The sequence below is a fragment of the Nicotiana tabacum genome, chromosome 2, assembly GCF_000715075.1.
Source record: "Nicotiana tabacum cultivar K326 chromosome 2, ASM71507v2, whole genome shotgun sequence".
NCBI lineage: Eukaryota > Viridiplantae > Streptophyta > Magnoliopsida > Solanales > Solanaceae > Nicotiana > Nicotiana tabacum.
In genome coordinates, this window is record NC_134081.1 from 1,328,848 (window position 1) to 1,400,936 (window position 72,089).

Here is a 72,089-nt window from a genome sequence, read left to right on the forward strand (position 1 = left end):
CCACATCATTAGGAGTAAGGAAGACTGTTAATAAAAAACCGGCATCTCATGCCGACTAGCAGTTTTTACATCCTGATAAAGTGATATGAGCTAGCATTTAATGCAGGTCGAAGCATCTGGTTGCAGCGTTGGTTAAATGCTACTAATGAAAATAGTATCTCATTATTCTTAACAATAGGTCCGAGAGACCTTTTGGTTCATCAGATCACTGGGAAAGAAAAGGCTTCATATTATGCTGTTGGGATAGGGAAAAGATCTTGCTCCAGAACATTTTTTTCTTTTTTGATAGGTCGATCTTGCTCTAGAACAATTTAGAGAGCAGAAAATACTGAAAACTCGTACTATGACGGAGCAGCAAAAGCTACTGTAGTGATGAAAATCAAGCACATTATTACAAGAATTTACCTTCATCCTGTCTCCCTTTCATTCAAGTCTTGCCTTCAAAAATTCTAACTTTCAGCATTTCAATTTACTCAAGCAGAATCGATTTAGTTACTAGCTCGTTGTGCTACTATCTCTGCTCCTAATGACTCTTTACTATTGCTATATTTCAATTTCCTTTACTGTTCTAACTGTGCTTGTCTGAGCTGAGGGTCTCTGGAAACAGCTCTCTACTTGCATAGGGTAGGGATAAAGTCTGCGTACACACTACCCTCCCCAAACCCCACATGTGGGAATATACTGGGCATGTAGTTGTTGTAATTTACTCAAGCAGAAAGTGCTGTTAAGTGGAGTAATTAGGTACTCAGTACAGTAACAAAGACATGATTTCTCCAATTGGGAAGTCAAGTGGGATAGAAACTGAAGAAAACCAAGAGCCACATAAATTACTAACAACCGAAGATGATACAACAGGATATATCCAATCCCAGCAAGGACTTGTATGACTTCAATCATTTGCTCAAAACTCTTAAGACAGACATGTAAGCAACAGAGAATTTACGAAAGTTAGAAAAGGAAATTCAATTAGAGATAAGCTGCCCATGAGCATCATGGCATAGGTAAAACGTGATAGCCCTGTGGATTCGTTCCCATGGTTCGATCTTTCCCAGTAAAACGCGGCGTATTCGAGTTCTGATTGCTTTTACGCGAGAAAGGGGGAGCACCCTCTAAGGCTAAGACAAAATAAAAGAAACCGCACCTTAACACTGCAGTGCAGATGATTTCTTGAATGGAAAAGCAACTTGGTCTCGATATTTAAAAGCAACCAAAACCAAAAAGAACTCAACTGGCAGGGAAGGACCAATTACTAATTTAGGTACACATTCCATTTCTAAGCATCTCAAAATCTTTGACGTGCTTCTACAACTAATAATATTTTATCCAACCTTCACAGGTTTCATAGATTATTTCGTTTAACAACTCAAGCTTTACACAAGGTCCTCATGTTATAAATATTCATCTGTTGCTGTTTATTTGTTCTATTGAGTGTTGTTAGCGTGTACTTGAGATCGGTTGAGCACTTTATGTCTCTTAAGTGGTGATTCAGCAAAGACTGCAAATTGACACCAAGCGTGCCTCAGCAGAAACCAGCCAACAAACAACTTTAAGAAATTAGTTAATCTATGAGTCTCATGAGCCCCCACTTGAAGTAGCCGACAAAATGTTACATCAATTGTTAAGGAAACATGATATATGAATATGTAAATGATTGAATAGGAAATCAAAAACTAGAAATAAAACTAGTCAACAAAACTAGATTAGAAAAAATATATATCTTGTCAATCTAAACAGAAAATTAAGATGTTTTTGTAGTTGATTGACTGTTGTGCTCGCTTAAAGTGCGCTTAAGCCCTGAAGCTCGGTGAAGTTCAGGTTGTGCGCTTTGTCTTAGATTAATTGGCGCTCTGGTGTAGGTATCAAGGTGCTAAGGCGCGTCCACCTTCAATGATGGGTTCTGTTTTTGAGGGCACAATAACTTATATTTCCTACGCTAGATGCTGAATTAATTCAGCTCACTCAAAGTCTAGAAAACAACATTCCAAGAATACTAAGGCCGACTCCTCTAGTTAATTCACATTTACCAAGAAATCTTTCGCTCTTTCTTTATCTCCCTTCAGCATTTTACCCAATACAAATTTTGCAATAATTTTTTTTATAATAGTGGTGTCTGGACCAACTTTTGCACGCCAAATTCCATATGCAATTTTTATACTAACAAATAGGAGTAAAAGGAAGAAAAAAAAAAAGAGGCTCTAAAACTGATCAGCAGTAGAATTCACTTGAATTAGGTCTTCAAATGTTAAGGGTAATCCTTAATGATGCAACAGATTCCAGATAAAAGTTAGGAATCAGAAGCTATGCCTTTTCTTCAAAAATGCATATCTACACATATCCGTCTCCCACCACAGTACCGATTTCTAGCATGCCTTCACAAATAATATTTGTTGGTTAAGACACTACCAAAAGATTCAATGTATAAAAAAACAGAGAGAAAGAGAGAACAATACCAACAATAAGGGGCACCATGAAAGCTGGAACTTGCAAAGCAGCTGTAGAGAGAGAATCCATTCTTCCGAAGCTTTCTAATCTCTGGGTTTCAAGTTGCACAAAAACAACCAACCTACTGAATACGAACACTTGTACCAGATTTTTTCAATCTAAACATTCATGAGTAGTTCTCTGGCTAGTTAAATGAACCATTCTTAAATGAACCTCAACCATTCTTTTAGGAAGAGGATCTTATGAAAGATGAAATTCTAACAGCTTTTCTAACCAATACCACAGAGGCATAAGCACTGCTCATTTACCTTGAGCAGTGCTATTGTTCAGAGTAGTTGAACAGTAATGTTAGCTCTATGGTTTTTTCCCTTTGTCAAATAATTAACCAATATTTCTTCTATTTCTCTCATTTCTTCAGTCAGTTTAACAAGTTGACATCATGCATATGTACCAATGAACTACAACATGAACTGTCAGGAAGCTTCCAAAAAAAAAAAAAAAAAAAAAACCAGAATTGAGGAAAATTCGTAATAACGGAAAGAGTGCGCATGAATGCACAAACTAATAACAAGAGGCTAACAAGAAATGCAAATGCTATGTTTACCTGAATTGAAGGAATAAGACGAGTGCAAAATTTATCATAAATTACAGTGTTGTACCAATATAAGAAAAAGACAATCACCACTAAGGATCATGTACATCCTTGCATTGCCGAGATTAGACAAAGGTTTGAACTCCACCGTAGGGAACAATTGTTAAAGTCTATTCATATTCAAACTGAACATCTACATCCGCATACTTCCTCATAAGCCTTACAATGAAAGATGTGAAGTTGGCTAATGTATGACATTCTTCATGCGTTTTGGTTTCTGAGACGACCCCATAAATTACCAACTTCCTCAAGTTAGGGCACCTTTCAAGTAGTCCTGCTACCCAATGCGAGAACAGGTCGCTAATCACTGTCCAGCCTAGCTCCAAGACGACCACATTTTCCAATCGAAAAGAATCTTGCAATCCATATTGAAGTGCTGTCTCTTTTAGTTCATAGCTCAATGATAGATGACTTAGTTGAGGAAAGCAAGCAGAAATTGTCTCAATATCGACAACCTCATCATCATCATCAAATACAACTCCCCATAGCCTCAGTCTTCTCAGCTTTGACGATTTCGCTATCATATGATGGAATTTGGACCACATGATCGTGAAATTGCTGACGTCCACAATCTCAAGATTTTCAGCACTCTCGCCGATATCAAGATGGATGACGCTAACGTCATCGATCTTAAGGAGTCTTAACTTCCCCTTGCTGACAAGCTCAAAGACCTCGAGCGTACAATCTTTCAAATGCAGCTTCTCGAGACTATCTGCCTCAAGTATGATTTTATCCAAACTAATGGCTTCAACATAGATATCTTTCAAAGAGTTACTACTCAGCTCCATTGTTGCCTGTGGATCAGACATAACAATGTCTAGACTGACAAGATTCAAAACCTCAACTTTCGTGCAGGCTGTAAGGAAAAGACTCAGGTCTAAAGCCGATATACTAACATAACTCAGTGAAAGAGACCTCAAGCAAGGGAATTTTTGATAACTAGGTTCGACACCCGTGATTGTGTTGTGGGCCAGAGCCAACACTTCAAGCCTCTGGCGACCACATTTTTCGAGTATATTAATGTTCGGGGTAGTCCTAACATTGTAATGTAACTGGCGCAACGTTTCTCTGGTATACATTAGCCAAGCAATGACCGGAGCAGCAGAGAACTCATCGACGTCGTCCAATATGATTGAAAGGCACTGCAGTCCATTAGTCTGGAAAATAGTCTGAGTTATAATTATCTCAAGTCTGCTCCTTGTGAGCTCATGATAAACCGGCCAGTCATTCGAGTTAAAGGTGAGTGTATGAAGATGATTCCGCCAAGCCTCTCGCCACTTCCGACAAGTAGATGATGCAATTACAACATCCCGCGCAGCTCCGAGCCGGGATAAAATGTTACCAATGACCTCAACAGGAAGGTACTCCATCATACCCTCAAATAAAACAACAATCTCAAAAGGGTCCCAAGAAAACAAATGCTATAATCCAAACAATACAATTACACAGCTTATATCTCCAAACTGCATTACCATATTATCCAAGGGACACTTTTCAAGGAATCTAAATCCCAACATCTGGTTATTCTCAGTAATCTCTTAAGGGAAAGATTTCAAAAGCTAATCAAACCCCAGATAATCTTGAGGGAAAATCAACCAAAAAATGGAACAATCAGAGACCCTTTTTAGTCAATTAGCAAATGGTAATAAAACCACACAGATTTTCTTGATTCCAACCACAAGTCAGGCAAAACCCCAAATCAAGAATCTTGTTTCTCAAAAGATAGAGGAGGATACCAAGTAAAAGTTTTGACCTTTGGGGAAGTATTTGAGGAGCAAAAAAATCTCAGCTTTCATATAGTTTGAGAACTGGATCGAGGTTTAAAGCGTGGTTATGGCGGAATGTGCCCTATCCCGCGAAGGAGAGGAACCTTAAATGTAAGGAACTTAGGTCAAAACTACGCTCTTTCAGCCTAGATCATCAATTTTCAATCCTGAAAAACCATAACAAAGCACAATAAATAACTAAATCAAGAATTTGGTTTCTCAAAAGATACAAATTTACCAAGTTAAAGTTTTGACCTTTGGTGCAATATTTGAGGAGAAAAAAAATCTCAGCTTTAACTCATCAATTTCCAATCCTGAAAAACCATAACACAACACAATAAGTAACTAAATCAAGAATCTGGTTTCTCAAAAGATACAAAGGACACCAAGCTAAAGTTTTGACCTTTGGGGCAATAAGGAGCAAAAAAATCTCAGCTTTAAGTCATCAAATTCCAATCCTGAAAAACCATAACACAACACAATAAATAACTAAATCAAGAATCTGGTTTCTCAAAAGATACAGAGGATACCAAGTTAAAGTTTTGACCTTTGGAGCAATATTTGAGGAGCAAAAAGATCTCAGCTTTAACTCATCAATTTCCAATCCTGAAAAACCATAACACAACACAATAAATAAATAAACTGTAAAATGCAAAAATCCAAGAACTTTAAGAAGCTTACCACATGAATCATCACCGGATTATGATCAAGACAAGGAATAAGAAACCATTCGATCAAAAAAGAAATAGAGAAGGTACAGAGAATAGAGAGGATGGTGGGGGTGGTGGGAGAGACAAAAGACACACACAGTACTGTGTGTTAGTGCGTGAAAAGTGGGTGGCACGTGAGAATCTCTGTCACTCTGGACATTCAACCTCCCAATCATAGTACACAACAGTAGAAACCCACTCCTGGAATTGAAAATCATTTATGTAAATAAAGCAGTAATAACTAGGAATGAATTTATCTTTCTTCTTTTTGCTTTTTAATAAGAGCTTTTTAATATAGAACTTAACTTAATACCATGACTAAATGTTTATACTATGTTTTATTCTTTTGGGTATTATTATTTTTAGCCCGCGCCAGAAACTATTTATATTTGATAGTCGAAAAAGTGTATAAAACTTATATGATTTTTGTATATAACATACATAATGTATATATATACAAAAAATATATAAATTTTATTTTAATTTTTTACTATTATTTTTACAACGGTTATATAGTGTCATTTTTCCTATTCTTTTCAACCGTCACCATTTTCTAAAAAATAATCAATCTATTGTTCAAAAATTTATGTAAGAAATACTTTTTCTTTTTTTAAATTGATGAATTTTTTTCGACATAGTTATTTTGTATCTTTTTTCGAAAAAAATTAATAAATATTTAATAAATTAATCGAGTTATGCATGACTTAGTCACGTAAAAAAACAAAAAAAATCGTCCAAGTGCATAATCATAGGAATTAACAAAATTAAATAACAAAAGTGGAAGTTGACGCACACCAATGAAATTACACCTAATGGAAAAGGATAAGAGATACGATTGGAGGGTTCTTTACATTTTGAAAGATGGGTTAGTGGATGGTTTTTATTGGTGGCCTTTCATAGAAAAGTCCAACTAAAGGAGAAAGACAAACTTCAAATGAATCAGCATAAGAAAGTAAAAGGCATACTCGTGACAAAATGACACCGTAGGGTGGCGTTCGCACAGTTCGGATAGAATATAAAAATTTCAGTTTAGATTTTTGATTTTCTAATTGAAGAAATGACAATTCAAATCCAATCCAAATAAGTTCGAATTGGATCAGATTTTAAGTTCGGTTTCGGATTAATCGGTTTGGATATTTTGAATTTTCGATTTTGAGTTTATAAATTGATGTGTTTCTTCTTTTTACAAAAAATGAATATCCAAATTAGGTACTCATGTTAAATTGCCTGAAAAGTTCCTCATTCTCGTCACAATCATCCAAATGAAGTATTCAAGTAATTAAATTATTATCAAAAAAATACAATAGAGACATTAATACGGCCGATAAGAAGTAGAAATAGTAAAACCATGTCCAAATAGAAAGTATTCTTACAGTAACTTAGTAATTAATATTGAATATGAGATAATATCTAATAGATAATGGACTAAATATAAAGTATAAGAATTTCAGATTTTCGGATATCCAAAAATTTGAAGTATCAAATCCAATATCCAATCCGTAATCCAAAATTTTTAAAAATTAAATTCAAAATCTAACCCGTAATTCGAAAATCCAAACCAAAATTTTAAAATATTCGTATTTCGGTTTGGATTTTGGGTTTGCCCAAACTATACCCACCCCTAAATGACAGGTTTTGAACTCTAATTGGCACTAATTACTAATAGTTATGTTCAAACGCTTCTGCTCTCCATTACTATACCCAACGGAAGGGAAATAGTATGTTGTATTAGTGAATAGTGATTACCGAAAATTGGTGCAGTTATTATTTCTTCGTGTGTGTGTGTATATATATATATATACCATGATAAATGGACCTTGGACCTAACTCAATCTCAAAAGCTAGCTCATGGGGTGAGGATTGCCCAAGATCATATAAGGAGCCCAAGAACTCCACACATATATATATGTATACACATATATATGCCATGATCTTTTGAGGTATTACAGTAGGAAGACCTCTGCAAGGTGCCTTATGAAAATTGACCTAAGGAAGGCTTATGATATGGTGGACCTATGGTTTCTTGAAGAAGTTCTGGTTGGGTTTAGGTTCTCACAGAGATTCATTCACTTGATTATGGTATGAGTAACAACTACTAAATTCTCTATCAAAGTAAATGGTGAAGGACATAGTTATTTTAAGGGGAGAAGGGGACTAAGGCAGGGAGATCATATGTCTCCTCTACTATTTGTGTTAGTAATGAAATACCTGTCTAAAGTTCTTTCAACTATGAGTGAACTTTCAGATTTTCAGTTTCATCCCATGTGCAAACAGTTGAAGCTAACTCACTTGATCTTTGTAGATGATCTCATGATCTCCTGCAAAGATAATCTAGTATAGGGTAAAATATGCTATGACACGTGGCAGTCCAGAAAAGGGACACGTGGAACCCAAGACGGGGGATGGCTAAAGACCGAAGGCAACTGTTTCGTTTGTCACCGGAAAGAATAATGCTCATAAAGATGTGATAAATGCTCTTCGCCCGGTAGCATTTAATAGAGAATATTCCATGGAATTAAGAGCGATTACCTGTTACAGGGAATTTGGCATTTATGTTCACCGTTACATCTTCATCAATGACCCTCATAATTGACATTAAAGAAGGGCACGATCCTAGGACCTCCTTCCCTAGACATAGCTATAAATAGTGAGCTCAGTTATCATTGTAGAGGGATACGAATTTTTTAGCAAACTTACGCTACATTCTATATAAAGCTTAATATAATCTTATCTTCTTGCTTTTTATTTCGTTGTTGTTGTACTCGAAAATTCTGTTCCCAAAACTGTTGCTTCTGTTGTTTCGTCTGCATCCTAAGGCTAAGTATTGCATAATTCTTTGATTATTTTATTATTTCAGGATTACATTAATTTACTTATCTAGAAATCACGTATAAATTCAACTGTATCATTTTACGGGTAAATAATTTAGCGCCCACCGTGGGACCTAGACAGTCGTGCAGTTAAATTGATCCTTACTTTTTTTACTAACGTGTTTTGATTATTTTGTCTTTGAAAAAATCATAAAAATGGCAGATAACACTTTTAACAACACGCACAACCCCGAGATTTGAGGGGATCAGTCTCATTTCGAGGACTCAATCAGCGACACCCACAAATGAGGGGAATGGCGCCATACCGGTGCATGATAGGCAATATCCTCAACATGTTCGAGAGACAACTCCCGATGATGCTGATGAGGAACATATCGTCGACACAGTAAGGGTCTTGCAAGAGCAACATGCGATCATTCTAGGCCACCTCACGTGACATGAAAAGGTTATGGCAGAGTTGAAGCAGGCGCTGTCGGGAGCTTCGAATAATGCAAACAAACGAGATCTGGTTCCTCCCGGGGCTCCCGCGAATCAAACAACACAGAGGGTCGACAACAACACTCCCATGGGTAAAATTGTCTCTGATTGGGCAGGGGGAGCGGATCCGGCCTCAATAACGAGAATGATCCTTTCAAGAATAAACTTTTATGGTTTATGAGAAAAGTGAACGCCTGCATGGACCAGATCCCGGGAATGCCACCAGTGTTGAAAGGCCCGGACTCAAAAACGTATACTCAATTGCCATACAAGCCAAGTGCGGCACCAGAATTAATCCCGAAGCGGTTCAAAATGCCTGAAGTGCCAAAATATGACAGAACTTCAGACCCGCAGGAGCATATTACCACCTACACAACGGTGGTGAAGGAAAATGATTTAGCTCCTCACGAAATTGAATCTGTGTTGCTAAAGAAATTTGGAGAAACCCTAACGAGGGGAGTCTTGACGTGGTATTCGTTGTTATCCGAGCATTCCATAGATTCCTTTGAAATGCTCGTGGCCTCTTTCATCAAGGCTCATGCCGGAGCCAGAAAAATACATACCCGAAAGGCCGACATACTTAGGATTGCACAAAGAAAGCCCGAGCTTCTACGAGAGTTCGTTACCCGATTCCAAAAGGAGAGAATATTGTTCCTGGCTGTCCTGGATGAATGGGCGGCTGAAGCATTCACCAAGGGATTGAATCCAAGGAGTTCATAAGATTCCCGAAAATTGAAGGAAAGCCTACTTGAGTTTCAAGCAACGACCTGAGCGGATGTCCAGAACCGGTACGAATCAAAAATAAGGATCAAAGATGATCAGGTTGGTTTTCCATTATCGACCAAAGGACGAGAAAAGAACAAAGAAAAATCAAAGGATGATTATGACACGGACAAACGGATTTCGAGGGGCCGATTTTTGCCCTACGAAAGGACTGAAGGCCGCAACAGAGGTTTTCGGACAGCGGACAGGTTCGTCGTTGATAGGAGTACTGATCACGGTCATAACAATAGATCATTGCAGGATAAAGAAGCGTCAGGGTCACGGGATCCTTCTTACCCCAAGTTATCGGAATACAACTTCAACGTCAGTATAGTGGAATTGGTGTCAGCCATGAGAAACATCAAAGAAGCACGGTTCTGAAACCAATGAGATCTGATCCTAGCCAGAGGGATCCCAACTTGTGGTATGAATATCACAGGACGAATAGCCATTAGACAGGGGACTGCTGATACCTCCGGGAAGAAGTGGCAATATTATTGAAGAATAGTCACCTCAGAGAATTCTTGAGTGACCGAGCTAAGAACAATTATGGTCGTAACCGGGAAAACGCAGAACCCTCGAGAGCAGGAGAAGATCCCCCGTGTCAAACAATCAACATGATCTTCGGAGGGAACGAGATTAACAGGGTCACCTTTTCAGCAACAAAGAAGATGAAAGTATCAATAACTCATAGCAAAAGGCTTCGGGAAGACAATATCACTTTTACGGAGGAGGACGCAGACGGATTGCTGCTACCATACGACGACGCACTAGTAATTTCTTTAAATGTGTTAGATTTTAAGATTAAACGTGTTCTAGTGGATCCAGGAAGTTCGACTAATATCATACAATGGAGAGTATTGAAGCAAGCTAAACTCACCAAAAGCATTATTCCGGCCACAAAGCTCCTCGCCGGATTCAACCTCACAAGCGTGACAACCCGAGGAGAAATTTTATTACTCACGAACGTCGAAGGAGTAATGAAAATAACTCTTTTCGAAGTGGTAGATGGTAATATGGGATACAACATCATTCTGGGAAGGCCATGGTTGCACGAGATGAAAGTCGTACCATCAACATATCATTAATTGCTGAAGTTTCCAACGCCCGAAGGAATTAAGCAAAAAAAGGGTGATCAACCGGTGACAAGGGAGATGAATGCAATTTCGGTCTCCAGTAGCAAAGTAAAGGAACATGTGGCATAGCAATTATAGGGACCGACACCTACTCCCGAACTAGATGAAGTTAGCCCGGGGGCAGAGGCGTCGAAATATTATCAGGTGCCGAGATATTTCCAAGTTCCAGAAGAGACAGATGCAACGAAGTCCACAGCGGAAGAGCTAGAGCAAGTGGCATTGTTCGAAAAATTCCTAGAAAGGAAATTCCACTTTGGGACAAGACTGCACCCAGAACTCAGGTCTGACTTTATTAAATTCCTTAAATCTAACACAGATTGTTTTGCATAGTCACATGAGGACATGACAGGCATCCCGACAGAGGTAGTCTTACACAAGTTAATCTCGGATCCCAACATACCTTCGGTAAGACAAAAGAAATGCCCAATTGCCAAAGCCTGGAATAAATTCGTCAAATAAGAGGTCGCTTACTTAATATCGGTTCGATCTGAGAGGTAAGACATCCAAACTGGCTAGCCAATGTAATAGTAGTTCCTAAAAAGAACAATAAGTTTCGCATGTGTGTAGATTATAAAGATCTTAATAAGGCGTGCCCAAAAGACTCGTTCCCACTGCCAAACATCGATAAAATGATTGATGCCGCAGTCGGGCACGAGTTAATGAGTTTTCTCGATGCTTATTCCGGGTACAACTAAATTAAGATAAACCCTGAGGATCAGTAAAAGACTTCGTTTATAACGAATTTTGGTATATATTGCTACAATGTGATGCCTTTCGGGTTAAAAATGCCGGGTCCACTTATCAACAGCTCGTGAACGGGATGTTTGAAAATCAAATAGGAAAAACTATGGAAGTTTATATAGATGATATGCTCGTTAAGTCTTTAAATGCAGGTGATCATCTTAAACATCTGCATGAAACTTTGGACATCCTAAGTAAGAATAATATGAAACTTAATCCCGAGAAATGCGCGTTTGGGATCAGCTCTGGTAAGTTTCTGAGATTTCTGGTATCGCAAAGGGGAATTAAGGTAAACCCCGATAAGATCAAGGCCATAGAAGACATCCCGGACCAACTATCAAACGTGAAGGAAGTCTAAAGGCTTACGGGGAGATTGACAGCTTTTGAGCAGGTTCATTTCCCGGTCATCAGAAAAGTGTCATCATTTCTTCGCACTGCTCGAAAAGAAAAATAATTTCGAACGGACCCCGGAGTGCCAGAAGGCTTTGAGGGATTTAAAGAAGTACTTGTCAAGCCCTCCATTGCTTTTAAAACCAAAAGAAGGTGAAACGTTGCTAGTTTACCTCGCGGTCTCGGAAGTTGCGGTAAGTGCAGTTTTAGTCCGAGAGGACAAAGGTATGAAATCCCCCATTTATTATGTTAGTAAAATTTTAACGGGAGCAGAAACTCGCTACCCCCATTTGGAGAAACTGGCATTAGCTCTCATAGTCGTCGCTCGAAAGCTGAGGGCCTACTTCCAATGCCCCTATAGCCGTGGTGACTACTTTCCCTTTGTGAAACATCCTCCATAAACCAGAGCTCTCGGTTAGATTAGCCAAATAGGTTGTCGAAATGAGTGAATTCGACATAGAATATAAACCATGAACTGCAATTAAGTTGCAAGTCTTGGCTGACTTCGTGGTTGATTTTAGTCCAGGATTATTGCCTTTGGCAACCAAGGAGGCAGTAATGGTATCGGAATCGACATCAGGGGTTTGGACCTTATTTACGGACGGAGCTTCCAATGTAAAAGGTTCTGGGCTCGGTATAGTCTTAATCAAAAAAAAAAAAAAATCTTAATCACGCCTTCGGGGGAAACCCTAAGGCAGGCCATCAGAACGGTCCCTTTAACTAATAATGAAGCAGAGTATGAAGCTTTGATTGCAGGGCTTGAATTGGCCCGGGGACTTGACTCTGAGGTCATCGAAATCAAATGCGACTCACAACTGGTGGTAAATCAGGTCTACGGGATCTTCGAGACCAAAGATGAGTGTATGCAACAATACGTGGTAAAGGTGCAGGCTCTGTTGGTGCGATTTCGAGAGTGGTTAATTACTTATATACCAAGGGAAGATAACGTAGAAGCAGACGCATTGGCAAACCTAGGATCATCGATGGAAATAAAGGGATCGGAGTCCGGGATGGTAGTACAACTGATGAACTCAGTCCTGGATACAGATGGTTACTTTGAGGTAAATTTGACTAATTTGGTCTGGGACTGGAGAAATGAAATTATCGATTATCTCGAACACGGGAAGCTACCCGAAGACCCCAAAGTATCCAGAGTGCTGCGCGCCAAAGCAGCGCGATATAGCTTCAAGAGAGGCCAATTGTATAGAAAATCTTTCCAAGGCCCACTGGCCCGATGCTTAAGGGCATCTGAAGCTAACTATGTCACGAGAGGGGTTCACGAAGGGATATGCAGAAACCACTCGGACGCAGATTCCTTAGTGCAGAAGTTGGTAAGGGTAGGATATTATTGGCCCCGCATGGAACAAGACGCCAAAGACTTCGTACGAAAATGTGATAAGTGCCAACGCTACGCACCACTGGTGCATCAACCGGCAGAACCCTTACATTCGGTTCTGTCCCTGTGGTCGTTCATGAAATGGGGAATGGACATCGTCGAACCACTTTCACCAGCTCCCGAAAAGGTAAGATTTCTTTTAATTTTGACTGACTATTTTTCTATGTGGGTGGAAGCAGGTCCTTATCAGAAGATCGGAGAATGTGAAATGGTGGATTTCTTATGGGAAATATAATTTGCAATTTTGGAATACCAAAATATATAGCATGCGACAATGGGCCACAGTTTATCGGCGCAAAAGTTATAAAGTTTCTCGAAGATTTAAAAATAAAGAGGATCACACTTGCACCCCTATCATCCGAGTGCAAACGGTCAAACAGAGTCAACGAACAAAGTGATTATTCAAAACCTCAAGAAAAGGTTGGAAGCGGCTAAGGGTAAGTATCCTAGGCATTACCCGAATTTCTATGGGCATATCGAACAACGGCTAAGTCGAGCACAGGGAAAATTCCCTTTTCCCTCATGTACAGTGCAGAAGATTTAATCACGGTGGAAGTAGGGGAACCCACCTTGAGATATTTCCAAACAGATGAAGAATCGAACAATGAAGTAATGTTAGTCAACATGGAGCTGCTTGATGAACGCAGAGACTTGGCGCATGTAAGAATGACAGCTCAAAAGCAGAGAATGGAGTAGTATTATAATCGAAGAGCCAACCTCTATTATTTCAAAAGTAGGAGACTTGGTCCTAAGGAAATTAACTCAAAACACCCGGGAGCTCAATGCGGGGAAGCTAGGTCCAACGTGGGAAAGCCCTTACCTGGTTTCAGCTATCACCGGGAAAGGTTCATACGAGTTGGAAAACCAAAATGGAGAAAAGTTGCCCAGCAATTGGAATGTGGCATACCTCAAAAGATATTATTGCTGATGAACATTATCCGATTAGAAAGTATGTGCTGCATTCTTTTTTCCCTTAGTTCAGTTTTTGTCCTAATTGGGTTTTTCTGGCAGGGTTTTTAACGAGGCAGCAACAGAAAGCATATTACGAAGACAACAGTAATAAGACCTTTAATAGCAAGGCACACAAGCAAAGATCCACTCAGCGAGGGTTAGATAATCTTTTGCTCTATAGCAAATTCCCACCGGGAAGTTAAGTTTGCTATTGAGCAAAGGTTACCTGACCGTTCACGAGCACAAACCACTAGAGGGTTGTTAGATAGTCCTTCGCTCGATAGCATAAATTCCTGAGAGGAAGTAAAGTATGTTACCAAGTTAAGGATTATCTAGCAATTCATTAGTGAAATCTTCGAAGATACAAGACTTCTACTATTCCAATTCGCACTCTTCACATTCGAACACTTGGGGGAATGATATGAGGATACAGCAACAATGACTGCCATGTCGACCGAAAAACAAAAAATCGAAAACATAATTGCATCATCGGGACCGGGGACAGTGCGGCCAGCCCCGTAGAAACAAGTTGTACAAGTTAGCCACAAGTAATGGCAATTTTTTTTCATCATAGCAAATGCTTATGTACTTTTTAAAAATAGAAGGAATAAAATGAAATGAAATCCTTTTGTTTTTATCTTGTTTCTTGTATGAATGATGAATTAACTTTGTCATTTGAAAGTTAAACAAGTACTTCAAATGCTAGTGCCGTAATGAACAGGAGACGTCCTATTCAAGAGCACCGTAAACATAAGAGGGCCCCCTCTTATAAAAACCCTCACGTTAAAGGATTTTCGGAAGAATTTATGCCCGGAATCAAAATGCCTTCGGGGAAAGATACACCCGAAGCCGTGTACGAAAGGACGCAAAAACTAAACTTGCGCAAATACTTATCAAAGCCCTCACGAAAAAGGGCTAATGCCCAGAGCCAAAAATGCTTTCGGGGAGAATACATCCAAGGCTTCATATAATTAGACGCAAAACAAAAACGCTTGCGCAAAATTCTTAAGCAAAAGGAAAAAAATGCAAAGATTAAAGACTTGCATGAATATTCAAACAAAAGAAAGACTCAAACAATACTTAAGCAAAAATATTTTTATTTACAAAAAATGCCAAAACGGCACAGGTACAAGATTGGAAAAAGAAAAGAAAAGCTAAACTGCGGTATCTCCAAAACCAGGAGGAAGATAAGTATCCGCGCCCCCGGGAGAAGTAGATGGATCAACCGATGGCTCAACATTTTCTCCAGTTTGGCCTTCAGCATCATCATCCTCTGATTCTTCTTCAGTTCCCGAGAACTTGGAATCGGAACCAGAAGGACCAGGAGCATCAGACCTCACTGGGAGTCCACTTTTAGCAGCTAACTCAAGCTCACGGGCCTTAGCAATTTCGGCATCAAAATCAATGACACTAGCTTTGGCCTCTTCCAAGGTTTTTCTCCTCATGTTGTACATAGCGTAAGTTTTCTCAACAACGAGGGAAGTCGCTCGGCGCTTAAGTTCTTCTTTGAGTTGGGTTACCTCGGCAGAAAGGCTTTCTCAGGAGGACCTAACAGATCTGAGGCTAACATCAAGGTCACAGATAGTTGAACTAAAGAGCCTATTATGCTCGATAGTTTTCTTGTACTTCTCTTCCAGCTGGGCATGTTTCGCCCCCGCAGCAGCAAGTTCTTCAATTTTGGAGTTCAAGGCTGCCTCTAAGTTAGTCACTCTTTCAGGGGAGGCAGCCTCGCATTCGGTTGCAGCAAGAACGACGTTATGGACTTCAGCCCATTTGGCCCTGGCTTCATCAAATCTAACCCTCAGCGGACCAATTTCTTGGCTAAGGGTTACCACTTCTTGTTCGCTTTGCTGCAAACGAGCCTCCAATACAACAACCTCAGCAGCTTTAGCTTCCAGCTCCAAAAGGCGAGCGACATTTTGCTCCTGCTTTGCCAAAAGCTAATCCCATGCGGAGGCAGTCTCTTCCTTTTCACAAATCAACCTTTGAAGGCCCTCAGAAGCAAGAAAGTTGGCCTACAAAGCAAGAAGGGTAACATTCAGGATATGTTTATACCAAAAATAGAAGAAGTAATAAAGGAAGAAAGGAACGTACCGTTGTGGTGTTGTGCATGGCGTTGTTCAACAAACACTCTCCCGAGAGTGCCTGAATCTTTTCCCAATCTTTCTCTGAAGCCAAAGACTTCAGATAATTAGCAAGCTCCACCGGTCGGGATAGCAAGTTGCATTCAGTGGATCTTCAGAAGGGGCAGCATAATTTTGTCCCAGATTCCCATGAACTGGAACTGGGAAAGAGGAACACCTTCTTCGTGGTCAGGTGCGTCCGGTGGAGATGATGTAGCAGTTGCTAGTGGAAGAGTGGATGAAGATGGAAATGATATAGCAGTTGCTGGTGGAGAAGTGGATGGAGATAAAAGTGATGTAGCAGTTGTTAGTGTTGGTGAAGATGGAGATGAAGCTAATGGAGTTGAAGAGTGAGAAGCAGCTGCATCAAATGCAGTGCTGGTTATTGGATGCTCGCCAACCAAAGACGGCAGGGACCCGATACTCAGCCTCACAGCACCGGGCACAACAATCGGGGCTTGAAAATGAGAATTGACATTATCTACCAAATCAAACTCTCCCCAAAGTGCCGAGGCATCGTCCTCGGTTGGTGTAACTATCTCAACAGGTCGAGCATCCTATTGAGATGATGAGGATCACCTTCTTCTATGTAGAGAAGCTCCCTCATCACTAGCTTCTTCATCATCGCCAATCGTCATAGTGTCTATGACCGGCCCGGAAGGAGGACCATTCACCATCGCTACCGGAGATGACTCAGGGGCATCGGTCATCGCCCTCTTATTCTTTTCCCCGGCCGCGGATGAGCGCCTTCTCTTTGGTTGTTTGTCCTCCCATCGGGGACTACATAAAGAAACATTTACGCCTGAAGCAGGCCCGGAGACACCAGTTCGAGTAAGCGCCTCGTAAAGCAGCTTCGTTGCATCAGCAGAATCAGCCAAGACGTCCTCCTCGGGAACAGCAACAGAGCCCACAGGTAGACCTAATTTCATAGACAAGTTAGAAGGGATCAATCAAGTTCTTCACATGAAAAATTAAAACAAGGTGAGTTTGAATTACCGTGATTCTTGGCCTTCCACTGTATTTAAGGGCCAGTTCTTTCCACAAGCGAGTTTCGGGCGTCGTAACGTCCAAGATCCTTTTTACCCACCTATCCAAACCTTCAACCGCCGGTGGGATCCATTAAGTTGCTGAAACAGGCAAAGGATGGAGTATCAATATGGCTATAGAAGAATATTTAGTAAAAGGAAATATTAAACAAAGAGCTTACAAGTGCGATTCCAAGCTACCGGAAAGGATGAAGTCGTTGCTAGAATGATGTCGTTGGTGGCAGCTGCAACGAACAGTTCCATCCACTCACGGTCGTTGTCATCATCCATGTTAGACAACAGAGCATGGTGGCCACGCTTGAAGAGGTTTATCATTCCCCCGTGGAAGATCTTGGGAGAATAGAGATTCATCATATGAGCTAAGGTTAGCTCTTCTCCAGCCTCATGGCATAAACGCCGAAGGCAAGAAACCGTCCTTCACACAGAAGGACTTACTTGTGCCAAACACACTTGGTAGCGGAGGCAAAACTCCACAATCACGGAGTCAAGCTCTATGCTCAAAGAGAATGCACCCAAAGTAAAGGGATACGTGTAAAAATATGTAAAACCCTCCTTGAGTAGGGTCACTTGCTCCGATAGATCAGGAGCAATAATATCCAAGTCATGGCAGTGACAGTCTTCCTTCACAGCAGGAATGTTAGAAGGACGGATGGAAGAAGGATACCTATTGACGGCCCATGTACGAGAGTTAGCAGTAGAGAATTTCTCTTCGAAGTCTTTTGTGGTAATAAGACTTCTAGGGATGATGGAGCCCACTATTGGAGGAGCGGAATCCTCGGTCTTTTTCTTGTTCTTGGAAAAATCGGTACGCTTTGAGGAAGAAGCTATTGTATGGAAGAAGGAGAAGGTTTTTGTTTAAAGAGAATTAAAGAAAAGATGAAGAGCAAGATGCAAGTCAGATACATGAAGCTTGAATAATTATGGAGTATAAGGGAGAAGGTTGATGCGTATAAGTAAAAGTTTTGGCAGCTAAATTTATGGCCGTGATTACCTCGATAATCGGCAAAAGGTGTGCTGAATCGTGGGATGACACATGTTCGGGGCATTAAATGCAGAGAGACGTGCGTCTAATCAACCATCAGAAGCTTTCAGAGGGAATTGTAGTAATTCCCGCCAAAAGAGTGTTTCTACCAATTTTTCGGTAACACAAAGTTATGTCACCAGATAGCAGGGGGACTATCTGTATAGGATAAAATATGCTATGACACGTGACCGTCTAAAAAAAAGACACGTGAAACCCAAGATGGGGTGATGGCTAAAGATTGAAGGCAACTGTTTCATTTGTCACCGGAAAGAATAATGCTCATAAAGATATGATAAATGTTCTTCGCCCGATAGTATTTAATAGAGAATATTCCATGGCATTAAAAGCGATTACCCGTTACATAGAATTTGGTATGTTCACTGTTATATCTTCATCAATGACCCTCATAATTGACATTAAAGAAGGGCACGATATTAGGACCTCCTTCCCAAGACATAATTATAAATAGTGGGCTCAGTTATCATTGTAGAGGGATACTAATTTTCTGACAAACTTATACTACATTATATACAAAGCTTAATACAATCTTATCTTCTTGCTTTTTGATTTCGTTGTTGTTGTGTCCGGAAACCATGTTCCGGGAACTGTTTCTTCTGTTGTTTTGTCTACATCCTAAGGCTAAGTATTGCATAATTCTTCGGTTATTTTATTATTTCAGGATTAAATTAATTCACTTGTCTAGAAACCACGTATAAATTTAATTGTACTATTTTACGGGTAAACAAATCTGGCATCAGTTATTAGGGTGGTCGAAACTTTAAATCATTTTAGTGATGCATCAGGACTTATTGCTAATCAAGATAAATCTAATATTTTTATTGCTGGGGTGGATAAATTGACTAAGGATCAGTTGATAGCAAAAATAGGATTCACTCAAAGCTCTTTCCCAATTAGATATCTTGGGCTTCCCCTTTCATCTAAGGAATGGAACAAATTGGATTGCATTCAACTAGTACACAGAATAACTAAGAGGATAAAAATTGGATACTCTAAGCAACTGTCATATGCAGGCAGATTGCAGGTAGTTAATTTTGTGTTGTTCTCCATCTACAACTTCTAGAGTTCTGTTTTTATTTTACCTCAGGCAGTAGTAAAAGATGTGGACAATATATGCAGGGACTACCTATGGGGGAGTACTGAAGATAGAAAAAAGCTAGCACTGGTGGCATGGGAAAGAATATGTTTTCCTAAAAAGTTTGGTGGGCTAAATGTTAAAGGCAGTAAACTATGGAATGTGGCCTTTGTGGGAAAATTATTATGGCAGTTGCTTAATAATAAAGAAGTTCTATGGGTGAAGTGGGTGCATGGATTCTATAAGAAAACGTATACTAACATTTGGACTCATAAGAAGTTGACTGCAGTTGGTATTGGAAGAAAATTAATTCTCTGAAGGAGGACATGTATGGGTGGTATGAACAAGGAGTATACAAACTGAGTAGGGGTGGTGGCTATTCAATAACTAGGAGTTACATTGCATTATTAGGGGGAATGCAAAGACTACATATAGCGGATCTGATATGGAGCAGCGTAGCACAATCAAAACACAGGTTTTTTCTGTGGCTTGGAGCTCAAAGGAGACTACTTACAAGGGAGAGGTTGGTGAAGTAGCAGATTCAAGTAGAAAATATGAATTGTTGTTTATGCGAAGAACAAACAACTGAAACCAATCAGCATCTATTTGTGGAATGCAATTGGATAAAGAATGATCGTGCCGAGGTGTTGCAATGGTTTGGTGTACAACTGCAAGAAGGGAACATAGGGAGCACAATGAACAACATTAAAAAGAAGCAATGGAAACAGTTAAAGAAAGAAGTGGTTGCAGCTACAATGGGAGCTATCTTCTATCATACGTGAAAGGCAAGAAATTGGAAAATCTTTAAAGGAGTAAGTGTAAATATTGCAGAGGCTGTGGAGCAGATAAAGAAGGAAACATTAGTTAGAAGGAAACATTAGTTAGATTAAATGATATACATATGTCAAAGAAGGCAAGTAGATGTAGAGATTTCTTGAGGAATATCACTGATGTATAGACTTATGCTGAGATTGAACATTCATAGTACCTTACTGAGAAGGTGATTATGATGTAAAGTGCTCAATAGGTGTAATCATTTGGTTGATCAATGGTAAGATTCACAATGTTACTAAAAAGAACTATACATATATGTTTAATTTGAATTCTTCTAGGGTGGGGGTAAGACTGCGTACATCTTACCCTTCTCAGACCCCACTTGTGGGAAAATACTAGGGTTGTTGTTGTTGTTGTTGTTGTTGTTGATATGTTTAATTTGTCTTTGCTAGATTCTAAGGTCTCGTTTCATCCACGTGACCGCTAAGACAAGATGCAAGTTTTACTGTTTGGCAGTTCGTAACTCCAGAACTTCAAAGCAAGGATTGCCAAAAGAATCTTTCCACTTCTGTAGGATCAGTAGATTATACAACCGCCAAAACTGGCATTTCTCACATCCAATAGATACAATAGGAACATATGTACTAGTACAGCAAATAATTCCAGCAGAATCTTTATTTCATCCTTTGTCTATCCTAGTGAAAGTAGATTATAAACATCAATGTCTCAGTGAAAATCATCTCACTTTCCAGCTCCTCTACTAGCTGCTGTCATGAAAGACTCGCCACAACCACATTGCCCTTTGGAGTTCGGGTTAATAAATACGAACTCAGACCTGCGCATAAGATGTTAAAATAAGTCACTAACTCAGACAGCTTTGGACAAGTCAAAATGTCATAAAAAGATTTGTAGCAGCGGTTCATAGGACTGCCACAACTGAGCAATTGATGCCAGAAATGTTTTAATTCTTTTCTCGACCCCGGCCCCCCTGAAATCTTCTGCGCCAGCATATCTCACAGTTACATAGTTTAGCTAACCACAAAATGATCCTTTGTTAGAGTAAAACTAACCTGAACTAGAAAATCCAGAAAATTAGAAGATACAAAAGAATGTCTCCCTTATCCCACTTTAAGTCTTCACACAAAGGATTTCTGGACTGACAACTTCATATTTCTCAAAACTATATTTATAATTGCAAATATTCCCAGCATAATTTGCACATAAATAAACAATAATCAGATCCTAAATGACATTAGAACATTTATTAAGGTTTGTTACATGGAATTAGTATAAACTAAAGCAAAAAAAAAAACACAAAAATAAACACCCTAAGAAAAATTAGCGGCAACAGGTAGGAGTTGGATGAAGCAGCAAGTGACAAAGCTGCAGAGGGGTCAAATTGTGCCATCCACTCATTGTGCGAGATTACTAATACTAAGTACCTTTCAGTGCATTTCATCCAAAATAGCAAAATGAACCACTTGTCCACAAAATTAACAGGATTCGTACCTAAAGTGTTTGAGAGTCGACTTAATAAAAGCAACCAGCAATACAGATATCGACAAGTAAATCCCTTACCTCAATTTATCATCTACAAAATCCATCTTGGTACCAATCACGTGCATCAGTGCCTTAGGATCAATAAGTATTTTTACTCCCTTATCTTCAATCAGTTCATCAAATTTACCCTTCTCATCTAGAATGTTCAAAGGATTGTGATTAGAAACGAAACCACAACAAAAATCCATATAACAATCAGTTTGAAGTTGTATAACAACATTAGAATCCCCCAACGCCATAGACTAATTAGTCTTGCTGATGGATTTTTTTGTGTGCATACGACATTGAATAGGCTCAAAGGAGAGAGCGCAATAAAAAACCAAATACCTGACACTTCAGCCCCCCCCCCCCAAAAAAAAAAGAAGGTAAATGACAATTTGCAACAATGTTATCAATAAGAGCATAGAAGAACTAAGGTTTGCGATGGCACAAGTATAAACCAATTTAAAGCATGAACTTCAGTAAAGAATGGTGCAAATAGGAATAAGATAAACATATAGGAGCTGATATAAACACAAAGTCACAAACAAACACTTATAAATATATAGGAACTGATACTGCTATTACATGAAACACGTGAAATAAAATTCATACAGATTTAAGTTAAAAGTCATTTCAAATTTATGATCTGATGCAAAATGCAGTTAAGTTACAATTCAAGTTTAACAAATAATTTCTTATAAATTTCTTCTATATTCCTAAGTTCGTAACGTTTTACAATTAATATACCACTTTGCCAGTTATTTTGATTTTTTGATGTTTTACTCTTCCAGAATCCACAAATTCAGCGGATTTATACCTACGTTAAGCTTGTCAATGAGAAATAAGACATTAGTGCCTTGCTGCCTGCATGCACTTAACGCCACTTAATGACGGAGACACCTGACCTGTACCTATACTTAAAGAGTTTACATGTGCCTCAAGCAAACCTTTAAATCCACTAGTTCGCAAACAAATGAAGAAGCATATTTTTCATGCAAGTACTAATTCCAGGACAAAATCCACATAATATTGGAGGCAGAATTCACTCCTCCCATCGACCCACGTTTTGGTTAGGTGGGGGGAGGGGAGAGGAGGTATTTGCATGATTTGCTTTAAAGTTTGTAGACGATAATAGTCGTAAACTGAGCAAAAATAAGTTTGAAAGCCACTCTAAAGTGCAAGGCAAAAATATGATATAATTGAACATGCTTTATGAAAGTCCAAAGACTTTTTAGTCAGTGAAAACAACTCGAAATGAAATTAAGTTATTGACATTCTTGACATGGATGAAAATTATCTGCACTAAATGAAGTCATGAAAGTCCTCTTAAATGTTTTACCATAACACATGATCCATTACGATTTTTTTAATCTCAAATAATCTGTTAGTAACCGGCAAATATAGGTCCTGAGTAATCTTTAATAACAGTAAAAATCTTAGACCACAAAATATTGATAGCAAGGGTGGATCTACTAAGGAGGGAGAGGGTGCACAGGCACCCGTAAACCTCGGGGAAAATTCTCTCTCTCTCTCTCTCTCTCTCTCTATATATATATATATATATGTGTGTGTGTGTGTGTGTGTGTGTGTGTGTGTGTGTGTGTGTGTGTGTGTGTGTGTGTAATAATACCCTATATGGACAATGTAAATAGCAACATCTCTGTTCAAAGCAGTGTAGCACCTAGAACCTCCATATCATGGATTTGCCTTTGATTGATAGCTCATAGTTATGATTATTAATCATCGGATGGACTTGCTATCTGCCAGAAACGGAACGAAGATAAATTGGTTACGATATAGGACCTATTTCAAGCCGGGTGCAGCAGACTGGGGAGCATTCTTATCTCCAGAGAAACCAAGGCCAAAACTCAGATTCTATCATGTGCTCTTCTATATAAGTTGTTTTTTATGCCGTTTGTTCTGTTCTCCAATATTTTATTTATTGTTCTTGAGTTTTTACAGCGAAATTAACTGTGCCATGGAAGTTGGGAATTTTGAAAGTCCGGTCCTATAGGAAACAAGAAGTTAATGACTTATTAAGCGTATGTTGTTTCTAATGTCGAGAAACACAAGGAAGCTATGCTAGTTGATCATAACAGTCTGGAAACCCCTTATCGAGCAGAGCAAGTACCGCTGAAGGAGCATAATTAGTATAAAAATAAAAAAGATAAAAGGTTGAGCATAAATTAGAAAGATTCAGTTACATGCTTTTCCTCAGCAAATTTCATTCTATTATTTGATTGATAAATATTTTGCAAATCAAGAAAACTTGGTCAGCAGATTTACATCTCAAAAGGAAAATGTAATGCGCTATTTGAAACAAAAAGGCAAATGCCAATGCTCTCCTATCTCACAGAAAAAGGAAAAACAAGAATACCCAATTCTCCTTTGGCACTTCGGTTTCATGAAATTCTTGCTTCACAATTTGCTAGTTGAAGATAAAATTTTTACCAATAAACCAATATTTCTAATATATTCCATTTGGAATCTTTTACAAAACCAAAATGTTGCATTTCAAAATTCCTGTAGGGCCCTCACGAATTTCTTCTAGAGCGCGTGCTGTAATCTTGATGGATTTTGTCATTCCATCATGCATTAATTACGACCAGGACTGCTACTATTAACATGTAACCAATCTTGGAAGCTCACAAAATACAATGATTGCAAGCGATAAAAACGAGGCCGGTGACTTCAATTGAACACATCGAACCAAGGAGTCCACAGGCTGCAACCGCACTCCTATCATCTTTCCAGCCAACAAGAAAGGACCTCTCGACTGAACAAGGTGAGTTATCTGAGTTTTCTCTTCTCAGCATTCTAACGATCCAAATGAAATCTAGGGTATTTTAGAATGTAACTAAATTATTGATCTCCTTTTGCTAAGAATGTTTTGCTTTCTTTTTCTGATTAATGCCCATTTTACGATTTCTTTTCTACAATCTTTGTTAGATAAGACACAGGATCTCTCCTTTCGTTTATTCACTTTTTTACCATATTTCTCCAAATGTGACTTTAATTCTTAATGAATGATATCTCCTACATCTCAACATGTTTTCATGATAACCTTAGATCATGCTTTCCATTAATATATACATCCATGCCCCAGCCAAACGACAACCCTAGCATAGGCTTTTCCAATATGAAAATCCACAATATAGATCCTATACAATTGGCAAGATCTCCTTCTTTAACTACCAAAGACAACTCTTTATTATCGATTAAAGGATATTGATAAAATTCCTTGCTCAATCTATGTTACACTCATTTGGTATGCGCATCATAGGGTTTTAATATTCTATATATTCTTTTATGAGAATTTTTAATATTCTACATATTTACCACCAAAAGAGTGGTGGAATGCTAAAGCTTCCTACACCCTTAACCAGATATCTCGGATCGAGTCCTGAAAATGGAGTCCCCTTTGGTATGGAACGCTACCCCCCCCCCCCAAACAAATAAAGGGCTTCAAGCAAAAAATATTCAGCAGATTCTTGCTTCGAAAGCTTCAATCTCATTGGTGGTGGGAATGGTTTCTCAACATTTTAGTGCATACACTTCTATGCTTCCCCGTGTTTTGTTCTTTTTTTCCTTTTCAGGTTGGCCAATGATAATTCCAGGATAGAAGGAATTTTTGCTCCTTGTGTTCTGATTTGCTTTCTCTGATTAAAGTATTTAAATTATTTACTTCCCCAAGTGCCAGAGCTATTCAAGGAAGCCAGCTTATAAACCTCCCTTCCTATTGAGCAATAACTTAATGTTATATCTAGCCATTAATGAATGTGATACACATATTTATAAAAAATTGTATGTGATACTCATATTCTGTTTGCACCACTATCTTATATGCTGTCCTTGTTCCTTTTTTCTTACTGTAATTTTTTAAAATTATATTTACTGCACTGCCTTTTATTCTTTTCATTGGTTAAGCGTATTATCACCCATTGATTATCTTCAGATTACAATTACAAAAATATTTACATCATTTCATATTTTTCTACTAGTTTTACTTGGCTTGGAAAAAAACCCAAAGGACTTAGAGCCACGAGGGGGCAAAAATGACCATCAAACGAAAACCTTAAATTCTTACCTCAAGCATCAAGTTCTTAAGCAAATAGTAGTTACACAAAAAAAGGGCAGCCCGGTGCACTAAGCTCCCGCTATGCGCGAGGTCCGGGGAAGGGCCGGACCACAAATGGTCTATTGTACGCAGCCTTACCCTGCATTTCTGCAAGAGGTTGTTGCCACGGCTCGAACTCGTGACCTCCTGGTCACATGATAGCAACTTTACACAAATTCCCTTAAATTTTCCATATATAAGTGTTTCATTTCTGTGAAAGCTACAGAACAGTTTTGTGGACTCCATCATGAAGTAAAATTTACTTCAAAATGTTACACATTCCTTTTTGTTCCTCTTTTTTTCTTTGGCATTTGTTTTTTGCGCCTTAGTGCTTTCTTTGGGAAGGAGCTAGGCAGAGGTATTACCTGATTAAATGCCATTCAAGTTCTTTAAAGTAGCTTACATCATACCACTTGAATAGCCCACTAATGCCAACTTCTTTATTCCTCTACACCTAACACGCGAAGCTTGAACAAAGTCAGGGATGCCCGACACAAACAGACCCAAATGTAGCTTATGCGTCAAAATTCAAATGCATTTAGCTCAAAAAGAACAAAGCTGTAGCAAGGGCATATTATGAGCCTAAATCTGCTCTGTCAGTACTATGTAACCAGATCGAGGTTCTTCTATTTTCTTGATGGTTAGCAATGAGCTCCTTCTTAGCATTTATATTAGAAAGAGTAAAAACATCATCTTATAACCAGACAGTGACGCAACCAAAAGTTTTGCAATCTATTTCATTATTTCTGCAAGAAAATGCTTCATAATGAGTACACTTTTCCCTACTTTACTACAGATGGACCTACCGGGCCCAATAGTGTATACAGTTTGGTCTCAGGAACAGCAGTACGAGTTACTTAAACTGTTGGCGGTGGTGATCAATAAAGATTATATATGGGGATCTACATTCAGAGAGGAAAGCTGGGAGTTCGTAAATGAGCAGATACGGAGAAAGCATCCACACTTTACGGTTAGTCGTATGAAGGCAAAACTAAGACATCTCAAGAGAAAATACAGGTTATTTTCAACTTTATTGGCCAGCAAAGGAGTCCAATGGGATAGAAGAACTAATGCAGTATGTACCCCTGAAGAGGTGTGGGCAGAATATGTCATGGTAAGCCGTGTTTCTGCTTCACTACACTGATATAGAAGGATCAACCTAACGAAGAAGAGCCATATCGAGAACATCACTTATCACGAAAGAAGTACAAAAATACTTTTTTTTTAAATTACTTATCACGAAAGAAGTACAAACATATCTTACTATCTTGTTGTCTTTATTCTGCTTTTATATGGCTTTTGGTGCTGTCCCTTCTTGTCTATATTTTCATTAATGTGGTGCTTATACTTTCCTGAACCGAGGGTCTATTGGAAACAGTCTCTCTATCCTCACAAGGTAGGGGTAAGGTTTGCGTACACACTACCCTCTCCAGACCCCACAGTGTGGGATAATACTGGGTATGTTGTTGTTGTTGTTGTACTTATCAAAAAGATATATTCTACTTGACATTAATGGAAGTAAGGAACTACTGATCATAGACAAAAATTTTAAAATTCAAGGGGCGACCACTAGCTTCATGCCTGCTATTAACTATTTTCACTCTTTTGACAATAAAAAAAACTTAGTCCCTATCAACTGACCCACTTCATATGCCAAATTTTGTTGTAGGCATATCCACTGGGAAACCAATTCCGTAACAAAGGCATTCAGCCAAGGCTTTTTGATGCCATGCGCGACGTCTTTGAAAGCGGAGTTGCAATAACGGATGAGCATTGTTAAACAAGGCTCTTCTCAAGACGAAAGGTGTTAGTATTATCATGTTATACCATCTGCCAGAGTTACATCCATGATCATAGTCTGCCCAGTCTAAACACTATTTACTGTAACTTCTCCTTATGTCTTGAATTATAACATCAGCTGGATCTTTTACGCAAAGTACAGAGATTATTCCATTTTCCTTAGATTAATTTCCTGCTATAACTGTTTAACGGATAAATAAATCACTAAATCACTGCATCAAAGGGTGTAGCCTATCAATCAATAAAGTCCGTGAAAATCATGGAAGAGCAGAGTTCATCCAGCAGAGGCAAATATTAGTAGGTAATTTCTTCCAACTGGCCTCAGCCTTGTTGGGTTGAGTTATCCAGCACATGTACTGTAGGGAGTATCAGCTACCCAATGGAATAGTCAAAGAGCACAGACACCACCATTATTAAGTAAATGACTATCATAGTGTTTCAACATGTTCTTGTTTAATATACTTTCTTCTAAAACTTCTAATATTTCTAATACGTTTTATTCTTCTAATATTTTTTATTTGTATTTGCATAATATTGGCCTAAGATAAGTTTAATATTAGGGTAACGTGGTTGTTGTTGTTGATGACTAGCAGTAGGATCACATTTGCAACACCTAAGTCCTGAATTCGCCTCTAAAAACCTACGCCAAATATTCAACATCTCTAACTTCCAACAAAGTTAAGACCAAATTTTGGCAAAATGAAAGCTGATTTATTGTAACACAAAAGATAAACATTTAATTTAAACATAGAAATTTCACAATACAGTATAAAATAAGATAATTTTACCGGCGTAATTGAGGGTGTAGGATAAGCCGTTGCAGCCACGAGCTTTAACGCCGAGCTTAAGGAAAGGGCGCTGCCGTTGCTGAAGGAGATTGCTTATTCTAGCTGCGGCGGCGTCCGTAAGAGTTATGGCTTGCCGCCGCACTGCATTCCCGATTCTCTCCGCCGCCTTTGCCACCACCGGCGACGCCATCGATCCCGTTTTCCAGGTCGCAAAATGAAACGGATCCTGTTTTTCGTTGTTAGAAGTTGCTTTTGAATATTTAGGGGTTGTTATATATTTTTCTGATATTTCTGGGGTTTGTTATGAATTAAACAGCACTATAACCGCCTCCAATGTAAATTGCGTAATCGCACTAATTTCCCAAAAGAGAAATTTTGCACTTTTAGTCCTTCATTATTCGTACATTTTAATTGTGGTCCTTGTGTTTCCTTATTAAGCACATTGAGTTTCTTAAGCTTTTTGGAGTTGAAAAAGAGAGCCCATTTGAGGGAAATACTGGTGATGCAACGTACAGTAAAGTTATGGTTAAAGTTGCAACTTTAAGACCATCTCCAGCCTTACCCTAAATATTACACCAAATCTTTAGTGTAATATTTGATGTTTTGATGCTCCAACCCAATATCATTTCCTACACTATTTTAGTGTGTAAATAGTGTTACACTTTATCAATATTTTTTTATTTTTTTATTATATAACACTTTTAATTTAACATATTATAAATTTTACTTTTTTCATTTAGGTCTCTAATATACCTAATTATTTTTTATGTAATATCTTTATAATATCAATTTTACATCTTAATTTTGGTGTATAATTTTTATAAACTAATTTTCATATATATTACTTTTATATAAAGTTGTAAGTTAATTTTATTATAAGTTATAATTGTATAAAAAAATATAACCATAATAGGAATGAAGTGAGCCATGAGATTTTGCCAAGTGTCATGTGAAGAAAATGCTATGTGACAGTTTTGAGACAATATTAGTTAAGTTAGGTAAAATTAGTTTATTTTTAAAATTTGAATTTTAAAATAATTAAATATTATGTTTTTTTTAAGGAAATAGTTTTTTCAAATTAAAATTATATACTGAAACCCACGCTTAATATAACTCCTCCCTCCACGCGTGAAACTTGAAACATATCAATTCCTACAGATTCGACTTTCATTTCCACGATCTCACACCACGATTTCTAACTCCTAACCCACCCATTCTTCTGCTGGGATTCTCAGTAATATGATTTCACTTCCTTTTGAAATCAGTTTTCTACTTTAACAATCAGTAATTCTTTCTCCTTTGTGCACATCTGTGATGACCCAAAAGGTCATCTTATGTTTTAGAACTCGAATCTGCGCTCTTAAACCTTTAAAATCTCATTTTTACCCTCCTCGATTTACGTGCACAGTTCGGAGAGGTTTTCAGAAAGCTTTTATGTTGAAAACTAATGAAAATAAGAATTTCTACCTTAAAGTTGATTTTAGTTGATTTCGGTCAATATTTTTAGTAAATAGACCCGGATCCATAGTTTGACAGTCCCGATAGGTCCGTATCGAATTATGGGACCTGCGCGTATACCCGGAATTAAATTCGGAGGTCCCTAACTTGAATTATGAATTTTTGATGAAAATTAAAAGTCTCAAAATTATTTATTTTTAAGAATTTATTGATATTTGGCATTATTAGTATCGGGTCCGTATTTTGGTTTCGGAGCCTGGTACATATTCATTATGATATTTAATACTTGTCTGTGAAATTTGATGAGAAAAGGAGTTGATTTGACGTGATTCGGACGTCCAGTTGAGAAAATAAAAATTTTAAAGTATTCTTGAGAATTTCATTTGATTTGGTACTAAATTCGTAGTTCTAGGTGTTATTTTGGCGATTTGATCGCGCGAGCAAGTTTTTATGATATGTTTAGACTTGTGTGCATGTTTGGTTTGGAGCCCCGAGGGCTCAGGTGAGTTTTGGATAGGATACAGAGTGATTTGGACTTAGAAAAATAGCTGGTGTGCTTCAGCTGTGTTGCAGGCCTCAGACCTCGCAAATGCGAGGTCAGGGTTGGCATTTGCGATCACTGTTGAGGTCGCATTTGCGAACTTCTCATCGCAAATGCGAAGAGAAGCTGGGCCAGCCTGTGTTCGCGATTGCGAACTTTTCTTCGCATTTACGAAGGGAGTCTAGGAGGGGTATGGATCGCAAATGCGATCTTTTGTCCACATTTGTGAGGTCAGTGATCGCAATTGCGACACTTTCCTCAATTTGTGAAGGGCAGTAGGATTGTGAAGGCTTCGCAATTGCGATAGCCCCTTCTTAATTGTGAGATTCGCATTTGCGAAGCTCAGGTCGCAAATGCGACGTCTACAGCTGAACAAAATGACTTTTGGATTGGAATTTTCATTTATTTCCCAAATTTTCAAGACCTAAAACACAAGAGGCGATTTTCCAAAGACCATCTCTTCCCCAAATCATAGGTAAGTGATTCTAAATCGGTTTCTTTCAATTTTTCACTACATTTTACAAGATTTCAACCTAAAATCTAAGGTTTTCATGGTAGAATTAAGGGGTTTTGGGTGGAAACTAGAGATTTCGAAAATTTGGGGATTTAGACCTCAATTTGAAGTCGGATTCCAAAATAAATTATATATTCGGGCTCGAGGGTGAAAGGGTAAATAGATTTTGGTCCGAACCTCGGGTTTTGACCAAGCGGGCCCGGGGTCGATTTTCGACTTTTTGGAGAGAAATTTAGGAAATTTAATTTATGCAATATAATAGATTCCTTTAGTAATATTTGATATTATTGAGTCATTTTTGAATAGATACAAGTGGTTTGGAGGTGAATTCCAGAGGAAAAGCTGTGATTGAGAATTAAGTGGCCTTCAGAGCGAGGTAATTGTTGTGTCTAACCCTGACTTGAGGGAATTAGGAACCTTAGATTACTTGCTAAGTGAAATTCATGTGAGCGGTGTATATGTGAGGTGACGAGTACTTATGCGCCGCCAATTTACCTATTTTCCATGTTTCTCAGTTTTTCTTATATTGTCTCATTCCTATGCCTAATTGCGATGTGTTATACAAGTGTTGTTCAATTGATTCTCATTATCATGTTTACGGATTTTTTTTGGTGATAATTGAGTTTTTATTTCAAAGTTGAGATTGATGTTATGGAACCAAATGTGGAAGTAAGGTTTGTACTTGTTATTCTATCTTCCTGTTATTATTTATGCATTGCATTACGGTAAGGGAGAGTGTTAATGCACAAAGGGTCTTGCCGTGCCATATTGTGAGTATTAATGCACAAAGGGTGATGTCGTGCCATATTATGAGTATTAATGTATGAAGGGTGATGCCGTGCCATATTGTGAGCATTAATGCACGAAGGGTAATGCCGTGTCATATTGTGAGTATTAATGCACGAAGGGTGATGCCGTGCCATATTGTGAGTGTTAATGCACGAAGGGTGATGTCGTACCATGATATGAGAGTTAATGCACGAAGGGTGATGCCGTGTCGTTTCTATTAATTTTATGGTGAGATTGAGAGTAAAAGCACGAAGGGAGATGCCGTGCATTTTTCCTTACTATATTCACTATTCATGTTGATTCATGGTATATTGACTGCTCCGGTGATCATTCTGTTGTAGTTCTTTATCTTGTATTCCCCTCAGTATGTTCCCCTCCCAACGTTTCCTGTTTAGTTCTTCATTTCTGTTATTTGTATATATACTGGTAAATTGTACGGGTTGATTTGTAGGTGCCTTGCCTTTGCCTCGTCACTACTTCGTCGAGATTAGGCTCGACAATTACCAGTACATGGGGTCGGTTGTACTGATACTGCATTCTGCACTTTCTGTGCAGATTTTGATACCGACTCGGGTTGATCGAGATTTTGCTATTGGTCCGTTGTCCGGTGACTCAAGGTAGATCTGTCGGTGTTCACAGACTTTGGAGTCCCCGTCTATCTTTTCTGTTCTTCTGTTTCTTTCATTCAGACAGTTGTATTTCTTCAGACTGTTATTTGTAGTAAATTCTAGAATGCTTGTGAATATTGACTCCAAATCCATGTGGTAGTGATTAATACAGTTTTTATGATATTCCGCACTCATTATATTTAATCTTAGTTAAGTATTGTTAATTACTGAATGGAAATAAGGAATTGGTTTAATAATTCTCTAACGTTGGCTTGCCCAGCAAGTGAAATGTTAGGAACCATCACGGTCCCGTTGGTGGGAAATTTTGGGTCGTGACAGTTGGAATTAGAGCACTAGGTTGCCTAGGTCTCACGATTCACGAGCAAGCTTAGTAGAGTCTGGGGATCGGTACGGAGACGCCTGTGCTTATCTTCCGGAGGCTATGAAGTTTAGGAACAAGTTTCACTTCTTTTCTTCTCTGTCGTGCGATTTTTTTCCCTCAATGCTGATTGAACGCTTCTACTCATATTCTCTCACAGATTGCGAGAACACGTATCGCTTCCTCAGCTGAGCAGCAGCCAGAGTCTCCAGTGGCAGCTTCTACGCGGGGCAGAGGTCGAGGCCTAGGTCGTGCCAGAGGCCGAGGCAGGGGCAAGGCTCAGCTTAGAGCCCGAGCAGCAGCCCCAACAATGGAGCCTCGGATAGACCTTGACGAGGAGGTTCCAGCTCAGACTGTTCCTACCGGACCAGCTCAGGTTCCGGAGGGATTCATTGCTACCCAGTACTTCAGGACGCTTTGGTCCGTTTGGTGGGCTTTATGGAGAGTGTGGCCCAGATTGGCGCATTTCCCATGGCACCAACGATCTCTCATGCTGGAGGAGGAGCCCAGACTCCTACCACCCCCGCTCCGGAGCAAATAGCTCCCCAGTATCAGGCTCCAGCAGCTCAGCCAGTCAGATTAGTTCAGCTAGTTATTGCGGTACAGTTCAGAGATGGGCCAACTATGTCTTCTGAGGCTTTATGGAGATTGGACAAGTTTAACAACCGAGCCTCTCCCGGTTCAAACCAACCAACTGGCGATCGGTATCGCCTTCTGTATAATGCCTCATATGGAGCCATCTGAATGCTCGATTGGTAGCTATTATTATAAGCAAACTCCGCAAGTGGCAAGAAATGATCCCAAGAACCTCCAAAGTCTATAACACAAGCGTGGAGCATATCTTCCAATATTTGAATAGTGCGCTCTGACCGTCCGTCTGTATGTGGATGAATGTTGTACTCAACTCCACCCGCGTGCCTAACTCACATTGTACAGCCCTCCAAAAATGTGAGGTAAACTACGTACCTCGGTCAGATATAATGGACACGGGCATACCATGAAGACGGACGATCTCACGAATATAAATCTCTGCTAACCGCTCCGAGGAATAGGTAACTGCCACAAGAATGAAGTGCGCTGACTTAATCAGCCTATCCACAATAACCCATATGGCGTCGAACTTCCTCTGACTCTGTGGGAGTCCAATAACAAAGTCCATAGTGATACGCTCCCACTTCCACTCAGGAATCTCCATCTGCTGAAGCAAACCACCGGGTCTCTGATGCTCATATTTTACCTGCTGACAATTTAGGCACCGAGCTACGTAAGCAACTATATCTTTCTTCATCCTCCTCCACCAATAATGTTGCCGCAGGTCCTGGTACATCTTGGCAGTGCCCGGGTGAATAGAATGCCGAGAACTGTGAGCCTCCTCAAGTATCAACTCACGAAGCCCATCCACATTAGGCACACAAATATGACCCTGCATCCTCAAAACTCCGTCATCTCCAACAGTAACCTGCTTGGCACCACCGTGCCGCACTATGTCTCTAAGGACAAGTAAATGAGGATCGTCATCTTGCCGATTCAGATGCGCTCAAACAAAGAAGACCGAGCAACTGTACAAGCTAGAACACGGCTGGGCTCAGAAACATCCAACCTTACGAACTGGTTGGCCAAGGCATGAACATCCAATGCAAACAGTCTCTCACCAACTGGAATAGATGTAAGGCTACCCATACTGACTGACTTCCTACTCAAAGCATCGACCACCACATTAGCCTTCCCGGGATGATACAATATGGTGATATCATAGTCTTTCAATAGCTCCAACTACCTTCTCTGCCTCAAATTGAGTTCCTTCTGCTTGAACAAATACTGTAAGCTTCGATGATCAGTGAATACCTCACATGGCACTCTGTAAACATAGTGCCTCTAAATCTTCAGCTCGTGAACAATGGCTGCCAGCTCTAGATCATGAATAGGGTAATTCTTCTCGTGAACCTTCAGCTGCCGCGAAGCATATGCAATAACCTTGCCATCCTGCATCAACACCGCACCCAGACCAATACGAGATGCATCACAATATACTGTATAAGATCCTGAACCTGTGGGTAATACCAATACCGTTGCCGTAGTCAAAGCTGTCTTGAGCTTCTGAAAGCTCGCTTCACACTCGTCTCACCACCTGAACGAGGCACCATTCTGGGTCAATCTGGTCAACGGGGCTGCTACGGATGAAAACCCCTCCATAAATCGACGGTAATAGCCCGCCAAACCCAGGAAACTACGGATCTCTATAGTTGATGTAGGTCTAGGCCAATTAGGAACTGCCTCAACCTTCTTAGGATCCACCTGAATACCATCTGCTGATACAACGTGACCCAAGAAAGCAACTGAACTCAACCAAAACTCGCATTTTGAGAACTTAGCATATAACTGGCTGTCTTTCAGAGTCTGCAGAACGATCCGAAGGTGCTGTTCATGCTCCTCTCGACTGTGGGAGTAGATCAAGATATCATCAATAAACACAACCACAAAGGAATCCAAGTAGGGTTTGAACACCCGGTTCATCAAATCCATGAATGTTGCTAGGGCATTTGTTAGCCCAAATGACATCACTAGAAATTCATAATGCCCATACTGAGTCCGAAAAGCTGTCTTAGGAACATCGGATGCCCTAATCCTCAACTGATTGTAGCCAAATCTCAAATCAATCTTTGAAAACACCTTGGCACCCTGAAGCTGATCAAATAAATCATCAATCCTCGGTAATTTATACACATCCTCATCGATCTATCCTTCTTCTTCACAAACAACACGGGTGCACCCCAGGGTGAGACATTAGGTCTAATGAAGCCCTTATCAAGCAAATCTTGCAACTGCTCCTTCAATTCTTTCAACTCTGGCGGGGCCATGCGATATGGCGGAATGGAAATAGGCTGAGTGCTCAGAGCCAAATCAATGTAGAAATCAATATCCTTATCGGGTGGCATCCTCGGCTAGTCTGCAGGAAACACCTCTGGAAACTCATGAACAACCGGCACTGAATCTATGGAAGGAACCTCCGCACTAGAATCGCGGACATAAACCAAATAAGCTAGGCACCCCTTCTCGACCATATGCCGAGCCTTCACATAAGAGATAACCCTACTGGCAGAATGGCCAAGATTCCCTCTCCACTCTAATCGAGGCAACCCCTGGAAGGCTAAGGTCACCGTCTTGGCGTGACAATCTAATATAACATGATAAGGTGACAGCTAATCCATACCCAGTATGACATCAAAATCAATCATGTCAAAAAGTAGAAGATCTACACGAGTCTCAAGACTCCCAATGGCAACCACACATGAACTATAAACACGATCTACAACAATAGCATCTCCCACTGGTGTGTACACATACACAGGAGCACTCAAAGAATCACGAGGCACAACCAAATAGGAAGCAAAATAGGATGACACATAGGAGTAAGTAGATCCCGGATCAAATAGAACTGAAGTATCTCTACTGCAAACTGAAATAGTACCTGTGATAACAGCGTCAAATGACTCAGCCTCAGGCATGGCTGGGAAAGCATAACACCGGGTCTGGGCCCCACCACCCTGAACTACATCCCTGGGACGGCCTCTAACTGGCTGGTCTCCACCTCTAACGACCTGACCTCCACCTCTAACTGCCTGGCCCCTACCTCTGGCTACCTGACCCCTGCCTCTGACTGGCTGAGCAGGTGGTGTAGCAACTGGTGCCGGAACTATAGCACAAGAACTCTGATGTTGTGAGTTACCCGTTGCTCGAGGGCAAAATCTAGCAATATGTATCGGATCACCACAAGTATAACATAGCCTCAGTTGCGGTGACTGATGACCTTGAAACTGACCATGTCGACCCGAATAACCACCCTGATAACTCTGGAGTGGAGGTGCACTAATAGGAGCTGGTGGTGCACTGTAGGCTAGCTAGTCGGAATAATGCATCTGGGGGCCACGACCACCTGAGGCACTGTGGGATGCCTGAAGCGCTGAATGAAATAGCCTGGGAGGATGTCCTCTACTAAAAGTACTCCTGCCTCTAGGTGAGGCACCGCTGAACTCACCGGAATGAAGAGGTCTCTTGTCAGACCCCTGACCTCCCTGAGTAAGAACCATTTCGACTCGTCTGACGACATTAGCAGTCGCATGAAAGGAAATCTCACTCCCAGTCTCCTAAGCCATCTGCAATCTGATAGGCTGAGCAAGTCCATCAATAAGCCTCTTCACCCTCTCTCTCTCTCTCTCTCTCGGTGGGAAGCAGAAGAATAGCATGACGGGCCAAATCCACAAAATGGGTCTGATATTGAGTAACAGTCATACTGCCCTGCTGGAGACGCTCAAATTGACGGTGACACTCCTCTCTTAATGTGATAGGCAGAAACTTCTTTATGAAGAGCTGAGAGAACTGGTCCCAAGTAAGAGCAGGCGACCTAACTGGTCTAGTCAACAAATAATCTCTCCACCATTTCTTGGCGGAATCAGTCATCTGAAATGCAGCAAAATCAACCCCATTGGTCTCCACTATACCCATGTTTTATAGAACCTCGTGACAACTGTCAAGATACTCCTAGGGGTCCTCTGAAGGAGCACAACTGAAGTGAACAGGAAAGATCTTGATATTGCATTCATGGTTGGAGAAAGAATATTGCTCCGGGTTTCACCTATGAAAGGTGTAATGATGTTCGGAAAGAAGGGCAAGTTGAGCCCTAGGTATATTGGACCCTTTGAAATTCTTGAAAGGGTGGGTGAAGTAGCCTACAAGCTTGCATTACCACCTAGTTTATCAGCGGTTCATTCGGTGCTCCATGTGTCTATGCTCCGAAAATATCATGGTGACCCGTACCACGTGTTAGATTTCAAATCTGTCCAATTGGACAAGGATTTGACTTACGGGGAGGAGCCGGTGGCTATTCTAGCCCGGCAGGTTCGCTAGTTAAGATCAAAGTGTTGCCCTTCAGTTCGAGTGCAGTGGAGAGGTCAGCCTATTAAGGTAGCTACTTGAGAGTCCGAATCCGATATGCGGAGTAGATATTCCCACCTTTTCACCAGCCTAGGTACTTTTCTATGTCCGTTCGAGGACGAACGATTATTTTAGAGGTGGAGATTGTGATGACCCAAAAGGTCATCTTATGTTTTAGAACTCGCATCTGCGCTCTTAAGCCTTAAAAATCTCATTTTACCCTCCTTGATTTGCGTGCACAGTCCGGGGAGGTTTCCGGAAAGCTTTTATGTTGAAAACTAATAAAAATAAGAATTTTTGCCTTAAAAGTTGATTTTAGTTGACTTCGGTCAATATTTTTTATAAACGAGCCCGGATCCATATTTTGACGGTCCCGGTAGGTCCGTATCGAATTATGGGACCTGGGCGTATGCCCGGAATTGAATTCGGAGGTCCTTAGCTTGAGTTATGAATTTTTAATGAAAATTAAAAGTTTGAAAATTATTTATTTTTAAGAATTTATTGATATTTGACATTGTTAGTATCGGGTCCGTATTTTAGTTCAGAGCTCGGTACAGGTTCATTATGATATTTAAGACTTGTATATGAAATTTGGTGTGAAATGGAGTTGATTTGACGTGATTCGGACGTCCAGTTGAGAAAATAGAAATTTTAAAGTGTTCTTGAGAATTTCATTTGATTTGGTACTAAATTCATAGTTCCAAGTGTTATTTTGGCGATTTGATCGCGCGAGCAAGTTCGTATGATATTTTTAGACTTGCGTGCATGTTTGGTTTGGAGCCCCGAGGGCTCTGGTTAGTTTTGGATAGGCTACGGAGTGATTTGGACTTAGAAAAATAGCTAGTGTGCTTCAGCTGTGTTGCAGGCCTCAGACCTCGCAAATGCGAGGTCAGGGTTAGCATTTGCGATCACTGTTGAGGTCGCATTTGCGAACTTCTCATCGCAAATTCGAAGAGAAGCTGGGCCAGCCTGTGTTCGCAATTGTGAACTTTTCTTCGCATTTGCGAAGGGAGTCTCGGAGGGGTATGGATCGCAAATGTGATCTTTTGTCCGCATTTGCGAGGTCAGTGATCGCAATTGCGACACTTTCCTCGCATTTGCGAAGGGCAGCGGGATTGTGAAGGCTTCGCAATTGCGATAGCCCTTTCGCAATTGTGAGCTTCGCAGCTCAAGTCACAAATGCGACGTCTGCAGCTGAACAAAATGACTTTTGGACGGGAATTTTTATTCATTTCCCAAATTTTCAAGACCTAAAACACAAGAGGCGATTTTCCAAAGACCATCTCTTCCCCAAATCATAGGTAAGTGATTATAAACTGGTTTCTTTTAATCTTTCACTACATTTTACAAGATTTCAACCTAAAATCTAAGGTTTTCATGGTAGAATTAGGGGTTTTGGGTAGAAACTAGAAATTTCAGAAATTTGGGGATTTAGACCTCAATTTGAGGTCGGATTCCAAAACTAATTATATATTCGGACTCGGGGGTGAATGGATAAATTTATTTTGGTCCGAAACTCGGGTTTTGACCAAGCGGGTCCGGGGTCAATTTACGACTTTTTGGAGGGAAATTTAGGAAATTTAATTTATGCAATATAATTGATTCCTTTAGCAATATTTGATATTATTGAGTCATATTTGAATAGATACGAGTGGTTTGGAGGTGAATTCCAAAGGAAAAGCTGTGATTGAGAATTAAGTGGCCTTCGGAGCGAGGTAAGTATTGTGTCTAACCCTGACTTGAGGGAATTAGGAACCTTAGATTACTTCCTAAGTGAAATTCATGTGAGCGGTGTATATGTGAGGTGACGAGTACTTATGCACTGCCAATTTATCTATTTTCCATGTTTCTCAATTTTTCTTATATTGTCTCATTCCTATGCCTAATTGTGATGTGTTATACAAGTGTTGTTCAATTGATCGTCATTATCATGTTTACGGATTTTCTTGTGATAATTGAGTTTTTATTTCAAAGTTGAGATTGATGTTATGGAACCAAATGTGGAAGTAAGGTTTGTACGTGTTATTCTATCTCCCTGTTGTTATTTATGCATTGCATTATGGTAAGGGAGAGTGTTAATGCACGAAGGGTCTTGCCGTGCCATATTGTGAGTATTAATGCACGAAGGGTGATGCCGTGCCATATTGTGAGTATTAATGCACGAAGGGTGATGCCATGCCATATTGTGAGTATTAATGCATGCAGGGTAATGCCGTGCCATATTGTGAATATTAATGCACGAAGGGTGATGCCGTGTCATATTGTGAGTGTTAATGCACAAAGGGTGATGTCGTGCCATATTTTGAGAGTTAATGCACGAAGGGTGATGCCGTGCCGTTTCTATTAATTTTATGGTGAGATTGAGAGTAAAAGCACGAAGGGTGATGCCGTGCATTTTTTCTTAATGTATTCACTATTCCTATTGATTCATGGTATATTGACTGCTCCGGTGATCATTCTGTTGTAGTTCTTTATTTTGTATTCTCCTCAGTATGTTTCCCTCCCAACGTTTCCTGTTTAGTTCTTCATTTAAGTTATTTGTATATACACTGTTAAACTGTACAGGTTGATTTGTAGGTGCCTTGCCTTAGCCTCATCACTACTTCGTCGAGATTAGGCTCGACACTTACCAGTACATGGGGTCGGTTGTACTGATACTGCACTCTGCACTTTCTGTGTAGATTTTGATATCGGCTCGGGTTGATCGAGATTTTTCTATTGGTCCGCTGTCCGGTGACTCAAGGTAGACCTGTCGGCGTTCAAAGATCTTGAAGTCCCCGTCTTTCTTTTGTGTTCTTCTGTTTCTTTCATTTAGACAGTTGTATTTCTTCAGACTACTATTTGTAGTAAATTCTAAAATGCTTGTGAATTGTGACTCCAGATCCGGGTGGTAGTGATTAGTACAGTTTTTATGATATTTCGCACTCATTATATTTCATTTTAGTTAAGTATTTTTAATTACTGAATGGAAATAAGGAATTGGTTTAATAATCTCTAACGTTGGCTTGCCTAGCAAGTGAAATGTTAGGTGTCATCACGGTCCCGTTGGTGGGAAATTTCGGGTTGTGACAACATCAAATGGGAATTCTGGATAGAAGCTATTCTATCTTTTTCATTGTAAGTTCACTGAACCATGTTATCATAGATGATTTGGTACATTATAAGCATATTATGGTTCTCCTACTAATTGATGCTGCAATGTTTGATATGCGTTTATGAAGGTATGTTTGCTTTGTCGTCGATACAGCCACAAAGTTCAATAGCTTTTATAATTTTTAATTTAAACACAATGCCTAATTCGTAGCAGGTAGATGTCTATCTATTGTGGGATATTACAGTTGTGGGGAAATAAGTCAATTCTTTAGCTCACTGCCCCTATCCACTTCACAAGCAATATTTCGCTTTTCGTTCTTTTTGCTTCTTTCTTTTCTGTTCTAAATTGTTCAATAAAATTAGAAATACACTACTAAGAATTGAGTTTCATCTATAAAAGTCATATACGGAATAACTTTTTTATTTAACTAATTGAGTATTTTTGTAGGGCAACCACATTCACGCAAGTGTTGGCAGATCTCTTATTCAAAAGTTCAAGCAACAACTTAAGGAAATGGGTTTGTACATTTATTTTAGCTAATGATCAGAATGACATCACATGACAAATGAAAACTCTAACAAAGGAACATTGATAATTTTTATTTTGTTAGTTACACATCTTTTAGTTAATTTTTAGGAACTTAATTCCCCATCCTATATTTACTATGGTGGTATACAACTCACTGTTTGGAAGGCTATAGAATGAACAGACACATAGGATTTCTTTAGGAAAGACACTTGAAGTGGGAAACTTTACCTATACTGCTTTCATTGATGGGTATTGTAAAATGGGAAAATTTGATGCTTCTTATGAATTTTTGCGTATGATGAATGACAGTAACATAGGCCGTTTACATGGTTACTATTGTTTATCATTTAAAGTTCCTTCTGCTATGATTTTTAAGCTTTAGTATTCTGTTTTTGCTATACTATTGCTTTTTCATATATCGTAAATTAGTAGATGACTTGGTGTTTTGACTTGTTTGGTCCTCTTGAAGTTGTGTATATAATTTGTTGAATCTTCATCTTTACTTTTACCTTTCACTTTTCTTTTCTTGGGAGAATAAACAACGTCATAAAAATAAACTTTGTAGACTAGAAAAATAGCTTGATAATATTACATCGTTCCATTTTGCTGGTATGTGAATGTGTAATCTGACAAATCTCCATTGAAAATTTCCAATAAAATGATATTTTTTTAATGTTAAATTATTTATCTATTTGCAGGCAATCACTTTATTTAAATTGTACAGTTGCAGGAAGATGGACTAGCAACCATCATTTCACTTTTCATTGGTTGCTTCAAGGTATGACATAGTAGTCGGAATAAGTTTTATTAGTAAAGATATAATGGAATTATTTGAATATAAAAATCAAACTGTTATGGTGTTAAATTTTCATATTAGTTTCATGGCATAATTCAGAATGTAAACATTTATTTGGAATAAAGCTGACACGTGAGAAGGACTAAACGAAAAGAAATGTTAGCAAATTCTATTCCTTCGGAATTCTATAAAGTGCATGTACCCTCTTAATCAGTTAAATAAGGACATATTATAAATATATAGTGTTTAGCAACATAGCTATTTGATACAGAATTATCAAATCCTTTCAAATAGCAATATAGCTATTTGAAAGTATTTAGCTACTTTATATTTATATTGCTATTTCCCTAGGAATGCTGATGTTTAGAATGTTGACTTGCATCATTACTGTTAGTAAGTAAAACAGTACAATAGAGGCTTGATCCTATTCCTCTTTATTTTCTTTCTTTTTTCTTGTGATATGTATAAGCAGTACAAAAATATTTATAGCAACCATTAGACATAATTCTCCTAACTAACTTTTTAAAGCAAAGTTGCATCATTCTTTCTCCTTCTCTTTATCTTCTTAGAAACATATACAAGGATGTTTTGGTTTGCAGAATCACTTTGCTACAATCAAGCGTGGTATTTTATTGTAGCTACTTCGGAAATACTTGTGTATAGTCCAATCCTTGATCTGGACACGTACTAAAAATATTACCTTTTTATTCTGAACTTATGTTACTTTTAGGTGTCCTTTGTGAATCTCTTTGTTGTTTTGGCTTGCATCATTACTATTAGTAAGTAAAACAGTACAAAAGAGGGTTGCTCTTTTTCCTCTTTTTTTTTCTTCTTTTGTGATCTGTAGAAGCAGTACAAAATATTTATAGTAGCCATTAGACATACTTCTACTAACTAACTTTTTGAAGCAAAATTGTTGTCTACCTTTCATTTAAATACCAAGTTTTTGCCTTCGGCAAGTTTCAAACGTAAAAGTCATTTTCTATTTTCCCTTCCATTCACCACAATCAGAGGATAAGTCTCACGGAAAAGTTCTTTGATAAACCCACGAAGTCAACTATGTGAATCCTAGGCCACTCTTGATATTCTGCTTGCACTTTTTTCTGTAGAAACTAGATTTTCCATATAGCATCTTGATAAAAGAATTGCTAGAGGTTGGAGTTGGTGAATCAATTTGCTTATTTTCAGCTTGATTTTTCAGAAACTATAGTACATTTTTTTTAGTAACAACTTCTTCATTTTCAGCTTGATTTTTCAGGTCAATTTGCTATAAATCTTGGTTGCAAATATTGCCGTCTACATTCTTTTCCCCTTAAACTTCTATCTTTCACTCTGTATTGGACCCTAGCTCAGGGTGGTGTTCTTTATTTTGAACATTAGGTATGCCATAGTAGGATTTCTACTCTTTTACTTTCCAAGTTTAGCCATGATCTCTTTGACTCTTTGTTCAAGTTTATGTTATAACTTTCTTTACCCAGACTTCTCCCTCCAAGTTATCTCACATTTTACATTTTAATAGTCTCTTTTCTTTTACTCAATTATATGAAATATAATCAGAAATAGGACTATGATTATCATGCACAACTTCATCTATGTGTTCTATTATATATGAAGTATTTATAGAAGTGAGCTTTTAATTGTTTTACAAAATATCAAGCAAATGTCATATTGTTAGAAAATGATATTTTCATGAGTATGTTTTTTCATTGTCCATAATGCTTTCATTCCCACCCTTCCCCCACCGCACCAAGGAAGGAAGGTGGGCTTGATCTTCTAAGAGAGGAAATAAATAATTGGCAGCGAATGGTAGTTGAAACAGAGCATAAGGCTAATAAGATTTAAGAATATAACTTCCTCCTCATAGTTTATGTTTACTTTTTGCTTTTGATTTTCCGTTTTCTCTCGCAAGAAGAATTGCTTATTAAGATATGAATTTGATCATGCAGACTGTAATTATACATTTCTGATTTAAGATATTGCGGTTATAGCAGTGAGTATTGAATTCGATTAAAGCAGTTCATTTGCTTCATGTTTTTAGTAATTCTAATAGACGAAGGTGATGTAAATCTTATGTTCTAGACTGGATTGCAAATTGCAATCTTATATTATTTGTCATTTAATCACGTTTTTTGCTTTTACAAATTGCAAAGTATTTCTTGCAAACAAGTACTATTCTTTCGGAGTTAGTTGATATCCTTGATGAAGAAAGGATTGGAAAGAAGTACTATTATTTCTTGCGGAGATTGGATGATTTACTGGAGATTCGTCCTCTTCATTAAATCACATCTATTCTTTAATATCGGATAAGCTCCATATGCCAGTAGCAACTTTTCTGGTTACAAGATTATGACCAGACTATTGCCTTCAATAGAGCACACTATAATGAAGTAGTTCTTATCTAATTTAACCCATGATATTTGAGGTATTTAAAAACTCTATTGAAATGTAGAACATACTCTAAGTCCTTATGGATTAGTAGGAGTATATATTTGGTCTCTCTTTAAATTTTTTTTTTTTTTTGGTCATGTAGCTTATTAAAAGGAAGAAGCAAGCCGTTGGATATATTAGCAAAGCTAAATGAGTTAGCTGATTTTTCGCGAAAAAAATTAAGCTTTTAGATTCTTCTTCTGCTGCTAAGTTTTTAACTCATAATGAGGAACAAATGTTTTACATAAAAAAACAAGACCAAATATTTCACGCTTAGGCCCATTTTTAACAAGTCACTTCGAATTGATAGTCCTTGCCAACAATAATATAGAGACAATATGATGAAATTCATCTATTTATTTTTTATTTTAATTGTTTTGATTGCGATCGCTAAATTTAATCTGCAATATACATGTATCTCTTTTCGCTTTTTTTTTTGAATCGATCCGCGCATCGCACGGATACGGATACTAGTAGTGCTTAACATTAGAGATGCCCTAAGTATGAGTGTTGGGGATCTCGGTTTTGACTTTTTATATTTTTATGATATTTTTGGGGTTTATTATGCATTAAACAACATTATAATCGTCTTTGAATAATAAAATGAGTAATCACACAAAATTTTCAAAAGGAAAAATAGTACTTTTAGTCCCTCATTATTCATAAATTCTAATTTTGATCTTTGTATTTCCTCATTAAAGGTATTTAACCTTCAATAATTGAATTGTATTTTTGTTCCTTTATATATTTTTTTCAACCTATTTATGTATGAAGTATGTAAACTATATTACCATCAAATATGGAGCAAAATACAAGTTAAACATAATACACGGGCAATTACGTGGTGGAAGGGTTAATTTTTATGGTAAATGGGTGAATATTCACAAGCAAACGGATCAAAAGTGCATATTTCAATTGATTGAAAATTAAATGTGCATAGTGAGGTTTCACAAGGACTAAAATCAGAATTTATCAACAATCGAGGGACCAAAAAGCGTCATTAACCATTTTCAAAATATAGAGAGTACATTACTAGGTAAGAGTACATGACTTAAATTGTTAGTGCAAAGATTTTTTACACATTAGTGTAGCTTAACATATCATGAAAAATTAAATATCATATTTATTTTATTAACAAGCGTTAAATTCTCCAGGCGCATGTTAGAGTGAACTACCGTGTGCACCACCAGAAAATGCCGAGAGGGCGGCCGAGAAAAATGAACAACAAAGCGATAGATGTAGGATTGATAATCGAAGCGATGAGGAAAGTATTAGGCCTCACTGATGCAAAAGCGCAACACCAGAAGATAGGGGAAGTGAACGAAACATGGCCTACGTTACCAAATCGGAAAGTGGACATTACCACTCCACCAGCCACAATTGGAACTATCACAGCAATAGGAAGTGAAGCGGCCAAAACCACGAATGTTACAGCTGAAGCTACTACGGATAGCAGGGCGAAGGTAACTCCCAACCCAATTGAAGCTAGGGTTGAGAGTGACCAAGGAAAGAAGGTGATAGGAGCGAGGAAGCAGCTGGATCTAAACGCAGAGGGGAAAGGAGATAAGCCTTGGGTAAATCTGTTTGCAGGAAATAGATTTGCTACCAGGGGAATGAGCCTAAGCTTCATAGCTCCAACGATTCACAATGGTGAACAAATTGTAGAACTTCAACTGGCAGAAATTGAGAAAGGCACGGAGAAGTGCATTTAATCAAATTACAAAATATCTCTCATTATGGTAGTAGATTTTCTATGTTGTTGGAGATGATCCCTCAATTGGAACTGTAGAACGATTCATAGAAGGTCAATGGGGATTTACGCCCAAACCTAAAATCTACTACCAAAATGAGGGATATTTTCGATTTAATAGTTTGAGGGAAAGAGATAAAGTGATAGCATCGGGTCCACATATGATGAACAACAAACCAATAATCATCAAAGCATGGGCGGCAAACTTCAATTTCAATAGTGAGATCCTAAAAACAATTCCCCTATGGGTTAAGCTGCTAAATCTCCCATTGAATTACTGGGAAATGGAGACTCTAAGTCGCATTGGAATGCTATTGGGAACCCACTGTACGTAGATGATTGTACCACAAAAATTGACAGAATATCATATGTTGGAATACTGGTTGAGATGGATGTAACAAAGACCTTACCACATAAGATTATCGTGAAGGATCCACATGGGAAGATATTTATGCAGGAGATACAATACGACTGGGTGCCGAAATTTTGTGAGTCCTGCCTGCAAGCTGGACATTATTGTGCAAAAAATAAACAACATCAGACAAGGAAGGAGTTAAAGCAGAGAAATCAAAATCCAAGGGAGAAGAATCAGACCAAGCAATGGATATGGCAGACCAAACAGCCACATAGCCAGGTGATAGTGCAGAAACATGGGATTGGAGAGGGTATTGAACCAACTCAACAGCATGATCCCAAGGATGATGAAGGATGGCAAGAAGCAAGAAGGAAGTCTGCAAACAAAGGCAATAAAAATGTTAGTATAGCAACAATCCGAATGCCTACTAACAATGGTTTTGATCCACTGTGAGAAACCAATACACAAGCAGACAAAGGGAAAGTAGATATGGAAGGGCTATGTAATTATGGTAGGAATGAAGGAAGACCCCAATCATCTCAGCATTCCACATGAAGATCGTCACATGGAGTGTTAGGGGAATAAACAAAGTATACAAGCAAAAGGAGTTGAAGGAGTTTTTGAATGAGAATAAAGTAAATTTAATAGCTATCTCAGAGCATAGAGTTAATAGCAATAAGGCTGCCAAGATAGTAAGCAAAATAGCTTATGGCTGGGAATGGTGCACCAGCGGATCTAATATAACTAGAGATCATATATGGATAATATGGGACCCTACTGAAGTTAAATTTACCGTATTATCCAAAATCATTTCCAAAATGATTACCAACAGATTACAACAGGTCATGGATTCACTAGTAGATTGCAGCCAAAATGCTTTTGTTCCCGGAAGGGTGATACATGACAATGTGGTTCTAAGCCATAAAATTATTAAAGGATATGAGAGGAAAGGAGTATCACCAAGGATTATGATCAAAGTGGATATGCAAAAAGCCTATGGCTCATTGGAATGGGGTTTTCTAGAGCAGATCTTATCAAGTATGAATTTTCCAGAAAGGTTCATCACATGGATTAGAAGCTGCATCAGAACAGTTTCCTATTCGATAGTTATAAATGGAAATCCAACACCACCATTTGAGGATAAAAATGGACTCAGGCAGGGGGGTCCATTATCCCCATACTTATTTGTACTTGCCATGGAGTATCTTACTAGACTGCTCAGAACACTAAAGGAGGAGCCAAACTTCAGTTATCATCCTCGATGTGAAAAACTAGGCATAATACAACTAGGTTTTGCCTCCTTATGTTCTGCAAAGGTGATGTGGTATCAGCTAAGCTGCTATTTGAATATTTTCAACAGTTTTTCAAGGCATCAGGTCTGATAGCAAACATAAACAAAAGTAGCATATACTTTGGAGGGGTGCCTAACCAGGTGCAGCATGAGATAGTACAACAACTTGGTTTCTCTGTTGGTACCTTGCCTTTTAAGTACCTTGTAGTGCCATTAAGCTCTACAAGGCTGACTGTAGCACATTGCCAACCATTGATTGACAAAATGCTTGGAAGAATAACCAATTGGACTGTAAAATTTCTATTATATGCAGGGAGGTTGCAATTAATTAAAAGTGTGCTAAAAGTAATTCACTTACTGGTCTCAGATTTTCCTACTGCCTAAGAAGGTCATTAACAAAGTGGAAGCAGTATGTAGAACTTTCCTTTGGATGGGAAATACAGAATCTAAGAAAAAGGCATTGGTGGCATGGAATCAATTGTATTTACCTAAGACATCTGGGGGACTAAACATCACAGATGTGCAAGTATGGAATAGAGCTGCAATTCTGAAACATTACTGGAATTTGTCTCAAAAGATGGACAAGTTATGAATTAAGTGGGTGCACATTTATTATGTGAAAGGTAGGGATATTAGTGCTATGGATGTTAAGAATGCCTCGTGGACCATTCGAAAGATTATTAATACGAAGAAATATCTGGAGAAGGCAACCTTGAAGATTGAAGATGCTGTGGTAGAAGGAAAATACTCTATAAGGAGAATGTACAACATGCTTAGTGGGGACTTCCCTAAAGTAAGCTGGAAGAAGTTGATCTGTAACACTCAAGCAAACCCAAAGTAGATATTCATATTATTCCTAGCGATACAAGAGAGGATGTACACCAAAAATAGACTAATAAAATGGGGTATACGGAATGATACTATTTGTGCAACGTGTGAAGTTGAGCAGGAGAGTCACCAACACTTGTTTTTCAACTGCTGCATATCCGCAAAGGTATGGATGTATATTTTAAAGTGGCTCGGCATCAGAAGAAGTCCTGTGGGATGGAGGGAGGAGATAAGCTGGGCTAGAATGCAAGCTAATGCCAAAAACTCGCTGGTAGAAATCTATAGAATGAGCTTGGCTTGTACTACTTATCACATATGGTAAGAGAGGAACTACAATATATTCCAACAAAAAAAGAGGACACCAGAAGACATAGCAAGATCAATTGTGCAAGAAGTTCATTTTCGTGGTAGCATGAAGGCAAAGTTAGGGAAGCATATGCACAAATTAAACTTCTATCTGAGTCTGTAATTGTTTGGGAAGTAGATTGGAGATGAAGTAGATATAGCTAGTCGAAGTCTGTTTATACTAGAATTGGGTCTTATGTCAACTCTAGGTTTTTTTTTGCTTTACTTGTAAATATTTTTCCCTGGTAATAAAATCTGATAATTACCAAAAAAATATTTATTTTATTGCTAATTTATATTTAGCGTAAAAATTTATCTATAATTATCTTATATGTGACCAATCTGATTATGTAAAAAAAAATACAATTTTAATGAATAAAACTTAAATTCATAATTAATTATTATGGGATTTGTCAATAGCAAAGCTATGGGCAGGATCAAGATGATCAATCAAATACCCTTCATCGAAAAATTATATTGTGTATATAGGTCAAAAATTACTTATTATGATGTATAATTGTGATGACCCAAAATGTCATCTTTAATTTAAACATTCATTTCGGTGTTTTATGAAGATGTTGGGAGCTTAACTGCAATGAGTTACGTATCACCTGAATAGTTGATGTTTATGTCGTTCATTTTCTAGAAATATATTGCTTATGAAGCTACTGTTAGTATTGTTTTCATGTTATGTTATATTGATTGGATTATGTATGTATTGTTAGGATTGGTTTATGGGATTTTCTAGCAGGTGGATAGGCTCAGTTACAAAGAAAACTCTGGCGAATATTTTTGGAAATTTTGGGAACTAGTAAAATTTGGGTGTCACGACCCAAAATCCCAACCTGTCGTGATGGCACCTATCTCGATACTAGGCAAGACGATAATCTCAATAAACCAAAACTTCTCTTTAAGGTTGAAAATATAATATTTAAATACAATACAAATACTCCCCAAAACCTGGTGTCACTGAGTACATGAGCATCTAATATGAATACAAGTCTGAAAAATATAGTCCATAATAGTCTGAGACCAAATACAGTAAATAAAGAGATAGAGAAGGAGAGACAAGGTCTGCGGAACACGGCAGCTACCTCAAAATCTCCTGAAAATCAACCGCGCGAAAGGATCAACACCCGCTATGTCCGGGAACACCTGGATCTGCACACAAAGTGCAGGGTGTAGTATGAGTATAACCAACTCAGCAAGTAACAATAATAAATAAGGAACTGAAGATAGTAACGAGCTACACAGTTATGGTTCATTTTCAGTAATTCCAGCAAAGAATAGACATGTTATCAAATCTCGCAGTTTAATGTCAAATTAATTTTTAGATAGTTCCTGTTCATGTAATCCGTATATCAACAATCTTTCAGAGATTTCACAACAATGACAGATAGCAACTAAGTGCAATAACAAATGAAAATCAAGTACAACCTCTTAGGACAACAATCACTAATACATCCTCTAAGGACAATAATCACTCATTGGGCTTCCAGCCCTCATCACTCACTCTCAATGGGCACCCGCGCTCACTGGGGGTGTACAGACTCCGGAGGGGCTCCTACAGCCCAAGCGTTATAAACTGCACGGACAATTCACATGCCATAATATAAATATCTGGATTCGCACGGCCAACTCACATGATGCACGACCAACTCACGTGCTATAGTATAATATAAGGATCCGCACGGCCAACTCACGTGCTGCACGACCAACTCATGTGCTATAGTATAATATAAGGATCTGCACGGCCAACTCACGTGCTGCACGGACAACTTCACGTGCTATAGTATCAATATCTCATAATCAGACCCTCGGCCTCACTCAGTCATAAATCTTTCCCGTCTCTCGGGATCTTAATAATCATGAAATCAGCCCAAACAACAATGATATGATGCATCAATAATAATAACAGAGACTGAGATAAAATATGCAAGTAAAAGCTGAGACTGAGTACATATAGAATTTAGCAGGCAATTCAACAAGTACGCGACCTCGATGGGTCCCAACAGTACTATCACATAGCCTAAGCATGATTTCTAACATGATTTATAACCAAATTTAATCAACACATAGAGAGCATATAGCTAACAATAAATTATTCAACTTTACAGTTTTCCGGGACGGACCAAGTCACAATCCCTTCGGTGTACGCCCACACGCCCGTCACGAACTCTAAAATAATACATGAAATGATCTCAATAATCGAATACTCAATACTGTATTAAAAATTAACAGTACAATAAAATGAACAGACTCCAAGGGACTGCGACGACCAAGCAGCTCTACTTTGAATCTTTGCGATCATACTCTAACTCTGTCCAGGTCCGATACCTCCAACACTTGGCTCTGCACAAAAATGTGCAGAAGTGTAGTATGAGTACACCACAGTCGGTATCCAGTAAATATCAAGACTAACCTCAGTGGAGTAGAGATGAGGTACAGTCAAGACACTCACTAGTCAAATAACCTGTACAATATAGCAGTATACAATAGTACTGGAAAACAACTAGCAATGATAACAACCAACTCAACTAATGATATAACAACAAGGCAATAAGAACATCATAATTATTACTCACGCGAATAAGGAACACAAGTACAATCAACAAGTCAAGTCCTTCAAATATAAATCATTCACATATTATTCTTTAAGATAAATATCTTTCGAACATACTTCTTTTGAATAATTATTTTTCAAATATAATTCTTTTCAATAAATATATTTTCAAGTAAAAGTCACCATGTGACACCTCATTTCACAATCATAAAAATTAAGGGTTTCAGCCCATTTTTATATTTTTCACGGCACCTCATACCCTTTTCTGTCACGACCCAAAATCCCAATCTGTCGTGATGGCACCTATCTCGATACTAGGCAAGACGATAATCTCAATAAACCAAAACTTCTCTTTAAGGTTGAAAATATAATATTTAAACACAATACAAACACTCCCCAAAACCTGGTGTCACTGAGTACATGAGCATCTAATATGAATACAAGTCTAAAAAATATAGTCCATAATAGTCTGAGACCAAATACAGTAAATAAATAGATAGAGAAGGAGAGACAAGGTCTGCGAAACACGGCAACTACCTCAAAATCTCCTGAAAATCAACCGCGCGAAAGGATCAACACCCGCTATGTCCGGGAACACCTGGATCTGCACACAAAGTGCAGGGTGTAGTATGAGTATAACCAACTCAGCAAGTAACAATAATAAATAAGGAACTGAAGATAGTAACGAGCTACACAGTTATGGTTCATTTCCAGTAATTCCAGCAAAGAATAGACATGCTATCAAATCTGGCAGTTTAATGTCAAATCAATTTTTATACAGTTCCTGTTCATGTAATCCGTATATCAACAATCTTTCAGAGATTTCATAACAATAACAGATAGCAACTAAGTACAATAACAAATGAAAATCAAGTACAACCTCTTAGGACAATAATCACTAATTGGGCTCCCAGCCCTCATCACTCCCTAGGCTCCCAGCCCTCATCACTCACTTTCAATGGGTACCCGCGCTCACTGGGAGTGTACAGACTCCGGAGGGGCTCCTACAGCCCAAGCGTTATAAACTGCACGGACAACTCACATGCCATAATATAAATATCTGGATCCGCACGGCCAACTCACATGATGCACGACCAACTCACGTGCTATAGTATAATATAAGGATCCGTACGACCAACTCACGTGCTGCACGACCAACTCATATGCTATAGTATAATATAAGGATCTGCACGGCCAACTCACGTACTGTACGGACAACTTCACGTGCTATAGTATCAATATCTCATAATCAGGCCCTCGGCCTCACTCAGTCATAAATCTCTCCCGTCTCTCGGGATCTTAATAATCATGAAATCAGCCCAAACAACAATGATATGATGTATCAATAATAATAATAGAGACTGAGATAAAATATGCAAGTAAAAGCTGAGACTGAGTACATGTAGAATTTAGCAGGTAATTCAACAAGTACGCGACCTTTGTGGGTCCCAACAGTACTATCACATAGCCTAAGCATGATTTCTAACATGATTTACAACCAAATTTAATCAACACATAGAGAGCATATAGCTAACAACAAATTATTCAACTTTACAGTTTTTCGGGACGGACTAAGTCACAATCCCTTCGGTGTACGCCCACACGCCCGTCACCTAGCATGTGTGTCACCTCCAAAATAATCACATGATACCAAAATTCGGGGTTTCATACCCTCAGGACCAGATTTAAAACTGTTACTTACCTCAGAGCATGAAATTCTTTACTCTGCTATGCGTTTGCCTCGCAAATTGGCCTCCGAATGCCTCGAATCTAGTCACAAATAATTCGTTTTAGTCAATAAAATTAATTGGAATTAACTCCATATGAATATACTAATTTTTCATAAAAATCCGAAATTTATCTCAAAAATCGTCCGTGGGGCCCATGTCTCGGAACCTGACAAAAGTTACAAAATCCGAAAGCCTATTCAACCACGAGTCTAACCATACAAATTTTACCAAAATCCGACCTCAACTCGACCCCCAAAGCTTCAAATCTTATTTTCAAATCCCTAAGTTCCAACCCCCGATTTACACCTCAAAAACATGTAATCTAGTCGGATTATTCGATGATAATTCAATATTATGGAGTAGAAATGATCACAAGGGATTTACCTCAAGTTTTCCCGTGAAAACCTTGCTCAAAATTGCCCAACTCGAGCTTGAAATGCCCAAAAATGGCAAAAGCTCGGAACCTCTCTGTTTTTGTACTGTCCAGGGATTTTCGCATCTGCGGAAACTTGGCCGCTTCTGCGCCAACCGCATGTGCATAAAAAATCCCGCATCTGCGCCATTGTCAGCATCTACGCGCCTGTTTGTGCTCCTGCGCAGGCCGCTTCTGCGCGCGTCCCTCCACATCTGCGCTCACGCAGGTGCGGAATTTCCCTCGCACCTGCGACTACTGCCCCATAGTCCATTTGTGCATCTGCGCTTGCCAGGCTCGCACCTGCGATAGAATTTCCGTAAGTGTGATTGCAGTAGAGGGCAGAAACTTCAGCTATTTCTTCTAAGTCCGAATTTGATCCATTAACCATCCGAAACTCACCCGAGGCCCCCGGGACCTTAACCAAATGTACCAATAAGTCCTAAAATATCATACGAACTTAGTCGAGCCTTCAAATCACATCCAACAACACTAAAACACAAATCACACATAAATTCAAGCCTAATGAACTTTGAAATTTCTAATTCCTACAAATGACTCCGGAACCTATCAAATCACGTCCGATTGACCACCAATTTTGCACACAAGTCATAAATGACATAACGGAGGTACTCAAATTTTCAGAATTGGATTTTGACCCCGATATCAAAAAGTCAACCCCCCGGTCAAACTTCCCAAAAATTTAACTTTCGGTATTTCAAGCCTAATTCCACTACGGACCTCTAAATAATATTCCGGACACTCTCCTAAGCCCAAAATCACCATATGTAGCTATTGGAATCATCAAAATTCAAATATGAGGTCGTTTACACATAGGTCCATATCCGGTCCACTTTTCTAACTTAAATTTTTAATTATAAGACTAAGTGTCTCATTTCACTCCGAATTTCTTCCGGAACCGAATTCACTAACCCGGTAAATCATAAAACAACTATAAAGCATAAATTGAGCAGTAAATAGGGTTATAATATTCAAAACGATCGGCCGGGTCGTTACATCGGGAAATTGAAATGTGCGAAAGAAGAGATAAGTTATGTTATGTGTTTGGGGGCGGACTCTACTTCTCATTCGAAGACTATTAATATGATGGACACCTATTGGATATGATAATAAGTGTACGAGGTATATTATAAGTGATATGGGGTCTAAGGAAAGTCCTAAGTCTATGTCAGGTTGGAAAATTTTATAATAGACTATAGTTTCAAATGAGTACGCACAAGATTAAACTTTAAACGAGCATATATACATATATATAAGTAGTTATGTGATGGACAACCTATCGAATGAAAGATCTTCAAGTCTAGTTTCTAACTCTTTAAACCGTTCATTATTTTGATATGTATCCAGAAGGTTATGGCCATTTTACTGGACTTGTGTCATATGCGCGGCCGCGCATATTTGAGACTTTCTGCTTCAGGTGCGCGGCCGGATGCGCGGCCACTTGCCCAGGTGCGCGACTGCGCACGTAGGAGCTCATTTAATACCCCCAAGGCCAGGTAGGGAGAGGGGTTAAGTCATTTTTGAGCTAAAACCTGATATTTTTAGAGAGAAGTGAGAGTGTTCTAGAGAGAGGAAGAAGCTCAAGTGTCTTGTTCATCAAATCTTGCTCAAGCCTTGAAATCCAACAAGAAATCTCTCAAGTTCTTCATTTAAGAGGTAAGGTTTCATACCCTAGTTTTTCAATTTCAGATTTGGGGAGAAGATGGTTATTAGGAGCGTGATTCTTGGGTATAAGAGTATTATTTATATATGCTTATACCAATAAGGTTTGTGGGAAGATTTTTGAGTTCAAATGGGTAAAGATTGGGTTGAAAATGGTAGAAATCTTCAAAGACTTTAATTTAAGATTTGAAGGTCCATTTGACATCGGAATTTGATAATTTTTGTATGGTTGGAATCGTCTCGGAACGGGTGTTCGGATTTTGTAAATTTTTCCGAGATTCGAGACGTGGGCCCCACTGATATTTTTGAGATGAATTTCTAATTTTAATCCGAAAAATTAGTAAATTCATATGGAATTAATTCCTACGATTTGTATTGAGTATATTGAATTGTTTATGACTAGATTTGAGAATTTCGGACACGAATTCGTGAGGCAAGGTTTTATTGGATTCTTGAATTTGGTTGCAAAGCGAGGTAAGTGTCGTGGTTAACCTTGACTTGAGGGAATAGAACCCTTGAATTATTTGCTATGTGAATTTCATGTGTAACGATGTATAGGCAAAGTGCCGAGTGCCTATTCTTTGTCAAATTAATTATTTGCTTAATTATTTTAACATCTTAAATTGTTTAGGACACAAATTAATTGTTATAATAATTGTTTCTCTCATATTCCTTGTCAAATATCAATTCTTGAATTCCTGCAATAATTGCTATATGCTTATTTGATTTATGTGACTTATTGCTACTTGACATTTAGCATACTAAATATTAAATTGCCTATTTTCTTCCCGATTTTCATAACTAATTGTTACTTGTCATCACTTATTTCTAAATAGATTATAATTAATGTATGCCTTGATGCTTAATAGTTTCTCATTGAACGTGGTATTTATTAGAGTATTTTTATTATATTTAAGAGTTGTTAAAATATATTGGGGGATCGGGTTGCACGCCGCAACAAAAATAAAAATAAATATATTGAGGGAGCGGGTTACACGCCGCAATAGATTTATTAAAAGTTTATATTAGGGGATCGGGTTGCACGCCGCAACGGATTTATTCTAAGTTTATATTGTTGGAACGGGTTGCACGCCGCAATGGAAATGAAAATAAATATATTGGGGGAGCGGGTTACACGCCGCAATAGATTTATTAAAATTTTATATTGGGGGATCGGGTTGCACGCCGCAACGAATTTATTCTAAGTTTATATTGTTGGAACGGGTTACACGCTGCAATGGAAACAAGTTGAGGGATTGTGACTGCCGAGTTGACTTCAATTATTGATATTATTTACTGGTCTTACTACTATTCCCGTTATTATTATTATTATTATTATTATTATTATTATTATTATTATTATTATTATTATTATTATTATTATTATTATTATTATTATTATTATTATTATTATTATTATTATTATTATTATTATTAAATTGTACAAGTTAATATAAGCGACCTGCCTTAGCCTCATCACTACTTCGTCGAGGTTAGGCTCGGCACTAACCAGTACATGAAGTCGGTTGTACTGATACTGCACTCTGCACTTCTTCTGCAGATTTCAGAATTGGTCCCAGCGGCATACCGTAGATTTGCTCGGATTTCAGCTACTCAGAGGAGACTTGAGGTATAACTTGTCACGACCCAATTTCCCTTATGTTTGGGTATCGTGATGGCACCTAGTCTTAAGGACTAGATAAGTCTAACAATAATTAAAACAACAACATTATTTAAATAGAATCTCTTACAATTCTCAAAACCGGTAGTACAAGTCATAATCTCTACAGAGTATTTGCTAGAAAACTTCTAAATATAATTGTCCAGAAATAAGAATAAACAGTGCAAAACGAAAAGTTGAAGGTGACTCCGAAGCTTGCGAACGCAGCAGCTGTCACGACCCAAAATTCCACCACAAGCGTCGTGATGACACCTAGTCTCTAAGATTAAGTAAGCCGATTTCCATTACATTTCGAAGCCATTTTTTTAAAAATGAAACCAACAACGGAAATAATTATAACAACCTCCCAAAACTGGTAGTACTGAGTCACGAACTCTAAAATAATACATGAAATGATCTCAATGATCGAATACTCAATACTGTTTGATTAAAAATTAATAGTACAATAAAATGAACAGACTCCAAGGGACTGCGACGACCAAGCAGCTCTACTTTGAATCTTTGCGATCATACTCTAACTCTGTCCAGGTCCGATACCTCCAACACTTGGCTCTGCACAAAAATGTGCAGAAGTGTAGTATGAGTACACCACAGTCGGTATCCAGTAAGTATCAAGACTAACCTCAGTGGAGTAGAGATGAGGTACATTCAAGACACTCACTAGTCAAATAACCTATACAATATAGCAGTATACTATTCACATATTATTCTTTAAGATAAATATCTTTCGAACATACTTCTTTTGAATAATTATTTTTCAAATATAATTCTTTTCAATAAATATATTTTCAAGTAAAAGTCACCATGTGACACCTCATTTCACAATCATAAAAATTAAGGGTTTCAGCCCATTTTCATATTTTTCACGGCACCTCGTGCCCATATTTCTATCACCATCATACCGACAACTCACGTGTCAATAATAAAATCATCATATTTTTCTCCGGCACCTCATGCCCATATTATTTTTATAACTGCAAGGACAACTCAAGTAACAAAATATCAATGTATATAAGATATGTACGGTCAGTTTATTTTCAATAAAGTAAGGTTAAAAATCTTTAATTCAAGTAAGAAATCAACAAAAAGATAAGTTTATTTTAGAAATCGTTTGAGTGAGAAAAAAATGATATTTCCATTAAAATAAAGCATCAACTAAACTACTGATTTGGATATAGAATTTATTAAATTAAACATACTAGAAATTTTTCTTTTATTTAAAACAACTCAATCATCAAAAACAAGCACAACCGAAAAATACAAATCCTCAAAGTCTTGTACGAAAAAGTCAAGGTCAACACAATACATCAAAAAATACAAAACACTTAATATTAAGTCAAATAATACATCACGGAAAATACAAGAATTTACAAATTAAAAGAAAAAAACAAAATAACCAAAGGCAAGTGCATCCATAGAAAATATCAATAAAAGGGCACTCTCGAAGTACCGCCTTGTTGTCCCAAAAGAAAATATGCAGGGGCATCTCCCGGAATACCGTTCCGTAGTCCCAAAAGTAAATATGCAGGGGAATCTTCCGGAATACCTTTCCGTAGTCCCAAAGTAAATGTGCAGGGGAATCTCCCGGAATACCGTTCCGTAGTCCCAAAGTAAATGTGCAGGGGAATATCTCGGAATACCGTTCCGTAGTCCCAAAGTAAATATGATTTCAACAACTGCACATCAAGTGCTCACATATCACAACTTGCCACAGAAATTAACAGTACATCATTTTCCACAATAAGGAGCCCATGGCTCGACCATAATGTGTACAAAATCTTAACAAAAATATATTTCACATAAATTCAAGGTAGCAATCACACCAAATCATCATATAGAAATAATTTCAACAAACAAGGATCTAGGCATGACAAATAGAGGATTTAATAAGTGCCAATAATTTCCAATTTAATACATAAGGGCATCTAAGGATTTTTAATCAATGAAATTCGCATATATAAATCAAGTACGTACTCGTCACCTCGCGTACATGGTTTTTAATTACACAATTTGTACTTGAGACTCAATGCCTAAGGGGAAATTCCCCCACCCGAGGTTAAGCAAGACACTTACCTTTTTGAAGTTAGGCCGATATTTCAAAATCGCCTTCTGGCTTGAATTGACCTCCGGACGGCTCTAATCTTTCTTGATCCTTCCTTACATTACTACGAGGTTCCGAAAATTCTAGCAACTTCAATCTATTTAGAAGCATAACAAAAGTGAACCATAATTAGGAAGATTTTCATGGTTTCAGCTCATTTGAGCATTTTATCAAACACTAGGTGTGCAAATTTGGTTACAAGGTTCTTCTACAAGATTTCTTTCATTCCACAACCCAATATTTACTTATTTGATGTCAACAATCTTCCTATAAATCTTATTGGTACAATCATATATACATAATACTCTTACACCCAAGAATCATACTCCCAATCACCAATCTTTTACCCCAAACTCGAAATTGAAGACTAGGGGTTGAATCTTACCTCTTTGATGAAGATCTTGTGATTAGCTTCCTTGATTCGTGAAGATTGGATGATTAGAATATTAGGTTCCCTCCTTCTCTCTCTAAAATGCTCTTACCTCTCTCTAAAACCCTTAGAAAAACACCCCAAAGCCTATTTATCAAAATGGGGTCGGGTTATGAAAATAAAAAAATTAACCTTCCGAAAGCAGGTCTGTGGTCGCATAATGGACCGCAGAATGGGTATACGGGCCGCAAAACTGATTGCAAAATCGGTGCCCAGAACTGGGCTCTTCTGGTCCATTCTGCGACCTGTTTGCGGTCGCAGAAGCAGTTTTGCAATCGCATAATTGGTCGCAGAATTGCATTTTTCCAGCATTTGGTAATTTGGTCATAACTTCTTGTATGAATGTCCGAATGACGAACGGTTTATAGCGTTGGAAACTATACACATAGACCTTTCTTTTGATAGGTAATACACCATATAAATCTTCATATCAAGAGAGGTATACTCGTTTGAAGTTAGATCTTGTGCGAACTCACTTGAAACTTAGTCTATTATGAAATTTCCAACTTCAACATTCGATGCCGAAACCTATCGAATCAAGTCCGATTGACCTCAAATTTTGCACAAAAGTCATAAGTGACACAACGGACCTATTTCAATTTCTAGAATTGGATTCCGACCTCGTTATCAAAAATTTAACCTTCGATCAAACTTTCCGAAAATCGTCTATTTTCCAACTTTCGCCAAAATGTGTCGAATTGTCCTACGGACTTCCAAATCCAAATCCGAACACGCGCCTAAGTCCAAAATCACCATACGAAGCTATTGACATCATCAAAATTCTATTCCGAGTTCGTTTGCTCAAAAGTCAACTCTTTGGTCAACTCTTTCCATTTAAGCTTCAAAATGAGAATATCTCTTTTAATTAAATTCTAAATCTTCCGAAAATCAAACTCGACCATACCCGCGGGGCATAATACATATTATGAAGTTGCCCGGGACCTTAAGTTGTTGAACGGGGCATTAATTCTTAAAACGACAAGTCGAGTCATTACATTCTCCACCTCTTAAACATACGTTCGTCCTCAAACGTGCCAAGAATCTTTCTGAGGACTTTAAATTACTGAGTGTATTTTTACACACATACTTGTGGGTGATTCTACGTTCTCGCAATTTAATCATGGGTCCGACGACATCATCTCAATTGAGATTATTTCTTTTCTCCATTCCTATAAGCTTTAAAGCAAATTTCCTAACTCTCCAATCATTTCCATAAGGCCTAATTTTCACTTTGACACACGGTATTAGTTTCAAATGGCTATAGTAACTCCTGCCTACGCACACATCAACTTTCTTGATAGTGTTGAAGTACTTCAAAAATTTTCCGGGTTGCTATATTCTTCCCCACTTAGGATCATTCGCCCTCAAACACATAACATATTTAACTCTTCCTTTGCAAATCTCAATCCTCCAAATTTTACTAACTCCCAAATTTTTCAAAAATTTTGGCAGAGTCCCCCCCTGTAATTGGGCCTATCCACCTGCCCGAGTAACACCAAATCCACTCCTAGTAACACATCCACAACCCAACAAAATACCACAAGGTATATATCAATAAAACCAATCCCAGCATTACAAGCACTGCATTATCATAATGATATCAGGACATGAAACACATCATATGTATGCTCATCACCACATCTCTGGTCTTAAAAGTTGTTCATAATTAATTCCAGCATCATCAATTAATCTCATATTAACCACCACCTCATTTCAAATTTTTCACAACATTGACAACAGAATGTGAGGCATGAAAACCTCATGATTGCTTACTCAGATTGATGAGTCAAATTTAACGCCTCTTAGGCACTCATCTCATAGGTTAAAACTCAATGTTTATAGCACGAAAATGGCTGAATATGCAGAGAAAAATATACAAGAATTATCAAATAAGCCTAACAGGCATGAATCCATATTAATACTATTGTACAATTAAATTTTACAAAGGAAAAATTTTAAACTCATAAATATTTCACCACAAGGATCTCGTCCTTACATAACTTCCATCGCAGCTTGTAGCCCGGTTTAAATATTTCACATCATGTAAAAAAAAAAAAGGAAGGATCTCGTCCTCAACTCCGAATCACAAGTATGTTGCACATTGTGCCAACTTTAATTTTCAATTTCCTTTCTTTCTTCTTTTCAATATATTTCATAAATAATTTTCACAACATATAATGAACCCTCACACCGGTAGGACATATAATTCATAAAATTGAAATCAATTATTCCGAAATCACATCAAAACTCACAGTAGTGAGAAATAAAAAATCACGTTTGGACTTATAGCCCTCAATGATGTACAAAATAAAAAAATGATAGACACATGCTAACATCATCAAACCTCCCAGCAGGGATACACATGTGAGTGGTTCACAAAATTTCGAAGCTTACCCATAAGCAGAGCATAATAGGAGGACTCACCTCATCTGGTGTATCGGCCTCAACCAAATCATAGCATTTATAACAACGAGTCGGGCCTCCACCTCTTAGGCGCCCACTACCCGTCAGTCCTCCACCTCTAACTGACTGTGCACATGAAGTATTAACTGGAATAAAGCTTGTAGTTGGAGTGTTATGATGAAATCCATCCCTCCCAAGTCTGGGACAATTTATCTTGATGTGTCTAGTATCACCACACTCATAACAACCCCTCTGCGATTCGACTGCTCACATTGAGTCTGTGCCGGACAACTGGAATAACTATTATAGGAACCCCGTGCCGGCGGTGCATTAAAAGAACTTACCGGAACACCTCGAGTATTCTGGAATTGTTTCCATGACCCCGTTGATACTGAAATGTAGAATTATTAATGACGTGGGAATACTGCAAGTCCCAGCATCATCCCATACAAATCTCAGCTCTTAATCATATACAAGTTTCAGAGAACCTTTCAATACAACATAAATACATCTCAGGCCAAAACTCATATAACACATGACCCCGCAATCTGATCGTTGATAGTGGACTCCCTCACTTGGCGCGAAGCCATAGGACACATTCTGATGATCCACAATACTAACCTTCATCTCTCGTAGGACACCAGTCATAAGACACCTCAAGCCATTTATTTGCCGCATGTCATCCTCGTGATAGTTAAACTCGCTTCCTCCAGTGCCTTTGTTGCGTATGTACCCTTAGCTAAATAGAAATCCCATACGAACTACGTAGTCTCTAATACCACCAACTATTTCAGATCTACATCCACCTCGTGCCCCTACCACAATTGTGATGATTAGGCAATTAATTAAACCTTCTTAATATCATACTTATCAACCAGATGTCAGAACCTGCTGCACCTCAATGTGCACAACTGAATGATCTCTCAATACTTCCGCATCCTCGATCTAGACGACACGTTGTAATAATGGTTGAGCAACCCTGGCTCCCTTATAACCCCTCTATAGTATCACGAACTATTGGATCATAGTTGATACCAAGTGCGCAATTTCATACACGAGTGGATGCAAAAGAACATAAGATATATGCTTCAAGCTGAATAAATGCCGCACGATAAGGAATGAAAGAAGTGAAATTTCCTAACAGTTCTGTAGCCTCTTGAAGATAAGTACAGACGTCTCCGTACCGATCCGCAAGACTCTACTAGACTTGTTCGTGACTCGTAGAACCTATGAACCTAGTGCTCTGATACCAACTTGTCACGACCAAAAATTCTACCACAAGCATCATGATGGCACCTAGTCTCTAAGACTAAGTAAGCCGATTTCCATTATATTTCGAAGCCATTTTAAAAAAAAAATGAAACCAACAACGGAAATAATTATAACAACCTCCCAAGACTGGTAGTACTGAGTCACGAACTCTAACATAATACATGAAATGATCTCAATGATCGAATACTCAATACTGTTTGATTAAAAATTAACAGTACAATAAAATGAACAGACTCCAAGGGACTGCGACGACCAAGCAGCTCTACCTTGAATCTTTGCGATCATACTCTAACTCTGTCCAGGTCCGATACCTCCAATACCTGGCTCTGCACAAAAATGTGCAGAAGTATAGTATGAGTTTACCACGGTCGGTATCCAGTAAGTATCAAGACTAACCTCAGTGGAGTAGAGACGAGGTACAGTCAAGACACTCACTAGTTAAATAACCTGTGCAATATAGCAGTATACAATGGAAAACAACTAGCAATGATAACAACCAACTCAACCAGTGATATAATAACAAGGCAATAAGAACATCATAATTATTACTCACGCGAATAAGGAACACAAGTACAATCAACAAGTCAAGTCCTTCAAATATAAATCATTCACATATTATTCTTTAAGATAAATATCTTTCGAATATACTTCTTTTGAATAATTATTTTTTAAATATAATTCTTTTCAATAAATATATTGTCAAGTAAAAGTCACCATGTGACACCTCATTTCACAATCATAAAAATTAAGGGTCTCAGCCCACTTTCATATTTTTCATGGCACTTCATGCCCATATTTCTATCATCATCGTACCGACAACTCACGTGTCAATAATAAAATCATCATATTTTTCTCTGGCACCTCATGCCTATATTATTTTTTATAACTGCACGGACAACTCACGTACCAAAATATCAATGTATATAAGATACGTACGATCAATTTATTTTCAATTAAGTAAGGTTAAAAATCTTTAATTCAAGTAAGAAATCAACAAAAAGATAAGTTTATTTTAGAAATCGTTTGAGTGAGGAAAAATGATATTTCTATTAAAATAAAGCATCAACTAAACTACTGATTTGGATATAGAATTTATTAAATTAAACATACTAGAAATTTTTTTTTTATTTAAAACAACTCAATCATCAAAAACAAGTACAACCGAAAAATACAAATCCTCAAAGTCTTGTACGAAAAAGTCAAGGTCAACACAATACATCAAAAAATATAAAATACTTAATATTAAGTCAAATAATACATCACGGAAAATACAAGAATTTACAAATTACAAGAAAAAAACAAAATAACCAAAGGCAAGTGCATCCATAGAAAATATCAACAAAAGGGCACTCTCGAAGTACCGCCTTATTGTCCCAAAAGAAAATATGCAGGGGAATCTCCCAGAATACCGTTCCGTAGTCCCAAAAGTAAATATGCAGGGGAATCTTCCGGAATACCGTTCCGTAGTCCCAAAGTAAATGTGCAGGGGAATCTCCCGGAATACCGTTCCGTAGTCCCAAATTAAATGTGCAGGGGAATCTCATTAGGAAGATTTTCATGGTTTCAGCTCATTTGAGCATTTTATCAAATACTAGGTGTGCAAATTTGGTTACAAGGTTCTTCTACAACATTTCTTTCATTCCACAACCCAATCTTTACTTATTTGATCTCAACAATCTTCCTACAAATCTTATTGGTACAATCATATATACATAATACTTTTACACCCAAGAATCATACTCACAATCACCAATCTTTTATCCCAAACTCGAAATTGAAGACTAAGGGTTGAATCTTACCTCTTTGATGAAGATCTTATGATTAGCTTCCTTGATTCTTGAAGATTGGATGATTAGAATGTTAGGTTCCCTCCTTCTCTCTCTAAAATGCTCTTACCTCTCTCTAAAACCCTTAGAAAAACACCCCAAAATAAGCCCCAAAGCCTATTTATCAAAATGGGGTCGGGTTATGAAAATAGAAAAATTAACCCTCCGAAAGTAGATCTGCGGTCGCATAATGGACCGCAGAATGGGTATGCGGGCCGCAAAACTGATTGCAAAATCAGTGCCCAGAACTGGGCTCTTCTGGTCCATTCTGCGACCAGTTTGCGGTCGCAGAAGCAGTTTTGCGATCGCATAACTGGTCGCAGAATTGCATTTTTCCAGCATTTGGTAATTTGGTCATAACTTCTTGTATGAATGTCCGAATGACGAACGGTTTATAGCGTTGGAAACTATACACATAGACCTTTCTTTTGATAGGTAATACACCATATAAATCTTCATATCAAGAGAGGTATACTCGTTTGAAGTTAGGTCTTGTGCGAACTCACTTGAAACTTAGTCTATTATGAAATTTCCAACTTCAACATTCGATACCGAAACCTATCGAATCAAGTCCGATTGACCTCAAATTTTGCACACAAGTCATAAGTGACACAACGGACCTATTCCAATTTTCAGAATTGGATTCCGACCTCGTTATCAAAAATTCAACCTCCGATCAAACTTTCCGAAAATCGTCTGTTTTCCAACTTTCGCCAAAATGTGTTGAATTTTCCTACGGACTTCCAAATTCAAATCCGAACATGCGCCTAAGTCCAAAATCACCATACGAAGCTATTGACATCATCAAAATTCTATTCCGAGTTCGTCTGCTCAAAAATCAACTCTTTGGTCAACTCTTTCCATTTAAGCTTCAAAATGAGAATTTCTCTTTCAATTAAATTCTAAATCTTCCGAAAATCAAACTCGACCACACCCGCGGGGCATAATACATATTATAAAGTTGCCCGGGACCTTAAGTCGTTGAACAGGGTGTTAATTCTTAAAACGATAAGTCGGGTCATTACAGCAGCAGGTTTACCTTGCGTCTCCACAACGACAGTCCACATAGCTAGCTAACGAACAAGTACCTTGATCTGCACAAAAATGTGCAGAAGAGTAGCATGAGCATACCACAGCAATGCCCAGTAAGTATCAAGACTAACCTCGGTGGAGTAGTGACGAGAAACAGGCAAGACACTAACTGGTCTAATAAACTGAACCGATATAAGTACATGAACAATAGAAGTATGATGTCACATAAAGACTATGCAATATGGCTCACAGTACAGTGATGGCAATCAGGAAGGAAATAATAAGTATCAGCGGAATATCATGAAAATGACACAGTAAAGGTGAATGGAACATAACCTAATTCCGGAATCACAAATACAGCAAGGACAAATAATAACTCAGCAACTACAACCGCTTTTACATCAGGTTTTAGTCAGCAACTCCACGAGGTACCTAACCTCGGATAAATCACAACTTACGGGTCTCAATACCTGAACTCTAACACTTGGCCTCATGTGCCCTCATAACATCTCATAACCGCACTGACGACTCACGTGCCAATAGAGTCATTCTCACATAGAAGGTAAGTAAACAAGGGTGAGCATCTATGCTCAACAATATCAAGAACACCTCTTATCCGATAAAAGTGCTTAACTACGTATATGATTGTGCAAGTGTACTACTATAGTCCATATCAGCAATTAAGCGTAAGGGAAAAAGAACGGACATCACGTAGAATATTTTTACACAGCTTTCACAAGATAAAGCTCACACAGGTACGTATACCACTATACAAATATCAAAAATAAGAATGCCCCCAGGCCACAAATCATCACAAATCAACCCCTGACACAGCCCACTTTATCTCGCCACGTGTGCAATAGTAACATAAATGCCCGCCTTGTCTCGCCACACGTGATTAATAATATTCCCACCTTGTCACGCCACATGCGTAACCCACTTATATATATACATATCCTGCCTTGTCACGCCGCATGTGCAAATATCATTGGTAACAATAGCACGACAGAAACCTCGTGCAACCCCATAATAACAACCGCACGGCAGAAACCTCGTGTATCACAATAATAATAACCGCACGGTATAAACCTCGCGCAGCGTCACAACAAGTACAATAACAACAATGACCATAATACAAAGTACGACAAGTAAATCAACTCAAGAACTTTAATTCACAAAGAAACGGTAGAACCAATTCACAAGGAATAACCACAGTAAAGAATGCTAGGCGTAAAGAAAATATCTCAACAAAGGGAAAAACTAATATGTAGCAAAGATCCCACAATATATACTTCAACAACATGGAAGCTAACACGAATCAAATAATGCCAATTAAAACAAGTCGACTAAGATATAGGATATCTAAACTTCTTCTAAGGTTGAGAAAATTACGAAGGATATTCAACAATTCAATTAAGGATAAGCAGCGAAAAAATAATCATAACCTCAATTAAGACTGAATAATTATAAGATGAAATAATATAAATTCCAAATAAAGATAAGCAGTTATGAAAAGATAGCATGGCTATAAAAGAGATAACAGTTTCAGTTAAGGCACATATGAATCAAGTAACAATAATAGTGGATCATGAATCAATTGATTCTAATTAAGCAGGTAGATGTGAATCTAGTAATTAAGATATATAATCATAATAAGAACAACTGCATATTCAATGAATACAAGGACCTAAGAACCCTAAAAGGCCAACTTTCCACAAATAAGTCCGTGCACGCACTCGTCACCTCGTGTACACGGACTACAATCAACATAGAATACTCGAATCCTAAGGGGAAGTCCCCCACACAAGGTTAGGCAAGATACTTACCTCGAACCAAGCTCAATCAGTCCGTAAGAATGCCCTTTTTATCAATTATCCGACTCCGAATGGTCCAAATCTAGCGAAACACAATTGCATATCATGAATACAACCATAATAGACTCATCTAATTAATAAAATCAATATTTTAACAAAAATTCCAAAATTTGCCCTAAAAAGTCGACCCGAGCCCACGTCTCAGAATCGGGTAAAAATCATAAAATATGAACACATATTCACTTACGAGTCCAACCATATAAGAATTACTCAAATCCGACCACAAATCCCCTTTCAAAACTCGAAATCTTTATTGAAGAAGTTCTTCCAATTTTTCCCAATTTCAACCCCAAAAATCCAAAACTAAATGGAGAAAACAACTATAGACTAATGGAATACAACCAAAAACGAGTTAGGAATCATTACCCCAAAGCTTCCTTTGAAAATCCCTCGAAAAATCGCCAAATTTCGAGCTCTCAAGTCCAAAAACGAAGAATGAAATCAAACCCTCGAATTTCTCTTTTCTGCCCAGGCGTGACCGCACCTGCGACATAATCGGCCGCATCTACGCGGCCGCAGGTGCGCATGTCCAAACCGCACCTGCGCTTCCTCTCGCTTCTACGCGCCAAAATCCGCTTCTGCGGAGCCGCTGATGCGCACAAATTCTCCGCACCTGCGGAGATTGTCAAGTCCAGCTCTTCTCTTACCTGCGCCTCAATCTGCCCGCAGATGCGGAATTTTTCTCGCACCTACGACCCATGGCGCTCCTCCACTTTTTCGCTTCTGCGCTTGCCTCTCCGCACGTGCGCTCCCGCACCTGCGGTCTCTTCACCACAGGTGAGAAAATACCAAAAGCCTGAAGACTTAGCAGTAACACAAATCAAACTTTTAATCCGTTAAGCACCCGAAACTCACCCGAGGCCCCCGCGACCTCAACCAAACATACCAACCAATCCTAAAACACCATACGAACTTAGTCGAGCCCTCAAATCACATCAACTAACGTTGAAACTACGCATCGCACCATGAATCGAACTTATAAATTTTCAAATCTTTCAACTTCTAAAACCCGTGCCGAAACCTATCAAATCAATCCGCAATGACGTCAAATTTTGCAGACAAGTCCCAAATAACATAACGGAGCTGTTCCAACTCTCGAAATTGCATTCCGACCCCGATATCAAAAAGTCCACTTCCGGTCCAAATCTCCAAAAATTTGACTTTCGCCATTTTAATCCTAAATCAGCTACAGACCTCGGATTTACAATCCGGATACGCTCCTGAGTCCAAAATCACCCAATGGAGCTAATGGAACCGACGGAACTCCATTCCGGAGTCGTCTTCATATAGTTCCGATTACGGTCAAAATCCTAAGACTTAAACTTCCGTTTTAGGGACTAAGTGTCCCAAATTACTCCGAAACATCCGATAACCGAATTCAACCATGCACGCAAGTTAATACACATAATATGAAGCTGCTCAGGACCTTATGCCGCTGAACAAGACTTAAATTCTCAAAACGACCGGCCGGGTCATTACATAACTGCACATCGTCCGCAGTTCCAAAGTCCCCGTCTACTTTATTTTAGCTGTGTGTTTTCTTTCAGACAACTTTATTTTATTCAGACCCTTATTTATATTATTCTAGAAGCTGGTGCACTTGTGACTCCAGTTCTGGGATGGTATTTAAACATCACTTGATTTCAGACTTTATTTCAGCATTTGTCTCTTTGTTATTAATTAATTTAAAATAGTTTTAAAATAATTAATATTATTCTAATGTTGGCTTGCCTCGCAAGTGAAATGTTAGGCGCCATCACGGTTCCGAAGGTGGAAATTTTGGGTCGTGAGAATAATATATTTACCTTTACCACAGTGGCAGTGGCGGAGCCACCTTATAGGAAGGGGTGTCAAATGACACCCCTTTGCGGGAAAAATACATTGTGTAGTTAAGTAAAAAATAAATTATATGTAAATATACTATATATTGACTCCCTTTAATTTCCTCGTATGTTTACTTTTATATATTTTGACACCTCTTAACGAAAATTCTGGCTCCACCACTACACAGTGGAGGGTTAGAACCAAGCAACTAAGGGTAGGGATGGCAAACGATGCGAGGCTAGTTTCAATTGCTAAAACTTTTACCTGCCCCGCCCTACATGGGGTTTTCAACCCCCACCGGCCCGGATGAACTCACCCCTGCCTAAATCCGCACTGCACCACCCAGCATAATTTATTTTTATTTTTTTGTTTACGTTGTTGTTTACCTATTCATAAATTAAAATTTTTGGATAGGTTCCAAAAGTAGATTTTCAGCAATTTATAATTATCACTGAATCACCAAAAAAAAAAAATTGTTTTTATCGTGCGTTCACAGTTTGATTTGCAATAAACAGACTTTGGTATCAATTTTTGTTTAAGCTTTCAGAAAAACAAAAACAAAAAAGATTTCATCTCGTTTTTGTCATGTCTCGTGGAATCAGAGTATTTAAATCTAATCATATTATGAATAATAGTTTTGAGGCATATAATACCAAATTAAAATTGTAAAAAAACACACTTACACATAGATCTTCTAAATGCCTGTAGATAAAAAATATCAACTTTATCGTCAAACATATATAGACCACAAAGAGAAAAATCACAATAAATCATATGACAAATTCATAGTTTCATATATAGACCACAAAACTAACATAGACTTATATATCTATGTTAAAATTTATAACCTAAATACCTTGAATGTCATTATTATAGATCTTCGCACATGTATGAAATTATCATTCTACTATGAAATAAAATTAAGAAAATTAAAAACATATCTTAAACAATAAAATTAATCCTTTGATAACCATACGTATAAATAATTCAAATTATGCTGGTGGAGGGCAACTAGTTTCAAGATCGTCCACAATTTGTAATGCTGGATAGATAAATTATGTAACATATTTCATCCCAATTGAAACCACTGGCTCCTTAACCTTATAATTAGACAGAAAATAGTCACAACGATACACTTGTTCATAAACCACAGAAAGATCATAATCTGCCGTCAGATAATCTTGATCGTCTTTAATCTCACTATATGCACTTTTAAAGGACCCAATCCCAGCTTGAAAGCAACCAACACACTCCTTTAGTGCTAATTTTAAATCTCGGCTAATTCTTGTATCACTGACCCTTCGATTTATATAAGTTTGTATAGTTGTTGCATTCTCAATTCCTGATTCGATAATATTCAGTGCAAAACTTACTTGATTTGTTGAAGACATAATTTTTGGTCTCGACTTCAAAATTCTTAAACATAAGTTGGAGTCCCAATTTTTTAGGCCAGTATTGCATGCTGTAGTAAGTAAATTTGAAGAGATTTTATGTATATTTGGAGTGGTTTGAGAAGAGAGGAAGATGAGAGAGGTAAAGAATGTGAGAAGAAAGAATAAATTGATTGAAGAAGCCATGGTTGTAAGTGAAGTACAAAAATTAGTTGATTTATAGTAAAAAAATGAAGATATTTTTAGTATCAATCAATTTATATATTTACACAATCATATTATATATATATTTACGCGTACATCTAATTTAGGAATTATGTCTATGTTTAAATATAGTAAAAGAATTATTGTCCTATGATTTGCTTTTTTATTATATTTGGGGGAGCACAAAAATATTTTGTAAAGAAATATAAGGAAATAAAAGAGACAAAACTAAAGAAGAAGAGAAGTTAAAAAATAAGAAATAAGATGGAATATGCCATCTGATTACGCTATTAACGGAATTTTGCTGCTTGACGTCAAAGTTTTATTTCCTTTTCTTTGTTTCTTTTTTCAATTTTATTATTTTTTTATAACAGTATATGGAAATTTTTGACAATGAGAATCTTAGATATCTCGCCATTCTCTTACACCACTAGTGAAATAGTTTTATTTTCTTCGCATAGTAGTTT

The 72,089-nt window shown here is 38.2% G+C and overlaps 2 protein-coding genes across 2 annotated transcripts; both read right to left on the bottom strand.

The window, feature by feature from the left end:
• Positions 1–3,027: 3,027 nt before the first annotated feature.
• On the bottom strand, positions 3,028–5,867 carry LOC107784619 (F-box/LRR-repeat protein At1g67190-like). Its single transcript, XM_016605775.2, has 5 exons — positions 5,542–5,867; positions 5,408–5,466; positions 5,264–5,318; positions 5,116–5,174; positions 3,028–5,027 (listed from the first exon to the last, which is right to left on the bottom strand). Exon 5 carries the CDS (start codon positions 4,465–4,467, stop codon positions 3,205–3,207), a length of 1,263 nt encoding a protein of 420 aa, XP_016461261.1. The 5' UTR covers positions 4,468–5,027; positions 5,116–5,174; positions 5,264–5,318; positions 5,408–5,466; positions 5,542–5,867; the 3' UTR covers positions 3,028–3,204.
• A 14,992-nt stretch (positions 5,868–20,859) lies between these two features.
• LOC107784617 (iron-sulfur assembly protein IscA-like 1, mitochondrial) lies at positions 20,860–28,913 on the bottom strand. Its single transcript, XM_016605774.2, has 3 exons — positions 28,562–28,913; positions 21,893–22,010; positions 20,860–21,149 (listed from the first exon to the last, which is right to left on the bottom strand). Exons 1-3 carry the CDS (start codon positions 28,749–28,751, stop codon positions 21,056–21,058), a joined length of 402 nt encoding a protein of 133 aa, XP_016461260.1. The 5' UTR covers positions 28,752–28,913; the 3' UTR covers positions 20,860–21,055.
• Positions 28,914–72,089: the final 43,176 nt, after the last annotated feature.

Bases quoted from the DNA above. Each gene is read 5' to 3' on its own strand.
- LOC107784619 (XM_016605775.2), bottom strand. From the start codon at position 4,467: ATGATGGAGTACCTTCCTGTTGAGGTCATTGGTAACATTTTATCCCGG.
- LOC107784617 (XM_016605774.2), bottom strand. From the start codon at position 28,751: ATGGCGTCGCCGGTGGTGGCAAAGGCGGCGGAGAGAATCGGGAATGCA. The intron at 22,011-28,561 runs GTAAAATTATCT...TGAACATTCTAG, and splicing joins CTACACCCTCAATTACGCCG to ATGAGAAGGGTAAATTTGAT. The intron at 21,150-21,892 runs GTAAGGGATTTA...TCTTATGCGCAG, and splicing joins TTTGTAGATGATAAATTGAG to GTCTGAGTTCGTATTTATTA.